Source organism: Petromyzon marinus, chromosome 9, assembly GCF_048934315.1.
Source record: "Petromyzon marinus isolate PM22_M1 ecotype Great Lakes invasive population chromosome 9, UKy_Petmar_22M1.pri1.0, whole genome shotgun sequence".
NCBI lineage: Eukaryota > Metazoa > Chordata > Hyperoartia > Petromyzontiformes > Petromyzontidae > Petromyzon > Petromyzon marinus.
Genome location: NC_133675.1, coordinates 215,786 through 287,874, shown reverse-complemented (window position 1 = coordinate 287,874; position 72,089 = coordinate 215,786). Strand labels below are relative to the sequence as shown.

At 53.6% G+C, this 72,089-nt stretch overlaps 2 protein-coding genes across 2 annotated transcripts; both read right to left on the bottom strand.

Annotated features, from left to right (window-relative positions):
• Positions 1-22,893: 22,893 nt before the first annotated feature.
• On the bottom strand, positions 22,894-33,276 carry LOC142924128 (dual specificity tyrosine-phosphorylation-regulated kinase 3-like). The gene is made up of 4 exons (XM_076065773.1): positions 33,166-33,276; positions 25,121-25,202; positions 23,868-24,040; positions 22,894-23,028 (listed from the first exon to the last, which is right to left on the bottom strand). The coding sequence occupies exons 1-4, from the start codon at positions 33,274-33,276 to the stop codon at positions 22,894-22,896; spliced, it is 501 nt and encodes a 166-aa protein (XP_075921888.1).
• Positions 33,277-33,609: 333 nt separating this feature from the next.
• LOC142924127 (uncharacterized) lies at positions 33,610-56,635 on the bottom strand. Its single transcript, XM_076065772.1, has 13 exons — positions 55,491-56,635; positions 52,187-52,241; positions 50,966-51,065; positions 49,281-49,438; positions 47,608-47,744; positions 46,224-46,370; positions 45,071-45,209; positions 40,482-40,563; positions 38,617-38,789; positions 37,584-37,644; positions 36,345-36,462; positions 34,660-35,937; positions 33,610-34,355 (listed from the first exon to the last, which is right to left on the bottom strand). Exons 2-13 carry the CDS (start codon positions 52,187-52,189, stop codon positions 34,010-34,012), a joined length of 2,742 nt encoding a protein of 913 aa, XP_075921887.1. The 5' UTR covers positions 52,190-52,241; positions 55,491-56,635; the 3' UTR covers positions 33,610-34,009.
• Between the last annotated feature and the right edge of the window lie 15,454 nt (positions 56,636-72,089).

Here is a 72,089-nt window from a genome sequence, read left to right as displayed (position 1 = left end):
CCTATAACGTGGTTAACTAACTTAACAAACTTTCATAATATTTTTAAAGTGACCTGGCCACAAATTAAAGCTTAACAAAGTAGCATGTTGATTTTAAATGTGGAGGGGAAAACCAGTGGACCCACAGAAAAATCCAAGTGACCACGGAGAGAACATGCCACTCGCACCAGCATTTCGGCGAGCGGCCCGATGGTGACGGCCGACACCAGCATAGCGGCTATGGGTGTGAAGCGAGGGCGATTCGGCTTGGGTCCCAGGAACGGGATCCGCTCCCCGCTGCCCTCCACGGTGGCGCATCGCTGGCGGGGCTGCACGTTGAGCCCCAGCTTTTCCAGGAGGTCCGTACCTGCAATACACTCGTGGCATAACACACTCGAGATGTAGAATTCCTGGGTGCACACCTGGTGTCCGAGACGGACCTCGAGGGAGATCCTTCCCAGCAACCCCATCCCGGCTCCGCTCGCTGTGTGCAGCGTGCGATCCGGGGCCTGCAGGCGGCTCACGTCAACCCCGAGCACGCTGCAGTGTGCGGCGCTCACGAGTGAGGCTATGGCTCCCGTGTCCAGTAGGATTCGGGTGCGCTGCCCGTTCACCTGTCTTTCCACCAGCGATGTGGCCCCCGTGATTCCTGCCACCAGCTCCCGTAGCCAGTCGCCCGTCCTCACCGCATCCTTGGGTGTTGGGGTCGGAATCTGCGTGGGGGTCACTCGCTCACCATTAATATTATCGTCGTTTTGTTTCGGGACCTCATTGATTGCACCCCTAGGTGGTCCACTCTCTAGGGGGCGTTGGCGTTTAACCCTGGCGCGTTTCTAGCGCGGGCGATCTGAGGACAGTCTCTCACTAGATGTCCCCGGTGGTCGCACAGGTAACATGCCCGGGGGGCTGTTCCGTAGGAGGTCCCCTATCCACCCCCTCTCCCCCTTCCCGTACGTAGCTGCCCAAGGTCGGCTTCTAACTGGGTCACCCGTCCGGCCAGTCCCCCCACTGTGGGGCATAGCTCACCCATTTCGGATTGAATGGTCTTTACATTTTTGTTCGCTTCATCCCGTATATCTTTTATACCCGTCTGTATCCCCACTACCCAGCCCGGGGTTGTCTCGCGGGGCCCCGTAGACTCTCTTGCTCGACCCTTTATCGTGCGGGTGAGTCCTTCTTCCTCTTCCTCTTCCTCTGGGCCCAGGCTCGCGATGGCTCGCTCTCGTCCCGGCCCCCGGAGCTGAGCGCGTTGGCTGGAAAGTCTTTCACACTTACGCGCGCGCTCAACAAGGGCGTTAAAGGAAAGGCGGGTGCAGCTTAGATCGGGGTGCCCCCATGAGGTAGGAGTCAAGTATCGTAGGATTTTCTCGGAGGCGAGGTCCTCAACTGCCTCCGCCGTGTACCCTGGGCGTGCAAGCTGCGTTAGCGTACGCACGTCCTCGACATAGTCACACAAATCCTCGTTGGGTTGGCGGCGGCGTGCCTCTAAGGCGATCTTTGCCTCCTCCTCATTACTCACGCCGAACCCAAGTCAAGTTGGCGCATTAGCTCTGCTAGCTGGGTTTGTGTGATCGCGGGTAGGGCTTCTGTGAAGTCAGCCGCCCGTCCATCTAAGTGTACGGTTAGTTGCTCTAACGCCTGTGCGTCTATCCACCCATTATTTTTTTTAGCCCCTTAAACGTTGTGGGCAAATACCTTCCATGACGAGGTCCCCTGGCCGGTAAATATATGCCTTATTTTTACGTGGGGTCACGCGGGGGTTCGTACCGCTTCTGACGCCAAACTGTGGGGGCTACCGTCCCCTGCCATCACCGAATTGTCGGGGCCGTTGCCCCCCGACTGCCCCCGAATACGCGCACGCCAGGCGCCTAGCTCGCTACCTCGCTATAAAAAATCGCGCAGGCACGCGACCGCAACACAGTCACACAGGGACGTGAGTGCTAAGCACTACTGTAAACAATCGCACAGGTACGCGAGCGCTAAACACCACCGTAAACAGTCGCGTAGGCACGCGCACGCTGAACGCTCCGCCTCATGGTAAACAACCGCGCATGCACGCGAACACCAAGCATGCTCTACCCTCCTCTTCACACTCCCAAAGACCACACGACACAGTTGATCCCCCTGCTAGCTATTTTATTTACCGCGAGTAACCCGTTAAACTACGCGTGATTGTGTGAGTCAGTGGATGCCAGCCTATTCCCCCTGGGCTCCTAGGCTCAATTTATCCTGCCTATCGTTCCGCTCTCTACCCTCGATTAAATAGCTCAAACTCACCGCTCACTGACTTATGCCTACGTCCACTCTGCTGCGCTGGAAGCTGTAGAAGGGCGATGCTGTGGGTCGTCTCCATAGAGGGTTGAGCCTGGCTGCATTGAAGCTCGTCACACGGACGTCTCTTGAAGAAGAACTCTCCTACTGCCTCAATCACCTGCCTTTTATCCTACCTATCACAAAAGGCATTTCCGCGGACCTTGCTTGCCCGTGCCCTTTTGTCCATTCAGATGCCTGGTTATTCTTGTCCCTTTGTTATCTAGATCCCTAATCCTGCCTATAACAAAGGCGTTCCGCTGTTCCCACACCCCGTGCCGCCCTGTCCATTCAGATGTCGGAATGCTCCTGTCCCGTTGTTATTTGGATCCGTAATCTCAACTTTATAACAAAAGGCATTCAGATGCTTCCGCACCCGTGCTGCCCTGTCCATTCAGAGGCCTGGCTATTCTTGTCCCTTTGTTATCTAGATCCCTAATCCTAACAAAGGCATTCCGATCCGTACTCGTGCTTGTGTGTGTGCGGTTTCACTCACGGTGGCTCAACGGCCTCTGCCGTGACCACGTAACTTTAATATCAGGTCACGGCGCTGCGGTGCATGTCAGCCTCGGGGGTAGATCACCCAATTGCCCGCCCGCAGGAAACCATGAAACTTGATCCCATTAGGGGCTTCTGGATAAAAACCTGTCAGCCAGGTGACCTTCCCTCCCGGCTCTACGTGGGGTATGCGTGCATTCATGTGGGGCGGGGGGGGGGAAGGGGTGGCGAGAGGCGCGCCGCGTCGGCGCTGTCACTCCCCGGTGGCGGTGTCACGGCGGTGGGCACGGCCCCGATGGAGCGGCTCCGCTGCGGCGGCACCACAGTCTCTGTGGCTGTGTGCAAGTATTCGTCTCTAAGTGTCTGTCTGAGTGTCTCTGTGTATCTGAGTGTCTGTACTTGTGACTGTTTATGTGTGTGATGATGATGCTGTTTAAGACAGTGTATACATGCACATATGTATGTTGTTCTTGTGATCATTGTCCAGCTATGGATGTTCATGGGACCCTGGAATACTTGGCTCCGAAACTGTTGCAGGGCTATAGCTTGGCCTGTGGAAAGGATATGTGGGCACTGGGCTGCACGGTGGCGGAGTTGGCGACGGGCAGGGACTTTTTCTGGTCCGACAGCCACGTGATCCCCCTCTCTTTCCTTGGAGTCGTGGGCCATGGGGGGGGGGGGGCGGGGGGCGGGCAGGAGGGTGGGTGGCCACTTTGTGATCTCTGAATAATGGCCGTCGTATGTTGCGTGTGGTTGTGTGTACACGTGTGCATCTTGTATGTGTGGGGGAGCGGTAGTGTAGCGGTTAGCCTGCTGTGCTAGAAACTGAGTTCGAGTCCAGCTCATGGCCAACACCAGTGACGATGATCTGAAGTGGTCCTGGGCCTCCCCTAGTTCGAGTCAGTCTCAACTGAGTACCTGGTGGAGTGTGTGAAGTACCTTGGTCAACGTGGCCGCCACCCCTGTCTTTGTGTGTTGCTGCTTTTGCTATTCAATACTAACAGCACTTGCTCTATACAGTGTGCCGAAGCTATACGGGTGACCTTTGTCTTCATATAAACCGTGTGCAGATTCTGGGGATGCCTCCAAGGTACATGGTGGATGCAGCTCCCAACAGAACGCAGTTCTTTGGTGAGTTGAAGGGTGGGGCGAGTGACGGACCGGATTCTGTTTTAGGGAGTGGCCTCGGGCTGTTATATTTTTTTGGAGGGAGCCTCTTTGTATTTTAAATTATTTGGGTGTGTGGGTGGGTAAATTAGTATGTGGGAAAGTGGGTGGTTATGTGGGTGAGTAGGCGAATAGGTTGGTGAGTGGGTGGGTTGGTGTGTGGATAGGCGGATAGGTGAGTGATTGGGAAGGTGGAAGAGTGGATGGGTGGGTGGGTAATGTGAATGCGTGGGTTGATGGATCGGTCAGTAAGTGGGTAGGTGGGAGACGTGGTGGTTGGTGACTTGGTCTCTCCCGCTGTGCATGGCTCCTGCAGACCATCGGGGGAAGATGTTCTGCCCAGGCAAGAAAAGGGTGCCGTTGTGCTTCCCACTTCACAGGGTGCTCAAAAGCGATGACCCGGAGTTTGTTGAATTCATCAGCTCCTGGCTGCTGTAAGAACCACCTACTACTCCCACCACCTCCCCACGAAGTTTGCTCCCCTCCATGTGATCGCGACTGCTTTCCACCAATCACCAGGAAGATGTGGAACCGAGTGGACCTGCCAATAAGCGGTACCACCGGCGTGAAGTTAGCCCTCTGTGGAGGAGTGGGAGGTCTGTGCAAGACGCTGCTGGGCATCAGAGGACTGCCACTGCTACTGCTGCTTCTCCTGCTGCTGTGCGTTCCTGGACCTCTTGGGAGAAGGGAAGGAACATCAAAGCTCTCACCATGACTCTCTAACCACGTGGCTGCGTGTGTCCCCCATGCGTATCTCAACAGATGGGATCCGAATTGTCGCATGACGCCAGCGCAGGTGCTGGCTCATAGCTGGCTCGGGACCGTGGCCACCAGCACCACCACCAGCAAAGCCACCACCACCACTGCTGCTGCTGCTGGCAGTGTGAAGAGCTCTGGAGCTGCTGAGCCACGGTAAGCCACTACCTGCTTGTCTCGTGGTCAAGGAAGTCTATAGGGGCGTGCGGGGCCTGGGGCTAATCACAACATGTGGGCCTTTGAATCGCGGATAAATCCTCTTTCGGTCTTAATTAGAATGATGCATGTGATGTCATTACTTGTGAGATATTCCGGTGCGATAGCCTACGTGTTAAACGGAAGTAATGTCTGACACTGTGACACCGAAGCGCAGGGCCCCCCAAAGCATGGGGCCCGGTGTAGTCGCCCCCATACACCGTACCTGGGGAACGACTCTGCTCCTGTATGTGTGTTTAGTATCGATTTCTTTTTATTACTACGACTACGCTTATTTAGCCAGCACGAGCCTCACTCAGTCTCAAGACTCTTTTTCAGAGGGTCCTGCCAAGTTGTTTGCAGTACAGAACAAATTTACTGCTACTGCTGCTGTGTGATCCGAATTGAGTGATTTGAAGATTAAATTTCCAACACTGGCGGGGATGTCCATCCAACACTTGTTGCACAGCGTGTGTGTGAGGCTTCCATTGCCAAACCCAAAGGAATGGAAGTGAAATTTTAATGTGCAATTTTATTGATGGACTTTGTGTTGTCTTGCTGTGGTCTGGGGCAGTTTTTTATTCAGTTTTTTTTGCCTTGCCCAAGCTTGCTTTGAGTATTGAAAAACTGACAGGATTTGATTTATACAATTTGTATTTATATGCTTTCTTTTTTTGTGTGACTTCCTTACACTTTGCACTCCTTTTGGTTTTGTTTTGTTGTTGTAATCTGCTCAACACCCACTCACCAATCACTCTCACGCCTGCCTACCCACCCACTGACTCTCACACCCACCCACCCACCACTCACTCTCACACCCACCCACCACTCACTCTCACACGCATATACCCACTCTCACACACACCACTCACACCGACCCACCCACCATTCACTCTCACGCCCACCCACCACTCTCACGAATCACTCACGCACACCCGCCCACTCACTCACTCACACCCACTCACCACTAATTCACGACTCTCATGCCACCCACTAACCCTCACACTCACCCACACCCACCCACCACTCACTCTAACACTCTCCCACCCACCCACTCACTCTCACACCCACCCACTCTCACGCCCGCCTACTCGCTCACCACTCACTCACCACTCACTCTCACACCCAGCCACCAAACACTCACCACTCACTCTCACACCCAGCCACCAAACACTCACCACTCATTCTCACACCCACCCACTCTCACGCCCGCTCACCCACCCGCCACTCATCCTCACACACACACTCACTCAACACTCATTCTCACACCCACCCGGTGTTTGCGGTCGCGTGCGTATTTACCGAGCGCGTTTTACGCAGGGGGTTTACGTGGCGGCGATCGCATTAAGGGTTCGGCGTGGTGCGTAATTCTGGCGTGTGTGCAAGTAAGGCTGCGCTGCGCACTAACTCATTACCTGCGCCAGCGCTCGCGCAGCAGCCGCGCTATTTTTAGCGCGTGCACGTGGTGGGCAGCAGGTCTGGTTGTGCGTGCGCCCGCAGCCCCCGCAGCGTGAGTGGTGGTTTACGTGGGGGGTGGGAGGCAGAATAACGTGAGGCGGTGGAGAGCCAGCAACGAGCCATGTCCCACAGAGAGGATGCTGGTGCGGGGAGGCCGATGACTCGATCGGCGGCAGCCCGGCGTGAAGGAGAGGAGGTCCAAGGGGGACAGGACGAGGGGGGCATCAGCCCTCACACACCATCTAGCCATTTCTAGCGTATATACAGTGCTCAGCCGCCATCTTGTGTGGGGAAGGCGCCCAACCACCAGGCGGCCACCCACCATTATTTCACGTGGAAGGCGTCCAACCGCCATCTTACGTAGGAAAGGCGCACAAACGCCCTCTTAGGTAAGGAAGACGGCAAACCGCCATTATGCGTGGGGAAGGTGCACAACCGCCATTTTACGTTGGGAAGGTGTCCAACCGCCATCTTAGGTAGGGACTTTGCCCAACCACCATCTTGTGTGGGGAAGCCGCACAACCGCCATTTTACGTGGGGAAGGCGCCCAGCCGCCATTATGCCCACCCGAGCTGGGCATTATGACCCCACCCTACCTGGCCATTATAATCCCACTCTACCTGGCTATTATGAAGCCACCCAACCTGGCCATTATAACCCCACCCTTCCTGACCATTATAACCCACCTTACCTGGTCATTAGAACCCCACCCTACCTGGACATTATGAACCCAGACCCCCACACGGCACTGACGATCGAAGGCACCAAACCCCACGAAAAAAATCGTCTGCAACGTTTTTCACATACTGGTGACTTCATATATAATTATAACAATCATCTTCTTTGGTTCTTTCGGTAAAGTCACGTAGAATGAGAATAAAATAATAAATTGATAAAATAAAATAACACAATAATATTCTCACGACGTTTCGGCCACAACACAAGCGGCCTTCATCAGGTGAAGGGGGCGAGACTGTCTGGTAGGACAGCGCTGGAGTGAGAGAGCCACGTTCAGATCACGGCTTTTAAGCTGTGTGAGAGGAACAAAGAGCCTTGACACAGGAATTAGCATAAAATTTAGCATTGAAATGGCTGAATGATTAGCTTGTGACTGGTCACAGAAATAGCTATGTTAAAAGTTAAAGCATACACATCCGCAGAGGCACCCATTGTTAAAAGGAATTAGCATAGAATTTAGCATTGAAATAGCTAAGTTAAGGCATACACATCCGCAGAGGCACCCCTTGACAATGGGATTAGCATAGAATTTAGCATTGAAATGGCTGAGTGATTCGCTTGTAACTGCTACAGAAATAGCTACGTTGAAGTCAGAGCATACACATTCACCGAGGCACTTAGTACAAATCAAACAGGAGAATTTAGCATTGAAATAACTAGGCGAATTTAGCATTGAAATAACTGGGTGATTTGCTAGTGACTGGTCACAGAAATGACTACACATCTGAGCTATTCACAGTACTATATAGTGAACCAATAAAAACTAAAATATAAATTACCTTCATGTTATCAATAAACTCTATATTCTCCAATCAGCTAAGCTACCAACCATAAGTCGTTATATATCACAATGCTATATGGCGAAAAAATGGGTGGATTCTTACCCTCAAATTTCCGTACCACGGATAGCTATGGGCCCCGTTCAGACGGACGAGTTCGTCCATGGTCGGAACAGAGGAGGGGGAGAGAGACAGCTGCGAGGCCCTAGTATGCTCCATGTTGTAAACCATACCATTAACCGTGGTGTGAGAGGTATTAAGAGGCAATGCTGGCGAAAGAGCTGCGGTCTGAAGGACATCGTAAAATTACAATTAATTAAGAACAGAAATGATTTAACACATCTTTCCAGTGGTTACTAAGCCTGAATCCATCTTCTCGGTTGAAATTGTCTCTGTGCTTGTATATGTGAATGGCCTCATGAACGAATCTCTCATGGTAGCCGGTTGGTTTGCAAAGAACCTCCGTCTTGGAGAAGTCAATGTCATGTGAGCCCACTGAATTGTAACAGTGATCTGCCACGGCAGAGGAGTTCGTCTTACCGTGTTTCAAGTCTGCTTTATGTTCGCGGATGCGGTCCGAGATATGTCTTTTGGTTTCTCCAATGTAGCTACTACCACAGAGGCACTTTAGTTTGTAAACGCCTGGGTACTGTATGTCTGGAAGAGCATCTTTTACAGATGGAACTAAATCACGGATTTTGTGTACTGTGTTGAATCGGACCTGGATCTTGTGTTTATTCAGGATTTTGGAGATCTTTTTAGTGACCCCTGCAATGTAGGGTAAGGTGATGGTTTTGAGTGGCTCCACAAGAGGATCCTTCTTCATGACTGGAGTGATGGCTTTGCGGATTGTGTAGTCGGAGTAGCCATTAGCCCTGAGAGCCTGGTGTACGTGCTTGAGTTCACTGGTAATGTGTTCCTGGTCGGAAATGCATTGGGCTCTATGGTATAGAGTCTTGATGAGGCAGTTCTTCTGGGATGGATGGTGGTGGGAATCCGGTTTCAAGTAAGCATCTGTATGGGTAGCTTTCCTGTAGACAGAGTGGCTCATTGAACCATCATGTCTCCTTTTAATTAAGACATCCAGAAAGGGTAGTTTGCCATCTTTTTCGACCTCCATGGTAAATCTGATGGCTGGGTGTATGGAATTGATGTGGTCGCGAAATTGGTCTAGAGCAGGCTGGCCATGTGGCCAGATGACAAAGGTGTCATCAACGTACCTCTTCCATAAGGTCGGGCGTAGAGTGGCAGTCTGGATGGCGTCAGTTTCAAATTTTTCCATGAATACGTTGGCTACAACCGGAGATAGGGGGGAGCCCATTGGGGTGCCCTCAGTTTGTTTGTAGAAAGTTCCATTCCAGGTGAAGTATGTGTTGGTTAAGCAATGTCTCACCAGGGGGGGTACATCAGTATGCAGTCCTTGATAAACCAGGTCTTCAATGATAGCGATGGTGTCAGGTACCGGGACTTTGGTGAACAAGGACACCACATCAAAACTGACAAGCAGGTCGTTTGGGGACAGGGAAATGTCTTTGATTGTCGATACCAGGTGAGTAGAATTTAGTACCGCAGAGGTGGTTTTTCCAGTGAAAGGTCGCAGTATATCAGCCAGAAAACGTGCCAGTTTGTAGGTGGGGGAGCTGATAGTAGAGACAATGGGACGAAGGGGTGTATCTTCTTTGTGTATCTTTGGAAGGCCATATAATCTTGGTGGTCTGGCAGCAGAGGGTTTCAACGAGAACTGTTTGATCTCATCAATTAATGCTGTTGAATCAGAGATAATTTTGTTCGTTTTGGTGACCAGGCTGTTGGTGGGATCTCTTTTTATTTTTGTATAGCTGCCATCGTTGAGTAGTTCTTGAATTTTGTTGTTATATTCTGTTTTGTCCATGATGACAGTGGCATTGCCTTTGTCGGCTGAGAGAACGACAATATCATCCCTCTTTTTTAATTGAGATAATTCAAAACGTTCGTCTTTGCTGATGTTGCTGGGTGGCAACTTAGCGTTTTTGAGGGTTGCAGCGATTTCAGATCTTGCTACGTCTGCAGAGATGTGACTCAAGCCCTTGAGTGCAACGTCAACATGGGCAATGATATCATTAACCGGTAAGTGTCTCGGTGTGACAGCAAAGTTTAGACCTTTAGCTAAAACGGATTTCAGACCATCAGAAATGGAACTGTTACTGCGATTAATTACGACTTTGTTGACGTCTATCTTTTCGGTGTGTGGATCCGATTTTTTGCTGGAGAGGTGATTGAATTTGGAAATCAAATTGTCCCTACATTTGTTCGACATAGTGGCAGCCGAAGAGGTAGTCATATTGTCTACATGTTCCCAATCCGATGTAGACATTGTTGCTGTCAATTTTAAGTGTGATTTGTAGAGTGTCTTGTCTAACTGATCGAGTTCGGTGCGTGTAAGTCTGATTTTTTCCGAGATAAGAGCGAAGCTAGTTCTAGCTAGAATTCGTTTTGCATTGAGAGAAGTTGCAACAGCAGAGGTTAGTGTAAATGCGGTTGGTATTACCTTAGAGTCGCGGCATCTCTTCAGAAAGGTGAGAGACTCGATTAGTTGAGCCTTCTTATCCCGAAGTCTGTTGAATGATCTTAAGGATGTGTGGAATCCCTCCCCGTAGAGGCGGTTAAATTTCGATTTAAAGCTTTCGTGACTGCAATGATTCATCTTCTTTGGTTCTTTCGGTAAAGTCACGTAGAATGAGAATAAAATAATAAATTGATAAAATAAAATAACACAATAATATTCTCACGACGTTTCGGCCACAACACAAGCGGCCTTCATCAGGTGAAGGGGGCGAGACTGTCTGGTAGGACAGCGCTGGAGTGAGAGAGCCACGTTCAGATCACGGCTTTTAAGCTGTGTGAGAGGAACAAAGAGCCTTGACACAGGAATTAGCATAAAATTTAGCATTGAAATGGCTGAATGATTAGCTTGTGACTGGTCACAGAAATAGCTATGTTAAAAGTTAAAGCATACACATCCGCAGAGGCACCCATTGTTAAAAGGAATTAGCATAGAATTTAGCATTGAAATAGCTAAGTTAAGGCATACACATCCGCAGAGGCACCCCTTGACAATGGGATTAGCATAGAATTTAGCATTGAAATGGCTGAGTGATTCGCTTGTAACTGCTACAGAAATAGCTACGTTGAAGTCAGAGCATACACATTCACCGAGGCACTTAGTACAAATCAAACAGGCGAATTTAGCATTGAAATAACTAGGCGAATTTAGCATTGAAATAACTGGGTGATTTGCTAGTGACTGGTCACAGAAATGACTACACATCTGAGCTATTCACAGTACTATATAGTGAACCAATAAAAACTAAAATATAAATTACCTTCATGTTATCAATAAACTCTATATTCTCCAATCAGCTAAGCTACCAACCATAAGTCGTTATATATCACAATGCTATATGGCGAAAAAATGGGTGGATTCTTACCCTCAAATTTCCGTACCACGGATAGCTATGGGCCCCGTTCAGACGGACGAGTTCGTCCATGGTCGGAACAGAGGAGGGGGAGAGAGACAGCTGCGAGGCCCTAGTATGCTCCATGTTGTAAACCATACCATTAACCGTGGTGTGAGAGGTATTAAGAGGCAATGCTGGCGAAAGAGCTGCGGTCTGAAGGACATCGTAAAATTACAATTAATTAAGAACAGAAATGATTTAACACATCTTTCCAGTGGTTACTAAGCCTGAATCCATCTTCTCGGTTGAAATTGTCTCTGTGCTTGTATATGTGAATGGCCTCATGAACGAATCTCTCATGGTAGCCGGTTGGTTTGCAAAGAACCTCCGTCTTGGAGAAGTCAATGTCATGTGAGCCCACTGAATTGTAACAGTGATCTGCCACGGCAGAGGAGTTCGTCTTACCGTGTTTCAAGTCTGCTTTATGTTCGCGGATGCGGTCCGAGATATGTCTTTTGGTTTCTCCAATGTAGCTACTACCACAGAGGCACTTTAGTTTGTAAACGCCTGGGTACTGTATGTCTGGAAGAGCATCTTTTACAGATGGAACTAAATCACGGATTTTGTGTACTGTGTTGAATCGGACCTGGATCTTGTGTTTATTCAGGATTTTGGAGATCTTTTTAGTGACCCCTGCAATGTAGGGTAAGGTGATGGTTTTGAGTGGCTCCACAAGAGGATCCTTCTTCATGACTGGAGTGATGGCTTTGCGGATTGTGTAGTCGGAGTAGCCATTAGCCCTGAGAGCCTGGTGTACGTGCTTGAGTTCACTGGTAATGTGTTCCTGGTCGGAAATGCATTGGGCTCTATGGTATAGAGTCTTGATGAGGCAGTTCTTCTGGGATGGATGGTGGTGGGAATCCGGTTTCAAGTAAGCATCTGTATGGGTAGCTTTCCTGTAGACAGAGTGGCTCATTGAACCATCATGTCTCCTTTTAATTAAGACATCCAGAAAGGGTAGTTTGCCATCTTTTTCGACCTCCATGGTAAATCTGATGGCTGGGTGTATGGAATTGATGTGGTCGCGGAATTGGTCTAGAGCAGGCTGGCCATGTGGCCAGATGACAAAGGTGTCATCAACGTACCTCTTCCATAAGGTCGGGCGTAGAGTGGCAGTCTGGATGGCGTCAGTTTCAAATTTTTCCATGAATACGTTGGCTACAACCGGAGATAGGGGGGAGCCCATTGGGGTGCCCTCAGTTTGTTTGTAGAAAGTTCCATTCCAGGTGAAGTATGTGTTGGTTAAGCAATGTCTCACCAGGGGGGGTACATCAGTATGCAGTCCTTGATAAACCAGGTCTTCAATGATAGCGATGGTGTCAGGTACCGGGACTTTGGTGAACAAGGACACCACATCAAAACTGACAAGCAGGTCGTTTGGGGACAGGGAAATGTCTTTGATTGTCGATACCAGGTGAGTAGAATTTAGTACCGCAGAGGTGGTTTTTCCAGTGAAAGGTCGCAGTATATCAGCCAGAAAACGTGCCAGTTTGTAGGTGGGGGAGCTGATAGTAGAGACAATGGGACGAAGGGGTGTATCTTCTTTGTGTATCTTTGGAAGGCCATATAATCTTGGTGGTCTGGCAGCAGAGGGTTTCAACGAGAACTGTTTGATCTCATCAATTAATGCTGTTGAATCAGAGATAATTTTGTTCGTTTTGGTGACCAGGCTGTTGGTGGGATCTCTTTTTATTTTTGTATAGCTGCCATCGTTGAGTAGTTCTTGAATTTTGTTGTTATATTCTGTTTTGTCCATGATGACAGTGGCATTGCCTTTGTCGGCTGAGAGAACGACAATATCATCCCTCTTTTTTAATTGAGATAATTCAAAACGTTCGTCTTTGCTGATGTTGCTGGGTGGCAACTTAGCGTTTTTGAGGGTTGCAGCGATTTCAGATCTTGCTACGTCTGCAGAGATGTGACTCAAGCCCTTGAGTGCAACGTCAACATGGGCAATGATATCATTAACCGGTAAGTGTCTCGGTGTGACAGCAAAGTTTAGACCTTTAGCTAAAACGGATTTCAGACCATCAGAAATGGAACTGTTACTGCGATTAATTACGACTTTGTTGACGTCTATCTTTTCGGTGTGTGGATCCGATTTTTTGCTGGAGAGGTGATTGAATTTGGAAATCAAATTGTCCCTACATTTGTTCGACATAGTGGCAGCCGAAGAGGTAGTCATATTGTCTACATGTTCCCAATCCGATGTAGACATTGTTGCTGTCAATTTTAAGTGTGATTTGTAGAGTGTCTTGTCTAACTGATCGAGTTCGGTGCGTGTAAGTCTGATTTTTTCCGAGATAAGAGCGAAGCTAGTTCTAGCTAGAATTCGTTTTGCATTGAGAGAAGTTGCAACAGCAGAGGTTAGTGTAAATGCGGTTGGTATTACCTTAGAGTCGCGGCATCTCTTCAGAAAGGTGAGAGACTCGATTAGTTGAGCCTTCTTATCCCGAAGTCTGTTGAATGATCTTAAGGATGTGTGGAATCCCTCCCCGTAGAGGCGGTTAAATTTCGATTTAAAGCTTTCGTGACTGCAATGATTCATCTTCTTTGGTTCTTTCGGTAAAGTCACGTAGAATGAGAATAAAATAATAAATTGATAAAATAAAATAACACAATAATATTCTCACGACGTTTCGGCCACAACACAAGCGGCCTTCATCAGGTGAAGGGGGCGAGACTGTCTGGTAGGACAGCGCTGGAGTGAGAGAGCCACGTTCAGATCACGGCTTTTAAGCTGTGTGAGAGGAACAAAGAGCCTTGACACAGGAATTAGCATAAAATTTAGCATTGAAATGGCTGAATGATTAGCTTGTGACTGGTCACAGAAATAGCTATGTTAAAAGTTAAAGCATACACATCCGCAGAGGCACCCATTGTTAAAAGGAATTAGCATAGAATTTAGCATTGAAATAGCTAAGTTAAGGCATACACATCCGCAGAGGCACCCCTTGACAATGGGATTAGCATAGAATTTAGCATTGAAATGGCTGAGTGATTCGCTTGTAACTGCTACAGAAATAGCTACGTTGAAGTCAGAGCATACACATTCACCGAGGCACTTAGTACAAATCAAACAGGAGAATTTAGCATTGAAATAACTAGGCGAATTTAGCATTGAAATAACTGGGTGATTTGCTAGTGACTGGTCACAGAAATGACTACACATCTGAGCTATTCACAGTACTATATAGTGAACCAATAAAAACTAAAATATAAATTACCTTCATGTTATCAATAAACTCTATATTCTCCAATCAGCTAAGCTACCAACCATAAGTCGTTATATATCACAATGCTATATGGCGAAAAAATGGGTGGATTCTTACCCTCAAATTTCCGTACCACGGATAGCTATGGGCCCCGTTCAGACGGACGAGTTCGTCCATGGTCGGAACAGAGGAGGGGGAGAGAGACAGCTGCGAGGCCCTAGTATGCTCCATGTTGTAAACCATACCATTAACCGTGGTGTGAGAGGTATTAAGAGGCAATGCTGGCGAAAGAGCTGCGGTCTGAAGGACATCGTAAAATTACAATTAATTAAGAACAGAAATGATTTAACACATCTTTCCAGTGGTTACTAAGCCTGAATCCATCTTCTCGGTTGAAATTGTCTCTGTGCTTGTATATGTGAATGGCCTCATGAACGAATCTCTCATGGTAGCCGGTTGGTTTGCAAAGAACCTCCGTCTTGGAGAAGTCAATGTCATGTGAGCCCACTGAATTGTAACAGTGATCTGCCACGGCAGAGGAGTTCGTCTTACCGTGTTTCAAGTCTGCTTTATGTTCGCGGATGCGGTCCGAGATATGTCTTTTGGTTTCTCCAATGTAGCTACTACCACAGAGGCACTTTAGTTTGTAAACGCCTGGGTACTGTATGTCTGGAAGAGCATCTTTTACAGATGGAACTAAATCACGGATTTTGTGTACTGTGTTGAATCGGACCTGGATCTTGTGTTTATTCAGGATTTTGGAGATCTTTTTAGTGACCCCTGCAATGTAGGGTAAGGTGATGGTTTTGAGTGGCTCCACAAGAGGATCCTTCTTCATGACTGGAGTGATGGCTTTGCGGATTGTGTAGTCGGAGTAGCCATTAGCCCTGAGAGCCTGGTGTACGTGCTTGAGTTCACTGGTAATGTGTTCCTGGTCGGAAATGCATTGGGCTCTATGGTATAGAGTCTTGATGAGGCAGTTCTTCTGGGATGGATGGTGGTGGGAATCCGGTTTCAAGTAAGCATCTGTATGGGTAGCTTTCCTGTAGACAGAGTGGCTCATTGAACCATCATGTCTCCTTTTAATTAAGACATCCAGAAAGGGTAGTTTGCCATCTTTTTCGACCTCCATGGTAAATCTGATGGCTGGGTGTATGGAATTGATGTGGTCGCGGAATTGGTCTAGAGCAGGCTGGCCATGTGGCCAGATGACAAAGGTGTCATCAACGTACCTCTTCCATAAGGTCGGGCGTAGAGTGGCAGTCTGGATGGCGTCAGTTTCAAATTTTTCCATGAATACGTTGGCTACAACCGGAGATAGGGGGGAGCCCATTGGGGTGCCCTCAGTTTGTTTGTAGAAAGTTCCATTCCAGGTGAAGTATGTGTTGGTTAAGCAATGTCTCACCAGGGGGGGTACATCAGTATGCAGTCCTTGTTGCCACCCAGCAACATCAGCAAAGACGAACGTTTTGAATTATCTCAATTAAAAAAGAGGGATGATATTGTCGTTCTCTCAGCCGACAAAGGCAATGCCACTGTCATCATGGACAAAACAGAATATAACAACAAAATTCAAGAACTACTCAACGATGGCAGCTATACAAAAATAAAAAGAGATCCCACCAACAGCCTGGTCACCAAAACGAACAAAATTATCTCTGATTCAACAGCATTAATTGATGAGATCAAACAGTTCTCGTTGAAACCCTCTGCTGCCAGACCACCAAGATTATATGGCCTTCCAAAGATACACAAAGAAGATACACCCCTTCGTCCCATTGTCTCTACTATCAGCTCCCCCACCTACAAACTGGCACGTTTTCTGGCTGATATACTGCGACCTTTCACTGGAAAAACCACCTCTGCGGTACTAAATTCTACTCACCTGGTATCGACAATCAAAGACATTTCCCTGTCCCCAAACGACCTGCTTGTCAGTTTTGATGTGGTGTCCTTGTTCACCAAAGTCCCGGTACCTGACACCATCGCTATCATTGAAGACCTGGTTTATCAAGGACTGCATACTGATGTACCCCCCCTGGTGAGACATTGCTTAACCAACACATACTTCACCTGGAATGGAACTTTCTACAAACAAACTGAGGGCACCCCAATGGGCTCCCCCCTATCTCCGGTTGTAGCCAACGTATTCATGGAAAAATTTGAAACTGACGCCATCCAGACTGCCACTCTACGCCCGACCTTATGGAAGAGGTACGTTGATGACACCTTTGTCATCTGGCCACATGGCCAGCCTGCTCTAGACCAATTCCGCGACCACATCAATTCCATACACCCAGCCATCAGATTTACCATGGAGGTCGAAAAAGATGGCAAACTACCCTTTCTGGATGTCTTAATTAAAAGGAGACATGATGGTTCAATGAGCCACTCTGTCTACAGGAAAGCTACCCATACAGATGCTTACTTGAAACCGGATTCCCACCACCATCCATCCCAGAAGAACTGCCTCATCAAGACTCTATACCATAGAGCCCAATGCATTTCCGACCAGGAACACATTACCAGTGAACTCAAGCACGTACACCAGGCTCTCAGGGCTAATGGCTACTCCGACTACACAATCCGCAAAGCCATCACTCCAGTCATGAAGAAGGATCCTCTTGTGGAGCCACTCAAAACCATCACCTTACCCTACATTGCAGGGGTCACTAAAAAGATCTCCAAAATCCTGAATAAACACAAGATCCAGGTCCGATTCAACACAGTACACAAAATCCGTGATTTAGTTCCATCTGTAAAAGATGCTCTTCCAGACATACAGTACCCAGGCGTTTACAAACTAAAGTGCCTCTGTGGTAGTAGCTACATTGGAGAAACCAAAAGACATATCTCGGACCGCATCCGCGAACATAAAGCAGACTTGAAACACGGTAAGACGAACTCCTCTGCCGTGGCAGATCACTGTTACAATTCAGTGGGCTCACATGACATTGACTTCTCCAAGACGGAGGTTCTTTGCAAACCAACCGGCTACCATGAGAGATTCGTTCATGAGGCCATTCACATATACAAGCACAGAGACAATTTCAACCGAGAAGATGGATTCAGGCTTAGTAACCACTGGAAAGATGTGTTAAATCATTTCTGTTCTTAATTAATTGTAATTTTACGATGTCCTTCAGACCGCAGCTCTTTCGCCAGCATTGCCTCTTAATACCTCTCACACCACGGTTAATGGTATGGTTTACAACATGGAGCATACTAGGGCCTCGCAGCTGTCTCTCTCCCCCTCCTCTGTTCCGACCATGGACGAACTCGTCCGTCTGAACGGGGCCCATAGCTATCCGTGGTACGGAAATTTGAGGGTAAGAATCCACCCATTTTTTCGCCATATAGCATTGTGATATATAACGACTTATGGTTGGTAGCTTAGCTGATTGGAGAATATAGAGTTTATTGATAACATGAAGGTAATTTATATTTTAGTTTTTATTGGTTCACTATATAGTACTGTGAATAGCTCAGATGTGTAGTCATTTCTGTGACCAGTCACTAGCAAATCACCCAGTTATTTCAATGCTAAATTCGCCTAGTTATTTCAATGCTAAATTCTCCTGTTTGATTTGTACTAAGTGCCTCGGTGAATGTGTATGCTCTGACTTCAACGTAGCTATTTCTGTAGCAGTTACAAGCGAATCACTCAGCCATTTCAATGCTAAATTCTATGCTAATCCCATTGTCAAGGGGTGCCTCTGCGGATGTGTATGCCTTAACTTAGCTATTTCAATGCTAAATTCTATGCTAATTCCTTTTAACAATGGGTGCCTCTGCGGATGTGTATGCTTTAACTTTTAACATAGCTATTTCTGTGACCAGTCACAAGCTAATCATTCAGCCATTTCAATGCTAAATTTTATGCTAATTCCTGTGTCAAGGCTCTTTGTTCCTCTCACACAGCTTAAAAGCCGTGATCTGAACGTGGCTCTCTCACTCCAGCGCTGTCCTACCAGACAGTCTCGCCCCCTTCACCTGATGAAGGCCGCTTGTGTTGTGGCCGAAACGTCGTGAGAATATTATTGTGTTATTTTATTTTATCAATTTATTATTTTATTCTCATTCTACGTGACTTTACCGAAAGAACCAAAGAAGATGAATCATTGCAGTCACGAAAGCTTTAAATCGAAATATAACAATCATATTTACAATAATAATATACAAAACTACACACGTACAATGCTATTTTTACACACACCACGTGGTAGGGTTGTAGCCTGAGATAAGGGGGGCCCTGGGTAAGCTACTGGTGAGTGTGTGGTGGGGTGAGCGTGTGGTGAGTGCAGTGAGTGGCTTTGTCCAGTCCATGTCTGGCGGCCGCTCTTCAGTCGTCTTCCACAGCTGGTCTCCACGATAGTGAGTGTGGTGAGTGGGTGTGTGTGTGGGGTGAGTGAGTGTGGGTGGCTGGGTGTGTGTGGGGTGACTGTGTGGGTGGGTGGGTGGTGCGGTGCTGCTGCTCGTGGTGGTGGTGGTTGGCACCGACTCCACCACCACCCCCCCGCTACTCTGCCGTGGGCTGCCCACCACACAGCAGCAGGCGGCGGAAGATCGAGGAGAGCGCCCTGCCCATATGGGCCAGACCCCTTTGCTTCTTTTTCTTCTTCTTCTCCTGCTGCTGTTGCACCTCCTCCTCTTCCATCTGCTCATCCTCTTCTGTCTTCTCGTCCACTTCCATCTGCTCCTCCTCTTCTGTCTTCTCCTCCACTTCCATCTTCTCCTCTTCCTCTGTCTCATCCTCCTCCGTCTGATCCTCGTTCTCCTCCTCCTCCACCTCCTCTGTCTCATCCTCATCCAGCGATGATGACAAGGATGATGATGATGGGGGCTTTTTCTCCGACTCAGCTCTGTGGAGAGAGAGGCAGCAGCACCACAGCAGCGCATCATCATAATCATCGTCATGCTGGTACTACAGCCAGAGGTCGCGATCGGTCCCCACGGCCAGAAGTGGACCTGGCCATCACAAATGAAAGCAGCTCAACCAAGTGGCTGATATCATCATCATCATCGTCACGTGGGGATTCATAGCGGCAGCCCAAATACTAAATTCATATAGATGCATCGAGACCCATACTCATAGAGACCCATACAGACTCACAACGACCCATACTCAGAGACCCTGCACTGAGCATACAGAGGGAGTCTCACCGTAGATCCGCAGCTCCAAAGGCCTCGCTGGTGATGGGGGTGGCCTCGCTGGTGGCGGTTGTGGCTTCGCTGGTGATGGGGGTGGCCTCGCTGGTGATGGGGGTGGCCTCGCTGGTGATGGGGGTGGCCTCGCTGGTGATGGGGGTGGCCTCGATGGTGGTGGGGGTGGCCTTGCTGGAGGCGGTTGTGGCCTCGCTGGTGGCGGTTGTGGCCTCGCTGGTGATGGGGGTGGCCTCGCTGGTGATGGGGGTGGCCTCGCTGGTGGTGGGGGTGGCCTCGATGGTGATGGGGGTGGCCTCGCTGGTGATGGGGTTGGCCTCGCTGGTGATGGGAGTGGACTCGCTGGTGATGGGGGTGGCCTTGCTGGTGGTGGGGGTGGCCTCGCTGGTGGTGGGGGTGGCCTGGATGGTGGTGGTGGTGGGCGTGGCCTCGCTGGTGGTGGGCGTGGCCTCGCTGGTGGTGGGGGTGGCCTCGATGGTGGTGGGGGTGGCCTCGATGGTGGTGGGGGTGGCCTCGATGGTGGTGGGGGTGGCCTCGATGGTGGTGGGGGTGGCCTCGATGGTGGTGGGGGTGGCCTCGATGGTGGTGGGGGTAGCCTCGATGGTGGTGGGGGTGGCCTCGATGGTGGTGGGGGTGGCCTCGATGGTGGTGGGGGTGGCCTCGATGGTGGTGGGGGTGGCCTCGATGGTGATGGGGGTGGCTTCCTTGGTGGTGGGGGTGGCCTCCAGGATGGTTGGGGTGGCCTCCATGGTGGTTGGGGTGGCCTCAATGGTGGTGGGGGTGGCCTCGATGGTGGTGGGGGTGGCCTCGATGGTGGTGGGGGTGGCCTCGATGGTGGTGGGGGTGGCCTCGATGGTGGTGGGGGTGGCCTCGATGGTGGTGGGGGTGGCCTCGATGGTGGTGGGGGTGGCCTCGATGGTGGTGGGGGTGGCTTCCTTGGTGGTGGGGGTGGCCTCCAGGATGGTTGGGGTGGCCTCCATGGTGGTTGGGGTGGCGTCAATGGTGGTTGGGGTGGCCTCAATGGTGGTGGGGGTGGCCTCGATGGTGGTGGGGGTGGCCTCGATGGTGGTGGGGGTGGCCTCGATGGTGGTGGGGGTGGCCTCGATGGTGGTGGGGGTGGCCTCGATGGTGGTGGGGGTGGCCTCGATGGTGGTGGGGGTGGCCTCGATGGTGGTGGGGGTGGCCTCGATGGTGGTGGGGGTGGCCTCGATGGTGGTGGGGGTGGCCTCCAGGATGGTTGGGGTGGCCTCCAGGATGGTTGGGGTGGCCTCAATGGTGGTTGGGGTGGCCTCAATGGTAGTGGGGGTGGCCTCCATGGTGGTTGGGGTGGCCTCGATGGTGGTGGGGGTGGACTCGATGGTGGTGGGGGTGGCCTCGATGGTGGTGGTGGTGGCCTCGATGGTGGTGGGGGTGGCCTCGATGGTGGTGGTCTCGTTCTGGAGCCAGCCGTGACTCAGCGCCTGCTCCGGTGTCATGCGGAGTTCTGGATCCCACCTGGGGGGGTGGGGGGGATGGAGACAGGGGAGGTGAGGATTTGACGTTCCCATCTATACGTGTGTGTGTACGTGTGTGTGTGTAATGGACAGCGGTGGTGTTATGAACCCGGCAGAAACCCGAGTTAGATTCCTGCACACGGCCAACACCAGTGACAGTGATTATATTATCTGAACTGGTCCTAGGCCTCCCCTAGGTCGACTCAGCCTCAAATGAGTACCTGGTGTAAACATCGCCACTGGGGAGACAAAGGTGGCCGGACGTGGTGGTGCTAGCCACCCACCTCCTCTGTGTGTGCCACAGTGCCGGAGGCCTTCATAGGCGGTGCTGCTACTCGCTACTACTAACAGCACTTGCCCCTACAATCTGCTAGAGTCTACACGGGGGATCTTTGTCTGTGTATAGGCGCTGCTACTCGCTACTACTAACAGCACCTGCCCCTACAGTCGGCTTGAGGCTACACGGGCGGTATGTGTCTGTGTTCTTACTGCAGGCAGCTGCTAATGAAGGCCACAAGCTGAGCTCCACATCCCCGCAGCACCAAATGCAGGGGGACACTTGCCGGGAGACGTTTCCTGGCCGGGCAGTGAGGCTGGCCGGCCTCGTCTGTAGGACAGAGACAGAGAGAGAAATACATACACACAGAGAGGGAGATAGAGGCAGAGAGATACACAGAGAGACAAAGAAAGAGGAAGAGAGACAGAGAGAGACACATACACAGATAGAGACAGAGAGATGGAAAGAGAGACACACAGAGAGAGGCATGCACAGTGTCACCAACCACCCACCCACCTACCCACCCACTCACCACCACACCGCTACCCCTACAACACTACCACCTCACCACCACCTCACCACCACACCACCTCCACTACCACCTCTACGCCACCACCAAAGCACGACCACCACCTCACCACCACACCACCACCACCTGACCACACCACCACTACCACCATACCACCACACGGCTACCCCTAGAACACCACCACACCACCACCATCGCCACCACCAACACCTCACCACCACTACCTCACCACACCACAACCACACCACCACCTCACCACCACACCACCAACTCACCACCACACCGCTACCCCTACAACACCACCTCACCACCACCACCACACCACCACTATCCATTGCCATACCACCACCGCACCAACACCACCACACCACCTCCACTACCCCATCTACACCACCATATCACCACTACCTCACCACCACCACCACACCATCACCACCACACCGCTAGCCCTATACCACCACCACATGACCACTACTTCACCACCATTATTGCCACCTCTACACCACCACACCACCACTACCACCATACCACCACACTGCCACCTCTACACCACCACCACCCCGCCACCACCACCCCACCACTATTGCCACCACTAACACCTCACCACCACTACCTCACCACCACCACACCACCACCTCACCACTATACACTGCCACATAACCACCACACCACCACCTCACCACCACCTCACCACCACACCACCTCCACTACCACCTCGACACCACCACCTCACCACCACCACCTCACCACCACCACCACACCATCACCACCTCACCACCACACCGCTAGCGTTACACCACCACCACCACCCCCACCACCACTACTTCTCCACCACTACCTCACCAGTACTTCACCACCACCACCCCACCACCATACCACAACCACACCACCATCACACCACCCTTCAACTCACCAAAGTATGCCGCTCTTTTGCGAGCTTTCTCCACCATTTCTTTTGGAGGCATGCCCAGGATCTGCGCAACCGTTTCAAGACAGACACACAGAGGGACACACGCATGTTACACGAATGTTACACACATGTTACACACGGGGACCCATACATAGACCCATAGAGGTCCAGAGACTCATATAAAACCATTGAGACTCAGAGGCCCACACTAAAACTGAACTATTTTTATTTCACCAGGGAAGGCCCCACTGAGCTACGTGGCTGTTTTTCATTGGCTGCACGACGAAAGACCTGAACGTGACATTATCATTGTTGCTCAGCGCATCTAGCATCATGGGTGAGTAGGTGGGTGGGGGGAGGGTGAGTGGGTGGGTTAGTGGATAGGTAGGTGGGTGGGTGAGTGGGTAGGTAGGTGGGTGGGTTAATGGGTGGGTGAATGGGTGGGTAGGTCGGTGGGTAAGTGGGTGGGTGAGTGGGCGAGTGGATGGGTGAGTGGGTGAGTGAGTGGGTGGATAGGTCGGTGGGTGTGTAGGTGGGTGGGTTACTGGGTGGGTAGGTGGGTGAGTCAGTGAGTAGGTGGGTGGGTGAGGGGGTAGGTGGGTGGGTGAGGGGGTGGGCGAGTGGGTGGGTAGGTGGATGAGTGAGTGGGTGTGTAGGTAGGTGGGTGGCTGGGTAAGTAGGTGGGTGAGTGGGCGGGTAAGTAGGTAGATGGGTGGGTGGGTAAATGTGTAGGTGAGTGAGAGGATGCGTAGGTAGGTGGGTGGGTAGGTGAGTGGGTGGGTGGTTGGGTGGCTGGTTGGGTGACTGGCTGACAGGGTTGGGTGACTGAGTGACTGGCTGGGTGACTGGCTGGCTGTGGGCCAGGTCGTCGCTCGAGACCCCCCAGGGAGGTTCCCAAGTCACCTCGATGCAGCATGCCAGGTGGTCGTCGCGGCTGAACGAGAGGAAGAGTTCCCTGTCGGTGGCCAGCTTGGCGACGGTGCAGCCCAGCGACCATGTGTCCACAGCGCAGGTCGCCGGGTAGCCGAGAAGCACCTCGGGGGCCACGTAGGCGAGGGTTCCTCCCACGTGCGAGGCTGTGCAGACGACAACAGCAGCGATGATGATGAAGATTGTAGACTAGGTACGTGTCTGTAGGTGTGTGGGTGGGTTGGGTGGCTGGGTTGGGTGGCTGGGGCGGTGGCTGGGTGGGTGGGGGGTGGATGGTTGGGCGGGTGAGTGGGTGGATGGCTGGCTGGGTGGATGGGTGAGTGGGTGGGTGGGTGAGTGGGTGGATGGCTAGCTGGGTGGATGGGTGAGTAGGTCGCTGGATGGCTGAGTGGGTGGGTGGATGGCCGGGTGGGTGGTTGGGTGAGTGGGTGGCTGGATGGCTGAGTGGAGGGGTGGATGGGTGGGTAGATGGATGGCTGGGTGGATGGGTGGGTGGGTGAGTGGGTGGGTGGCTGAGTGGGTGGGTGGCTGAGTGGGTGGCTGGGTGAGTGGGTAGCTGGGTAGCTGAATCAGTGGGTGGGTGGGTGAGTGGGTGGATGGCTCGCTGGGTGGGTGCGTGGATCGCTCGGTGGGTGGGCGGGTGAGTTGGTGGCTGGATGGCTGGGTGGGTGGGTGTCTGGATGACTGGGTGGGTGGGTGGATGGATGGGTGGGTGAATGGCTGTGTGGGTGGGTGCATGGATGGATAGATGGATGGGTGGGTGGGTGAGTGGGTGGGTGGGTGGGTGGGTGGATGGGTGGGTGGGTGGGTGAGTGGGTGGCTGGATGGCTGGGTGGGTAGATGGATGGGTGGATGGCTGGGTGGGTGGGTAGGTGCGTGAATGGATATATGGATGGGTGGGTGAGTGGGTGGGTGGATGGGTCAGTGGCTGGGTGTGTGAATGGGTAGGTGGGTGGCTGGGTGGATGGGTGGGTGGGTGGATGGGTGGATGGGTGGGTGGGTGGATGGGTGGGTGGGTGGATGGATGGTGGGTGGGTGGGTGGAGGGGTCAGTGGGTGGGTGGATGGGTGGGTGGATTGATGGGGGGGTCGGTGGGTGGCTTGATGGGTGGGGGAATGGATGGGTTGATGGCGAATGGATGTGTAGGTGGGTGGATGGGTGGGTAGATGCGTGTGTGGGGGTGTCAGTGGGTGGATGGGTGGGTGTGTGTGGGTGTCTCCACTCACTTTTGCCATCCACAAAGAAGCTTGAGGCGAAGTTCCTGACCCTGACGATGCCATCCACGATGTTCGCCAACAGAACGTTGCTCTGAAAGGGGAGTGAGCCGCAGGGAGGGAATTCACACCCAGCATGGTCAAGGCGGTGAGCGTCGTTTACGACCGAGCGTCTGTGCAGGGGGACTGCCTCCGCTCACAGACGTTCAACTTACGAACGTTTCAGAGATATGCGCAAAAAAAACAGTGACATCTACATCTGCAGAACGTGAAGAACCTGTGGCATCTACATCAACAGAACATGAACAACCTGTGGCACCTACAGAACGTGAAGAACCAGTGGGATCTACAGAGCATGAAGAACCAGTGACATCTTCATCTACATAACGTGACGGAACAGTGGCATCTATATTTACAGAACGTGAGGAACCAGTGGCATCTACATCTACAGAACGTGAAGAACCAGTGGTATCTACATCTGCAGAACGTGAAGAGCCAGTGGCATCTACATCTGCAGAACGTGAAGAACCAGTGGCATCTACATCCGCAGAACATGAGGAACTATTTGCATCTACATCTGCAGAACATGAAGAACGAGTGGCATCTACATCTGCAGAACGTGAAGAACGAGTGGCATCTGCAGAACGTGAAAAACCAGTGGCATCTACATCTAAAGGACGTGAAAAACCAGTGCCATCTACATCTACAGGACGTTAAGACATAGTGGCATCTACATTTGCAGAACGTGAAGAACCAGTGGTATCTACATCTGCAGAACATGAAGAACACCAGTGACATCTACATCTGCAGAACATGAATAATCAGTGGCATTTACATCTGCAGAGCGAGCACCAGCACCCCAGCGTGTACAACAACCGCCATTCGCCACTAAGTGGCGGTGACGTCACCACGACGCTTGTGCCAGGCCATGTGCACCTTGAGGCTACGTGAAGTGTCGAACGCCCGCTGGCAGGAGGTCACGGGGCAGACCCAAGTGCCACGGGTCGACTGACTCAGATGACTGGCTGATGCACCACCTGTGCCCCCTACTGTGCCAACCTGCTGTGCTTTAGCCACCCGGCGCTCCGCTCGTTGTTGTGAGCGTCGCTGCTCCATCCTCCGTTGTTGTTGGAGGGCAACTGCCTCCAACTGCCCAGCAGCGTCCTTCACGAGCCTCCTCCACAGAGGCCGATCTTGACATCACTGGTACCAGTCATCGGCAAGTCCACTCAGCTCCACGTCCTTCTGTGCCACATCACTCCATCTCTTCTCTAGCTCGTGCCGCGCCCATTTAGCTCCCTCGATCCGGCCGAACAAAAGCTGTTTCGGCATGCGGTGGCTGGGCATGCGGGCTACATGACCCAACCAACGCAGCCTTGCCTGTCGGAGGAGCTCACCAATGGGACCGTGCCCAGATATTTCAAAGATTTGTGAGCTCCTCACACAATCCAGCCTGGTTAAACCCAGGATGGATCGTAGGCAGGCTAGCCTATATGTTTCTAACCAGCAAAGATGTTCCATTAGGGGGGTCCACGTTTCGCAAGCGTAGAGAAGGGAGGGAATAACCATGGCCGAGAAGACCTGAAGCTTAGTGCGGAGCGACAGACCAGGTAGCTTCCACACAGCGTTACGCAACCGATGAAAAGATATTGTCACTTCACTGATTCGAAGTGAGACCTCTCCTGTTAAACTGGAGCCGGTCATAAGCACACTGCCCAGGTATGGGAAACTCTCCACTCTCTCCACAACTGCCCAATCACCGATTGAGAGTTGTGGGGGTGGAGTGTCCAATGGTACAAAATACCCAGGCAGGTGCTTAGTTTTGGTGGGGCTGATGGTAAGGCCCCATCTCTTAGTGGCACGCTCCAGTCTCAGCAGCAGCGTCTCCAACTCCTCCTCTGAATGAGCAGCTATTACCAAATCATCGACATACATAACGTGGTTGAGCAATAGGGAGCCATCCCTTGACCGCACCCGGGCATCGATCAGCCCCTCATTATATCTGTACCAAATGGAGATTCCCCCGGTACAGCTATTGAAGGCTTAACGAACTACGTAGTCAAAATTGATGTTAAATAATGTGGGAGCCAGAGGACATCCCTGTCGCACCCCAACGTGTACAGGTAATGGCTCTGACTCCCGGCCACGTAGTTTTACCCGGGCCGGCTCACCATCATGAAGGTCCTTAATGATCGTGAGCAGAGGGTCAGGGACTCCAAAAGCACGAAGAACAAGGTCAATAAAGCAGAGATGTAGGTCTTGTTGGAATTCCCTACACCTCTGCTGTAGCAGACGGACAGAAAATATGGCATCTGTGCAGGACCGCCCTTTCCTGAAACCACATTGGGGCTCCGCAAGCCTCTCCTCAGCGTGCCTGGCAAGGCGATGTTGAATAATCCTTCCCAGGACCTTTCCCGGCACACTGAGGAGTGAGATGCCCCTGTAGTTGTTACAGTTTTTGCGGTCCCCCTTCTGCCAATCCTGCAGAACCCATCCAGTGGTCCAGACTGTTGTTATGATGTCATATAGGGCAGTCTGTGCACAAACGCCCCGCTCCCTCAACATTTCGCTTGGGAGATCATCTCGCGGGGGTTCGTACCGCTTCTGACGCCAAACTGTGGGGGCTATCGTCCCCTGCCATCACCGAATTGTCGGGGCCGTTGCCCCCCGACTCCCCCGTTCCATTCATACCAGGGTTCGGGTTAGCGACCTCCACCTCCTCACCCCCTGGGGCCCCTGACTTTGTTGCCGACCGCGTAGGCATGGCTCAATTAGTGGAGCCGCCTGCTCTACGCTTACAACGCGCTATGTTGTTCAGTGGCGGCGTGCCGCGGTGAGCGCGCTCGCAAAGTAAAACCCCGTCCCGCACGTGAACAAACAGGTACGGTGCGCCGACGTGTGATTCCCTCACACACACGCTCTACGCGCTCAGGCAATAACAAACACGACGCTGCTACCTGCCGAGCCCCGTGCACCAATCCCACGCGAGGGAGTGGGGGGTCGGGGTTGGGAGGCCAGGGGCGTCTGCCGTGCGCGGGCTGCTGATTGGGGGGGTCACTTCGCTCCGATTTAAAAGGTCGTTTAAACAGCCGCGCGAATACGCGCACGCCAGGCGCCTAGCTCGCTACCTCGCTATAAACAATCGCGCAGGCACGCGACCGCAACACAGTCACACAGGGACGTGAGTGCTAAGCACTACTGTAAACAATCGCACAGGTACGCGAGCGCTAAACACCACCGTAAACAGTCGCGTAGGCACGCGCACGCTGAACACTCCGCCTCATGGTAAACAACCGCGCATGCACGCGAACACCAAGCATGCTCTACCCTCCTCTTCACACTCCCAAAGACCACACGACACAGTTGATCCCCCTGCTAGCTATTTTATTTACCGCGAGTAACCCGTTAAACTACGCGTGATTGTGTGAGTCAGTGGATGCCAGCCTATTCCCCCTGGGCTCCTAGGCTCAATTTATCCTGCCTATCGTTCCGCTCTCTACCCTCGATTAAATAGCTCAAACTCACCGCTCACTGACTTATGCCTACGTCCACTCTGCTGCGCTGGAAGCTGTAGAAGGGCGATGCTGTGGGTCGTCTCCATAGAGGGTTGAGCCTGGCTGCATTGAAGCTCGTCACACGGACGTCTCGAACGGCTGACCCTAACACCTCGCTGCTCTCGATCTCTTGAAGAAGAACTCTCCTACTGTCTCAATCACCTGCCTTTTATCCTACCTATCACAAAAGGCATTTCCGCGGACCTTGCTTGCCCGTGCCCTTTTGTCCATTCAGATGCCTGGTTATTCTTGTCCCTTTGTTATCTAGATCCCTAATCCTGCCTATAACAAAGGCGTTCCGCTGTTCCCACACCCCGTGCCGCCCTGTCCATTCAGACGTCGGAATGCTCCTGTCCCGTTGTTATTTGGATCCGTAATCTCAACTGTATAACAAAAGACATTCAGATGCTTCCGCACCCGTGCGGCCCTGTCCATTCAGAGGCCTGGCTATTCTTGTCCCTTTGTTATCTAGATCCCTAATCCTAACAAAGGCATTCCGATCCGTACTCGTGCTTGTGTGTGTGCGGTTTCACTCACGGTGGCTCAACGGCCTCTGCCATGACCACGTAACTTTAATATCAGGTCACGGCACTGCGGTGCATGTCAGCCTCGGGGGTAGATCGCCCAATTGCCCGCCCGCAGGAAACCATGAAACTTGATCCCATTAGGGGCTTCTGGATAAAAACCTGTCGGCCAGGTGACCTTCCCTCCCGGCTCTACGTGGGGTATGCGTGCATTCATGTGGGGCGGGGGGGGAAGGGGTGGCGAGAGGCGCGCCGCGTCGGCGCTGTCACTCCCCGGTGGCGGTGTCACGGCGGTGGGCACGGCCCCGATGGAGCGGCTCCGCTGCGGCGGCACCACAGTCTCTGTGGCTGTGTGCAAGTATTCGTCTCTAAGTGTTTGTCTGAGTGTCTCTGTGTATCTGAGTGTCTGTACTTGTGACTGTTTATGTGTGTGATGATGATGCTGTTTAAGACAGTGTATACATGCACATATGTATGTTGTTCTTGTGATCATTGTGCAGCTATGGATGTTCATGGGACCCTGGAATACTTGGCTCCGAAACTGTTGCAGGGCTATAGCTTGGCCTGTGGAAAGGATATGTGGGCACTGGGCTGCACGGTGGCGGAGTTGGCGACGGGCAGGGAATTTTTCTGGTCCGACAGCCACGTGATCCCCTCTCTTTCCTTGGAGTCGTGGGCCATGGGGGGGGGGGCGGGGGGGGGCAGGAGGGTGGGTGGCCACTTTGTGATCTCTGAATAATGGCCGTCGTATGTTGCGTGTGGTTGTGTGTACACGTGTGCATCTTGTATGTGTGGGGGAGCGGTAGTGTAGCGGTTAGCCTGCTGTGCTAGAAACTGAGCTCGAGTCCAGCTCATGGCCAACACCAGTGACGATGATCTGAAGTGGTCCTGGGCCTCCCCTAGTTCGAGTCAGTGTCAACTGAGTACCTGGTGGAGTGTGTGAAGTACCTTGGTCAACGTGGCCCGCCACCCCTGTCTTTGTGTGTTGCTGCTTTTGCTATTCAATACTAACAGCACTTGCTCCATACAGTGTGCCGAAGCTATACGGGTGACCTTTGTCTTCATATAAACCGTGTGCAGATTCTGGGGATGCCTCCAAGGTACATGGTGGATGCAGCTCGCAACAGAACGCAGTTCTTTGGTGAGTTGAAGGGTGGGGCGAGTGACGGACCGGATTCTGTTTTAGGGAGTGGCCTCGGGCTGTTATATTTTTTTGGAGGGAGCCTCTTTGTATTTTAAATTATTTGGGTGTGTGGGTGGGTAAATTAGTATGTGGGAAAGTGGGTGGTTATGTGGGTGAGACGGCGAATAGGTTGGTGAGTGGGTGGGTCGGTGTGTGGATAGGCGGATAGGTGAGTGATTGGGAAGGTGGAAGAGTGGATGGGTGGGTGGGTAATGTGAATGCGTGGGTTGATGGATCGGTCAGTAAGTGGGTAGGTGGGTGACGTGGTGGTTGGTGACTTGGTCCCTCCCGCTGTGCATGGCTCCTGCAGACCATCGGGGGAAGATGTTCTGCCCAGGCAAGAAAAGGGTGCCGGGGTGCTTCCCACTTCACAGGGTGCTCAAAAGCGATGACCCGGAGTTTGTCGAATTCATCAGCTCCTGGCTGCAGTAAGAACCACCTACTACTCCCACCACCTCCCCACGAAGTTTGCTCCCCTCCATGTGATCGCGACTGCTCTCCACCAATCACCAGGAAGATGTGGAGCCGAGTGGACCTGCCAATAAGCGGTACCACCGGCGTGAAGTTAGCCCTCCGTGGAGGAGTGGGAGGTCTGTGCAAGACGCTGCTGGGCATCAGAGGACTGCCACTGCTACTGCTGCTTCCCCTGCTGCTGTGCGTTCCTGGACCTCTTGGGAGAAGGGAAGGAACATCAAAGCTCTCACCATGACTCTCTAACCACGTGGCTGCGTGTGTCCCCCATGCGTATCTCAACAGATGGGATCCGAATTGTCGCATGACGCCAGCGCAGGTGCTGGCTCATAGCTGGCTCGGGACCGTGGCCACCAGCACCACCACCAGCAAAGCCACCACCACCACTGCTGCTGCTGCTGGCAGTGTGAAGAGCTCTGGAGCTGCTGAGCCACGGTAAGCCACTACCTGCTTGTCTCGTGGTCAAGGAAGTCTATAGGGGCGTGCGGGGCCTGGGGCTAATCACAACATGTGGGCCTTCGAATCGCGGATAAATCCTCTTTCGGTCTTAATTAGAATGATGCATGTGATGTCATTACTTGTGAGATATTCCGGTGCGATAGCCTACGTGTTAAACGTAAGTAATGTCTGACACTGTGACACCGAAGCGCAGGGCCCCCCAAAGCATGGGGCCTGGTGTAGTCGCCCCCATACACCGTACCTGGGGAACGACTCTGCTCCTGTATGTGTGTTTAGTATCGATTTCTTTTTATTACTACGACTACGCTTATTTAGCCAGCACGAGCCTCACTCAGTCTCAAGACTCTTTTTCAGAGGGTCCTGCCAAGTTGTTTGCAGTACAGAACAAATTTACTGCTACTGCTGCTGTGTGATCCGAATTGAGTGATTTGAAGATTAAATTTCCAACACTGGCGGGGATGTCCATCCAACACTTGTTGCACAGCGTGTGTGTGAGGCTTCCATTGCCAAACCCAAAGGAATGGAAGTGAAATTTTAATGTGCAATTTTATTGATGGACTTTGTGTTGTCTTGCTGTGGTCTGGGGCAGTTTTTTATTCAGTTTTTTTTGCCTTGCCCAAGCTTGCTTTGAGTATTGAAAAACTGACAGGATTTGATTTATACAATTTGTATTTATATGCTTTATTTTTTTGTGTGACTTCCTTACACTTTGCACTCCTTTTGGTTTTGTTTTGTTGTTGTAATCTGCTCAACACCCACTCACCAATCACTCTCACGCCTGCCTACCCACCCACTGACTCTCACACCCACCCACCCACCACTCACTCTCACACCCACCCACCACTCACTCTCACACGCATATACCCACTCTCACACACACCACTCACACCGACCCACCCACCATTCACTCTCACGCCCACCCACCACTCTCACGAATCACTCATGCACACCCGCCCACTCACTCACTCACTCACACCCACTCACCACTAATTTACGACTCTCATGCCACCCACTAACCCACCCACCACTCACTCTAACACTCTCCCACCCACCCACTCACTCTCACGCCCACCCACCACTCACTCTCACAACCCACCCACCACTCACTCTCACACCCACCCACTCTCACGCCCGCCTACTCGCTCACCACTCACTCACCACTCACTCTCACACCCAGCCACCAAACACTCACCACTCACTCTCACACCCAGCCACCAAACACTCACCACTCATTCTCACACCCACCCACTCTCACGCCCGCTCACCCACCCGCCACTCATCCTCACACACACACTCACTCAACACTCATTCTCACACCCACCCGGTGTTTGCGGTCGCGTGCGTATTTACCGAGCGCGTTTTACGCAGGGGGTTTACGTGGCGGCGATCGCATTAAGGGTTCGGCGTGGTGCGTAATTCTGGCGTGTGTGCAAGTAAGGCTGCGCTGCGCACTAACTCATTACCTGCGCCAGCGCTCGCGCAGCAGCCGCGCTATTTTTAGCGCGTGCACGTGGTGGGCAGCAGGTCCGGTTGTGCGCGCGCCCGCAGCCCCCGCAGCGTGAGTGGTGGTTTACGTGGGGGGTGGGAGGCAGAATAACGTGAGGCGGTGGAGAGCCAGCAACGAGCCATGTCCCACAGAGAGGATGCTGGTGCGGGGAGGCCGATGACTCGATCGGCGGCAGCCCGGCGTGAAGGAGAGGAGGTCCAAGGGGGAGAGGAGGAGGGGGGCATCAGCCCTCACACACCATCTAGCCATTTCTAGCGTATATACGGTGCTCAGCCGCCATCTTGTGTGGGGAAGGCGCCCAACCACCAGGCGGCCACCCACCATTATTTCACGTGGAAGGCGTCCAACCGCCATCTTACGTAAGAAAGGCGCACAAACGCCCTCTTAGGTAAGGAAGACGGCAAACCGCCATCATGCGTGGGGAAGGTGCGCAACCGCCATTTTACGTTGGGAAGGTGGCCAACCGCCATCTTAGGTAGGGACTTTGCCCAACCACCATCTTGTGTGGGGAAGCCGCACAACCGCCATTTTACGTGGGGAAGGCGCCCAGCCGCCATTATGCCCACCCGAGCTGGGCATTATGACCCCACCCTACCTGGCCATTATAATCCCACTCTACCTGGCTATTATGAAGCCACCCAACCTGGCCATTATAACCCCACCCTTCCTGACCATTATAACCCACCTTACCTGGTCATTAGAACCCCACCCTACCTGGACATTATGAACCCAGACCCCCACACGGCACTGACGATCGAAGGCACCAAACCCCACGAAAAAAATCGTCTGCAACGTTTTTCACATACTGGTGACTTCATATGTAATTATAACAATCATATTTACAATAATAATATACAAAACTACACACGTACAATGCTATTTTAACACACACCACGTGGTAGGGTTGTAGCCTGAGATAAGGGGGGCCCTGGGTAAGCTACTGGTGAGTGTGTGGTGGGGTGAGCATGTGGTGAGTGCAGTGAGTGGCTGTGTCCAGTCCATGTCTGGCGGCCACTCTTCAGTCGTCTTCCACAGCTGGTCTCCACGATAGTGAGTGTGGTGAGTGGGTGTGTGTGTGTGGGGTGAGTGAGTGTGGGTGGCTGGGTGTGTGTGGAGTGACTGTGTGTGTGTGTGGGTGGTGCGGTGCTGCTGCTCGTGGTGGTGGTGGTTGGCACCGACTCCACCACCACCACCACCCCCCTGCTACTCTGCCATGGGCTGCCCACCACACAGCAGCAGGCGGCGGAAGATCGAGGAGAGTGCCCTGCCCATATGGGCCAGACCCCTTTGCTTCTTTTTCTTCTTCTTCTCCTGCTGCTGTTGCACCTCCTCCTCTTCCATCTGCTCATCCTCTTCTGTCTTCTCGTCCACTTCCATCTGCTCCTCGTCTTCTGTCTTCTCCTCCACTTCCATCTTCTCCTCTTCCTCTGTCTCATCCTCCTCCTCCGTCTGATCCTCGTTCTCCTCCTCCTCCACCTCCTCTGTCTCATCCTCATCCAGCGATGATGATAAGGATGATGATGATGGGGGCTTTTTCTCCGACTCAGCTCTGTGGAGAGAGAGGCAGCAGCACCACAGCAGCGCATCATCATAATCATCGTCATGCTGGTACTACAGCCAGAGGTCGCGATCGGTCCCCACGGCCAGAAGTGGACCTGGCCATCACAAATGAAAGCAGCTCAACCAAGTGGCTGATGTCATCATCATCATCATCGTCACGTGGGGATTCATAGCGGCAGCCCAAATACTAAATTCATATAGATGCATCGAGACCCATACTCATAGAGACCCATACAGACTCACAACGACCCATACTCAGAGACCCTGCACTGAGCATACAGAGGGAGTCTCACCGTAGATCCGCAGCTCCAAAGGCCTCGCTGGTGATGGTGGTGGCCTCGATGGTGGTGGGGGTGGCCTCGCTGGTGGCGGTTGTGGCCTCGCTGGTGGCGGTTGTGGCCTCGCTGGTGGCGGTTGTGGCCTCGCTGGTGATGGGGGTGGCCTCGCTGGTGATGGGGGTGGCCTCGCTGGTGGTGGGGGTGGCCTCGATGGTGGTGGGGGTGGCCTCGCTGGAGGCGGTTGTGGCCTCGCTGGTGGCGGTTGTGGCCTCGCTGGTAATGGGGGTGGCCTCGACGGTGGTGGGGGTGGCCTCGACGGTGGTGGGGGTGGCCTCGACGGTGGTGGGGGTGGCCTCGACGGTGGTGGGGGTGGCCTCGATGGTGGTGGGGGTGGCCTCGATGGTGGTGGGGGTGGCCTCGATGGTGGTGGGGGTGGCCTCGATGGTGGTGGGGGTGGCCTCGATGGTGGTGGGGGTGGCCTCGATGGTGGTGGGGGTGGCCTCGATGGTGGTGGGGGTGGCCTCGATGGTGGTGGGGGTGGCCTCCATGGTGGTGGGGGTGGCCTCCATGGTGGTGGGGGTGGCCTCGATGGTGGTGGAGGTGGCCTCGATGGTGGTGGGGGTGGCCTCGATGGTGGTGGGGGTGGCCTCGATGGTGGTGGGGGTGACCTCGATGGTGGTGGGGCTAGCCTCGATGGTGGTGGGGGTGGCCTCGATGGTGGTGGGGGTGGCCTCGATGGTGGTGGGGGTGGCCTCCATGGTGGTGGGGGTGGCCTCCATGGTGGTGGGGGTGGCCTCGATGGTGGTGGAGGTGGCCTCGATGGTGGTGGGGGTGGCCTCAATGGTGGTGGGGGTGGCCTCCATGGTGGTGGGGGTGGCCTCCATGGTGGTTGGGGTGGCCTCCATGGTGGTGGGGGTGGCCTCCATGGTGGTTGGGGTGGCCTCAATGGTAGTGGGGGTGGCCTCAATGGTAGTGGGGGTGGCCTCCATGGTGGTTGGGGTGGCCTCCATGGTGGTGGGGGTGGCCTCCATGGTAGTGGGGGTGGCCTCAATGGTAGTGGGGGTGGCCTCCATGGTAGTGGGGGTGGCCTCCATGGTGGTTGGGGTGGCCTCCATGGTGGTTGGGGTGGCCTCGATGGTGGTGGGAGTGGCCTCGATGGTGGTGGGGGTGGACTCGATGGTGGTGGGGGTGGCCTCGATGGTGGTGGGGGTGGCCTCGATGGTGGTGGTCTCGTTCTGGAGCCAGCCGTGACTCAGCGCCTGCTCCGGTGTCATGCGGAGTTCTGGATCCCACCTGGGGGGGCGGGAGGGATGGAGACAGGGGAGGTGAGGATTTGACGTTCCCATCTGTACGTGTGTGTGTACGTGTGTGTGTGTAATGGACAGCGGTGGTGTTATGAACCCGGCAGAAACCCGAGTTAGATTCCTGCACACGGCCAACACCAGTGACAGCAATTATATTATCTGAACTGGTCCTAGGCCTCCCCTAGGTCGACTCAGCCTCAAATGAGTACCTAGTGTAAACATCGCCACTGGGGAGACAAAGGTGGCCGGACGTGGTGGTGCTAGCCACCCACCTCCTCTGTGTGTGCCACAGTGCCGGAGGCCTTCATAGGCGGTGCATCTACTCGCTACTACTAACAGCACTTGCCCCTACAGTCGGCTTGAGGCTACACGGGCGGTATGTGTCTGTGTTCTTACTGCAGGCAGCTGCTAATGAAGGCCACAAGCTGAGCTCCACATCTCCGCAGCACCAAATGCAGGGGGACACTTGCCGGGAGTCGTTTCCTGGCCGGGCAGTGAGGCTGTCCGGCCTCGTCTGTAGGACAGAGACAGAGAGAGATATACATACACACAGAGAGGGAGATAGAGACAGAGAGATACACAGAGAGACAAAGAAAGAGGAAGAGAGACAGAGAGAGAGACACATACACAGACAGAGAGATGGAAAGAGAGACACACAGAGAGAGGCACGCACAGTGTCACCAACCACCCACCCACCTACCCACCCACTCACCACCACACCGCTACCCCTACAACACTACCACCTCACCACCACCTCACCACCACACCACCTCCACTACCACCTCTACGCCACCACCAAAGCACGACCACCACCTCACCACCACACCACCACCACCTGACCACACCACCACTACCACCATACCACCACACCGCTACCCCTAGAACACCACCACACCACCACCATCGCCACCACCAACGCCTCACCACCACTACCTCACCACTACCTCACCACAACCACACCTCAACCACACCACCACCTCACCACCACACCACCACCACCTCACCACCACACCGCTACCCCTACAACACCACCTCACCACCACCACCACACCACCACTATCCATTGCCATACCACCACCTCACCAACACCACCACACCACCTCCACTACCCCATCTACACCACCATACCACCACCACCTCACCACCACCACCACCACCACCACACCATCACCACCTCACCACCACACCGCTAGCCCTATACCACCACCACATGACCACTACTTCACCACCATTATTGCCACCTCTACACCACCACACCACCACTACCACCATACCACCACACTGCCACCACCACACCACCACTATCGCCACCACTAACACCTCACCACCACTACACCTCACCACCACCACACCACCACCTCACCACTATCCACTGCCACACAACCACCACACCACCACCTCACCACCACCTCACCACCACACCACCTCCACTACCACCACCTCACCACCACCACCTCACCACCACCACCTCACCACCACCTCACCACCACCACCTCACCACCACCACCACCACATCATCACCACCTCACCACCACACCGCTAGCGTTACACCACCACCACCTCACCACCACCTCACCACTACCTCACCAGCACTTCACCACCACCACACCACCATCACACCACCCTTCAACTCACCAAAGTATGCCGCTCTTTTGCGAGCTTTCTCCACCATTTCTTTTGGAGGCATGCCCAGGATCTGCGCAACCATTTCAAGACAGACACACAGAGGGACACACGCATGTTACACGAATGTTACACGCGTGTTACACACGGGGACCCATACAGAGACCCATAGAGATCCAGAGACTTATATAAAACCATAGGAACTCACAGAGACCCATATGGATCCACAGAGACCCATAGAGAGACCCATACGGACCGACAGAGACCCATACATAGACCCATAGAGGTCCAGAGACTCATATAAAACCATTGAGACTCAGAGGCCCACACTAAAACTGAATATTTCACCAGGGAAGGCCCCACTGAGCTACGTGGCTGTTTTTCATTGGCTGTACGACGAAAGACCTGAACGTGACATTATCGTTGTTGCTCAGCGCATCTAGCATCATGGGTGAGTAGGTGGGTGGGGGGAGGGTGAGTGGGTGGGTTAGTGGATAGGTAGGTGGGTGGGTGAGTGGGTAGGTAGGTGAGTGGGTGAATGGGTGGGTAGGTTGGTGGGTAAGTGGGTGGGTGAGTGGGTGAATGGGTGAGTGGATGGTTGAGTGGGCGAGTGGATGGGTGGATAGGTCGGTGGGTGTGTAGGTGGGTGGGTTACTGGGTGGGTAGGTGGGTGAGTCAGTGAGTAGGTGGGTGGGTGAGGGGGTAGGTGGGTGGGTGAGGGGGTGGGCGAGTGGGTGGGTAGGTGGATGAGTGAGTGGGTGGGTAGGTGGGTAGGTGGGTGAGTGGGTGGTTACGTGGGTGTGTAGGTAGGTGGGTGGCTGGGTAAGTAGGTGGGTGAGTGGGCAGGTAAGTAGGTAGATGGGTGGGTGGGTAAATGTGTAGGTGAGTGAGAGGATGCGTAGGTAGGTGGGTGGGTAGGTGAGTGGGTGGGTGGTTGGGTGGCTGGTTGAGTGACTGGCTGACAGGGTTGGGTGACTGGCTGGGTGACTGGCTGGCTGTGGGCCAGGTCGTCGCTCAAGGCCCCCCAGGGAGGCTCCCCAGTCACCTCGATGCAGCATGCCAGGTGGTCGTCGCGGCTGAACGAGAGGAAGAGTTCCCTGTCGGTGGCCAGCTTGGCGACGGTGCAGCCCAGCGACCATGTGTCCACAGCGCAGGTCGCCGGGTAGCCGAGAAGCACCTCGGGGGCCACGTAGGCGAGGGTTCCTCCCACGTGCGAGGCTGTGCAGACGACAACAGCAGCGATGATGATGAAGATTGTAGACTAGGTACATGTGTGTAGGTGGGTGGGTGGGTTGGGTGGCTGGGTTGGGTGGCTGGGTTGGGTGGCTGGGTTTGGTGGCTGGGGCGGTGGCTGGGTGGGTGGGGGGTGGATGGTTGGGCGGGTGAGTGGGTGGATGGCTGGCTGGGTGGATGGGTGAGTGGGTGGATGGCTGGGTGGGTGGATGGATAGATGGATGGGTGAGTGGGTGGGCAGGTGGGTGAGTGGGTGGGTGGGTGGATTCATGGGTGGGTGACTGGATGGGCAGGTCAGTGGGTGAGTGGGTAGGTGGCTGGATGGGTCGGTGGCTGGATGGGTCGGTGGGTGGGTGGGTGCATAGATGGATGGGTGGGTGGGTCATTGGCTGGGCGGGTGGGTGGATGGCTGGGTGGGTGAGTGGGTGGGTGAGTGGGTGGGTGAGTGGGTGGATATCCGGCTGGGTGGGTGGATGGGTGGGTGGGTGGCTTGATGGCTGGGTGGGTAAATGGCTGGGTGGGTGGGTATATAGATGGATGGGTGGTTGAGTGGGTGTATGGGTGGATGGGTGTATGGGTGGATGGGTGTGTGGGTGGGTCGCTGGATGGGGGGGGACGGTGGGTGGGTGGGTGGATGGGTGGGTGGATGGGCGGGTGGGTGAGTGGGTGGGTGGGTAATTGGGTGGATGGCTGGCTGGCTGGCTGGGTGAGTGGGTGGGTGGGTGAGTGGGTGGATGGCTGGCTGGGTGGATGGGTGAGTAGGTCGCTGGATGGCTGAGTGGGTGGGTGGATGGCCGGGTGGGTGGTTGGGTGAGTGGGTGGCTGGATGGCTGGGTGGAGGGGTGGATGGGTGGGTAGATGGATGGCTGGGTGGGTGAGTGGATGGCTGGGTGGGTGGATGTATGGATAGATGGATGGGTGGGTGGGTGAGTGGGTGGGTGGGTGAGTGGGTGGGTGGGTGAGTGGGTGGGTGGGTGAGTGGGTGGGTGGGTGAGTGGGTGGCTGGGTAGCTGAATCAGTGGGTGGGTGGGTGAGTGGGTGGATGGCTCTCTGGGTGGGTGCGTGGATCGCTCGGTGAGTGGGCAGGTGAGTTGGTGGCTGGATGGCTGGGTGGGTGGGTGTCTGGATGACTGGGTGGGTGGATGGATGGGTGGGTGAATGGCTGTGTGGGTGGGTGCATGGATGGATAGATGGATGGATAGATGGATGGGTGGGTGGGTGGGTGGGAGAGTGGGTGGGTGGGTGGGTGGGTGGGTGGATGGGTCGGTGGGTTGATGGGTTGATGGGTTGATGGGTGGATGGGTGAATGGATGTGTGGGTGGGTGGGTGAGCGGGTGGGTGGATGGGCTAGTGGGTGGATGGGTGGGTGGGTGGGTAGGTGCATGGATGGATATATGGATGGGTGGGTGAGTGGGTGGGTGGATGGGTCAGTGGCTGGGTGGATGAATGGGTAGGTGGGTGGATGGGTGGGTGGATGGATGGGTGGGTGGGTGGATGGGTCAGTGGGTGGGTGGATGGGTGGGTGGATTGATGGGGGGGTCGGTGGGTGGCTTGATGGGTGGGGGAATGGATGGGTTGATGGCGAATGGATGTGTAGGTCGGTGGATGGGTGGGTAGATGGGTGTGTGGGGGTGTCAGTGGGTGGATAGGTGGTTGTGTGTGGGTGTCTCCACTCACTTTTGCCATCCACAAAGAAGCTTGAGGCGAAGTTCCTGACCCTGACGATGCCATCCGCGATGTTCGCCAACAGAACGTTGCTCTGGACGGGGAGTGAGCCGCAGGGAGGGAATTCACACCCAGCATGGTCCAGGCGGTGAGCGTCGTTTACGACCGAGCGTCTGTGCAGGGGGACTGCCTCCGCTCACAGACGTTCAACTTACGAAGTTTCAGAGATATGTGCAAAAAAAATAGTGACATCTACATCTGCAGAACGTGAAGAACCTGTGACATCTACATCAACAGAACATGAACAACCTGTGGCACCTACAGAACGGGAAGAACCAGTGGGATCTACAGAGCATGAAGAACCAGTGACATCTTCATCTACATAACGTGATGGAACAGTGGCATCTATATTTACAGAACGTGAGGAACCAGTGGCATCTACATCTACAGAACGTGAAGAACCAGTGGTATCTACATCTGCAGAACGTGAAGAGCCAGTGGCATCTACATCTGCAGAACGTGAAGAACCAGTGGCATCTACATCCGCAGAACATGAGGAACTATTTGCATCTACATCTACATCTGCAGAACATGAAGAACGAGTGGCATCTACATCTGCAGAACGTGAAGAACGAGTGACATCTGCATCTGCAGAACGTAAAAACCAGTGGCATCTACATCTACAGGACGTGAAATACCAGTGCCATCTACATCTACAGGACGTTAAGACATAATGGCATCTACATTTGCAGAACGTGAAGAACCAGTGGTATCTACATCTGCAGAACATGAAGAACACCAGTGACATCTACATCTGCAGAACATGAATAATCAGTGGCATTTACATCTGCAGAGCGAGCACCAGCGCCCCAGCGTGTACAACAACCGCCATTCGCCACTAAGTGGCGGTGACGTCACCACGACGCTTGTGCCAGACCATGTGCACCTTGAGGCTACGTGAAGTGTCGAACGCCCGCTGGCAGGAGGTCACGGGGCAGACCCAAGTGCCACGGGTCGACTGACTCAGATGACTGGCTGATGCACCACCTGTGCCCCCTACTGTGCCAACCTTCTGTGCTTTAGCCACCCGGTGCTCAGCTCGTTGTTGTGAGCGTCGCCCCTCCATCCTCCGTTGTTGTTGGAGGGCAACTGCCTCCAACTGCCCAGCAGCGTCCTTCACGAGCCTCCTCCACAGAGGCCGATCTTGACACCACTGGTACCAGTCATCGGCAAGTCCACTTAGCTCCACGTCCATCTGTGCCACATCACTCCATCTCTTCTCTAGCCCGTGCCGTGCCCATTTAGCTCCCTCGATCCGGCCGAACAAAAGCTGTTTCGGCATGCGGTGGCTGGGCATGCAGGCTACATGACCCAGCCAACGCAGCCTTGCCTGCCGGAGGAGCTCACCGATGGAACCGTGCCCAGATCTTTCAAAGATTTGTGAGCTCCTCACACAATCCAGCAGGTTAAACCCAGGATGGATCGTAGGCAGGCTAGCCTATATGTTTCTAACCCGCAAAGATGTTCCATTAGGGGGGTCCACGTTTCGCAAGCGTAGAGAAGGGAGGGAATAACCGTGGCCGAGAAGACCTGAAGCTTAGTGCGGAGCGACAGACCAGGTAGCTTCCACACAGCGTTACGCAACCGATGAAAAGATATTGCCACTCGACTGATTCGGAGTGAGACCTCTGCTGTTAAACTGGAGCCGGTCATAAGCACACTGCCCAGGTATGGGAAACTTTCCACTCTCTCCACAACTGCCCAATCACCGATTGAGAGTTGTGGGGGTGGAGTGTCCAATGGTACAAAATACCCAGGCAGGTGCTTAGTTTTGGTGGGGCTGATGGTAAGGCCCCATCTCTTAGTGGCACGCTCCAGTCTCAGCAGCAGCGTCTCCAACTCCTCCTCTGAATGAGCAGCTAATACCAAATCATCGGCATACATAACGTGGCTGAGCAATAGGGAGCCATCCCTTGACCGCACCCGGGCATCGATCAGCCCCTCATTATATTTGTACCAAATGGAGATTCCCCCGGTACAGCTATTGAAGGATTAACGAACTACGTAGTCAAAATTGATGTTAAATAATGTGGGAGCCAGAGGACATCCCTGTCGCACCCCAAGGTGTACAGGTAATGGCTCTGACGCCCGGCCACGTAGTTTTACCCGGGCCGGCTCACCATCATGAAGGTCCTTAATGATCGTGAGCAGAGGGTCAGGGACTCCAAAAGCACGAAGAACAAGGTCAATAAAGCAGAGATGTAGGTCTTGTTGGAATTCCCTACACCTCTGCTGTAGCAGACGGACAGAAAATATGGCATCTGTGCAGGACCGCCCTTTCCTGAAACCACATTGGGGCTCCGCAAGCCTCTCCTCAGCGTGCCTGGCAAGGCGATGTTGAATAATCCTTGCCAGGACCTTTCCCGGCACACTGAGGAGTGAGATGCTCCTGTAGTTGTTACAGTTTTTGCGGTCCCTCTTCTGCCAATCCTGCGGAACCCATCCAGTGGTCCAGACTGTTGTTATGATGTCATATAGGGCAGTCTGTGCACAAACGCCACCCTCCCTCAGCATTTCGCTTGGGAGATCATCTCTACCCGGTGCCTTTCCTGGTCTCAGACTCCGGATCACCTTCAGTACTTCCCCAACAGATGGCACCTCAGCCAGCCACTCACAGGGGGTGACTTCTTCCAATATTTGAGGCACTGCAGCCTCAGCAGGATCATCCCCACTTCGTGCCACGATGTTTTCCTGGCTGATGGATTTCCCCTCCCCCAGGACCTCACAGAAATGCTCAGCAAATCTGCAAACCTGTTCCTGGGGGTCAGAGATTGGATCACCGTTTTTTCCCCTAATGATGGTAATAGGTGTGGCGCTGCAGGTTACTTTTTTGATGGAGTTAAATAGAGATTTGTGATCGCGGGCCACTGAGGCAGACTCCATCTCCTCAGCAACCTGCGACCACCACCCATCATTGCAGCGCCTCACGGCTCTCCGAACCTCCGAGCGAAGGCTGTGGTAAGCCTCCTCATTCTCTGATGTGGGATTCTGTATCCGATGACAGTGGGCCTGTCGCTTTTTCTCAACCAACCTCAACACCTCCTCTGTCAGCCAGGGTCTCTGGGGAGGTCTGGACCACGTACCCAAAGCAGCCATTGCAGCTGCATGAGTCACAGTCCTAAACCTCGCCCATTTACCCTCGACATCAGGAGGAGTGGGGGACAATGCCAACCCCAGCCGCAAGCAATGATGAAATTCTCACTTGCAACTTTCATCAGATAACTGAGACCAGGCCACTTTAGGTTGGAATGGGGTCCTGGGTGTACACCCACCACCGGAGTGGAAGAATGGCAGGTGCATCTTACAGATGACTAGTCGATGGTCAGAGGGCAGATCAGCTCCACGGTAGGTCCTGGTGTCAAGGACATGGGCTCGCATCCGCTGGTCCGTCACTATGTAGTCCAGCAGATGTTCTTGCTTGGACCCGGCATGCATCCATGATGTTGTGTGGATGCGCCGATGCCGGAACAGCGTGTTTGTAATTACAAGCCCATGGGCTGCACAAAAATCTAGCAGCCTCCTACCGTTGTTATTGAGCTGATCTGGCCCATGCCCTCCAATCACTCCAGACCAGGTGCCAGCATCATGACCAACTCGGGTATTGAAGTCACCCAACAAGATGACTCTATCCTGAGGGGCCACTTTAGCCAGCACCTGTGGCACGAGGTCATAGAAGGCATCTGACTCATCGGCTTTGCTGCATCCCTCCACGGATGTTCGTCTTCGGAGGGGGCATAAATAACCACGAACACCACTCCTCTCCTCCGGTTGATGGGAAGGTGAGCCCAAAGTAGCCTGGGGCTTACAGCTTCCCACACCTCACCGCCACGCTCCCACGCCCCCTTCATTCTTTTGTTCAAAAGAAGAGCCACATCCTGTTGTTTGGCAGTCTGTTGCCCCGAGTAGAGGACTGTCCACCCCTCATGGTGGCAGGAGCCAGAACCGGTCCACCGGACCTCCTGAATGCCACAGAGATCCAGGCGGTACCGGTCAAGCTCCCGACAGAGGAGTGGCAGCCTCTCCTCCGCAGTGAGCGTTCGAACATTCCACGTGGCCACACGAAGTGGCTTTTCGTTGTTTCTGGAGGAGCCCCGAGTGTAGAGATTCAATCTCCTGGCTCCGCCAATTGGAGTTTGGCCAGGAGACATCATAAATGCCTGTCCCCCCGGGGCCTCCGGCACAAGCTTATTAGTTACATATTTCAGTCGTGGTTTAGTGGTAAAATTTTGAAGGTGGAGGGGTTACCAGCCCCTCGCACCCATCCAGAGCCCCCCGTTTAGCCACTGTGGTGGTCACAGACGCCATGAGGGGAGTAGCCAATCGGAATTGGCCCTCCCCCCACAGCACTGTCCACGACAGAGTTGCCCATCCGGCACTGCGAGGAGTTAGCGGGTTGTTTTGCCGTGTACTCACCCACACACACAGACACACCCACACACAGACACCCACACACTCACACACAGACACCCACACACATATACACCCACACACACAGACACCCATACACACAGACACCATTACACAGCATGCACTCCACTCACGGGCTTGATGTCACCGTGTACGATGCCCCGGGACTTGGTGTGGGCCAGGAAGTGGAGGATGGCCCTAGTGTACGACCTCACCGCATCCTCGTGACTTTGCCACAGCGTCATCTGTCTGAGCACGCAATGGAGTTTCGCCCTGCCACGCGGAGAGACAGCGACCATGTCAGTCACGTCAGCGACGACGTCAGCAACGACGTCAGTGACATCAGCGGTTAGCGTGCTGCGCTGCGAACCTGGCGAACTGGGCTCGGTTCCCGCTCATGGCCAACACCCAGTGACGATTATCTGAACCGGTCCTGGGTCTACCCTAGGTCGACTCAGCCTCAAATGAGTACCTGGTGTGATGTGTAAACATCGCCACTGGGGAGACAAAGGCGGCCGCGCGTGGTGTTGGCCACCCACCCCCTCGTGTGCCGTGCCGGCCTTTAAAGGTGCTCGCTAACAGCACTTGCCACTACAGTCTGTTAAGGCTATATGGGGGATCTTTGATCTTTGTGTGCGTATGTTGAAATTCATTCACACCGTACGTAGCCAAGCATGCTAATGTGTGGGTCTCTATGGGTGTCTGTGTGGGTGTCTCTGTGGGTCTCTATGGGTCTCTGTGGGTCTGGGGGTCTGTGGGTCTCTGTGTGTGAATGTATGCAGAACTTCTTTTGCACCATACATAGCCAACCATACTAATGTATGGGTATGGGTGTCTCTATGGGTCTGTATGGGTGGTGGTGGTGTTGTGGTGGTGGTGTTTGGTGGTGGTGGTGTTTGGTGGTGGTGTTTGGTGGTGGTGGGTGCTGGTGGGTGATGGTGGATGGGTGGTGGGTGGGTGGTTATGGTGGGTGGTTGGGTGAGGGGTTGTGCTGGTGATGGTGGGTGGTTGAGTGGGTGGTGTGGTGGTGGGTGGGTGGTGGAGGGTGAGTGGGTGAGTGGTGTGGTGGTGAGTGAGTGAGTGGGTAAGTGGTGGTGGTGAGTGAGTGAGTGGGTGAGTGGTGGTGGTGGTGGGTGAGTGGTGGTGGTGGTGATGGTGAGTTAGTCGGTGGTGGTGGTGAGTGAGTGGGTGGTGGGTGAGTGAGTGAACGAGTGAGTGGGTGAGTGAATGTTGGTGGTGAGTTAATGAGTGAGTGAGTGGTGGTAGTGGTGCTGGTGGTGTGCGTACTTCAACAGCTCCATGACAAGGCATTTGTGGCCTCGAAAGTAAAAAGTCTCCAGGACCCTGACTACGTTGTAGTCCACGTTGCTACGGTCGCTCTGGAGCTCCATGGACATTAGCAGCTCCGTTCTCTGGTGCTTTTCTTCCCTGGAGCTGCGAGCGAGTGAGCAAATTCACAGAACGAGAGAGAGAAAGAAAGAGAGACAGATAGAGAGAAAGAGACATAAAGAAACAGAGATCAAGACAGAGACAGACAGAGAGAGACAGAGACAGAGAGTTTAGACTTTAATATACAGTGGGTCTGTGTGTGGAACACTGAGTAGTAGTAGTGGGTCTGTGTGTGGAACACTGAGTAGTAATAGTGGGTCTGTGTGTGGAACACTGAGTAGTAGTAGTGGGTCTGTGTGTGTAACACAGAGTAGTAGTAGTGGGTCTGTGTGTGTAACACTGAGTAGAAGTCATATTGGATCTGTGTGTGTAACACTGTGTAGTAGTAGTGGGTCTGTGTGTGTAACACTGAATAGTAGTAGTGGGTCTGTGTGTGTAACACTGAGTAGAAGTCGTATTGGATCTGTGTGTGTAACACTGTGTAGTAGTAGTGGGTCTATGTGTGTAACACTGAGTAGTAGTAGTGGGTCTGTGTGTGTAACACTGAGTAGTAGTGGGTCTGTGTGTGTAACACTGAGTAGTAGTAATGGGTCTGTGTGTGTAACACTGAGTAGTAGTGGGTCTGTGTGTGTAACACTGAGTAGTAGTAGTGGGTCTGTGTGTGTAACAGTGAGTAGTAGTAATGTGTCTGTGTGTGTAACACTGAGTAGTAGTAGTGGGTCTATGTGTGTAACACTGATTAGTAGTAGTGGGTCTGTGTGTGTAACACTGAGTAGTAGTAATGGGTAATGCGTAGTTGGTCTGTCGCTATCAATATTATCCACAATAGAGGTGAGTTTGGGTTATATGACGTAAATATAAATGTTGTGTCATTAAACCCGCCACACTGACACACGCCCAATTGGTTCACGTGGTTTGTCACCTAAACACAAAACGCTTGGCCAGCTCGTTACTTGCTCAGCACTTAACCGGTTGTTGTGTTGGAAAGTGTCAAAGTCAATTGTCAGTGTTGTGGTGGGGTTCGTCTCCAACACACAACCAGTGGTGGCGGTGGTGGTGAGGGTGGTGGGGAGGTGGTGGTGGGGTGGGAGTGTCGCTGTGGAGGTGGTGGTGAGGAGGTGGTGGTTGAGCGATGGAGATTCAAGTAAAGGATGTTCAGTCATTGTTTGTTGTTGTGGTTCACAGCCAGCAGCAGTCCCATAGTGTGTGTTTGTTTATTGTTCTTGTTATTGGTGGTGTTATTGTTGTTGTTGACTGCACTGCTGCGCCAGGGCCCACTCACGTGGAGGGCGAGGCGAGGATCTTGAGAGCCACCATCGTCCGAGTCTTGTGGTCCAGACACCTCACCACCACGCTCTGCCCACCCTGCCCAATCTTCCTGTCCAGCTGGAAGCGGTAGTAGAAGTGCTCGTTCTGGACCTGCAGGGGTCACGGGAGGTCAGGGTGGGGGTCACGAGGAGGTCACATGTAGCCAACAGAGCTAATCTGTGGGTCACTGTGGGTGTCTGTGGGTGTCTCTGTGCGTCTCTATGTGTCTGGGTGTCTCTGTATGTGTGTATGTTGAACTTCTTTCGCACTGTACGTAGCCAACCGTGCTAATCTGTGGTGCTTTATGGGTATCAGTGTCTCTGTGTGGGCCTTCATGATAGTGAACAGGCCCGGGTAAAACTACGTGGCCGGGAGTCAGAGCCATTCCCTGTACACCTTGAGGTGTGACAGGGATGTCCTCTGGCTCCCACATTATTTAACATCTATTTTGACCACATAGTTCGTGAAGCCTTCAATAGCTGTACCGGGGGAATCTCCATTTGGTACAGATATAATGGGAGGCTGATCGATGCCCGGGTGCGGTCAACGGATGGCTCCCTATTGCTCAACCACGTTATGTATGCCAATGATTTGGTAATAGCTGCTCATTCAGAGGAGGAGTTGGAGACGCTGCTGCTGAGACTGGAGTGTGCCACTAAGAGATGGGGCCTTACCATCAGCCCCACCAAAACTAAGCACCTGCCTGGGTATTTTGTACCATCGGATACTCCACCCCCACAACTCCCAATCGGTGATGGGGCAATTGTGGAGAGAGTGGAGAGTTTCCCATACCTGGGCAGTGTGCTTATGACCGGCTACAGTTTAACAGCAGAGGTCTCACTCAGAATCAGTCGGGCGGCAATATATTTTCATCGGTTGTGTAACGCTGTGTGGAAGCTACCTGGTCTGTCGCTCCGCACTAAGCTTCAGGTCTTCTCGGCCACGGTCATTCCCTCCCTTCTCTACACTTGCGAAACGTGGACCCCCCAAATGAAACATCTTCGCCGGTTAGAAACATTTAGGCTAGCCTGCCTACGATCCATCATGGGTTTAACCAGGCTGGATTGTGTGAGGAGCTCACAGATCATTGAAAGATCTGGGCAAGGTCCCATCGGTGAGCTCCTCCGGCAGGCAAGGCTGCGTTGGATGGGTCATGTAGCCCGCATGCCCAGCCAACGCATGCCGAAACAGATTTTATTCGGCCGGATCAAGGGGGCTAAACGGGCGCAGCACGGGCTAGAGAAGAGATGGAGTGATGTGGTACAGGAGGATGCGGTGTCAAGATCAGCCTCTGTGGAGGAGGCTCGTGAAGGACGCTACTGGGAAGTTGGAGGCAGCCGCCCTCCAACAACAACGGAGGGCGGAGGAGCGACGGTCACAACAATGAGCGGAGCGCCGGGTGGCTAAAGCACAGCAGGATGGCACAATAGGGGGCACAGGTGGTGCATCAGCCAGTCATCTCAGACAGTCGTCCCGTGGAACCTGGGTCTACCCCGTGACCTCCTGGCAGCGGGCGTTCAACACTTCACGTGGCCTCAAGGTGCACCTGGCCTGGCACAAGCGTTGTGGTGACGTCACCGCCACTTAGTGGCGAATGGCGGTTGTTGTTGTTGTGTCTGTGTCTTTGTGTGTGTCTGTGAGTCTCACAAGGATGTAGTTGTTGTCGTCGTCGTCAAATTCTCCGTTCTTCACTCCCCCTCGTGAGCTTCCTTCCCCGTCCAGAGTGAAGAACCAAACTTCCTGCATGGTGGCCAGCTCCAGCTTCTGGCGCTCAGTCAAGTGAGGCTTGAAGAGACTCAGGATCGCTGCACACGTGACAACAATAACAACTTAAACTATAAACTAATTTTATTTACGCACACACCGGGTTAAGCCCCCCACCGAAGTGACTGGTATCATCATCCTAATCGTCGTCATCATCGTCATCATCATTATCATCATTGTCATCATCGTCGTCGTCATCATTATCATTGTCATCATCGTCGTCATCGTCATCATCGTCGTCATCATCGTCATCATCATCGTCGTCATCTTCATTATCATCATCGTCATCATCATCATCGTTGTCATCGTCGTCATCATCGTCATCATCATCGTCGTCATCGTCGTCATCATCATCATCGTCAACATCGTCATCAACGTCATCGTCGTCGTCATCATCACCGTCATCATCATCGTCACCATCGTCGTCATCACCATGTTGGAGCCATTTGCTCTAAGTGCACGTTGATACAGACTTATAGAGACTCATAGAGAACCACAGAGATCCTCAGAGACCCACAAAGAACCATACTCATATAGAACCATAGAGACCCAAGGAGACCCATAGAGCCCCACAGAGATGCACAGAGACCCTCATAGACCCACAGAGACCCATACTCATATAGAACCAGAGACCCACAGAGACCCATATTCATATATAACCATGGAGACCCACAGAGACCCACACAGAACCATACTCATATAGAACCATAGAGACCCAAGGATACCCATAGAGCTCCACAGAGACGCAGAGACCCTCAGAGACCCACTGAGACCCATATTCATATAGAACCAGAGACCCACAGAGACCCATACTTATATAGAACCATAGAGCCCCACAGAGACGCACAGAGACACTCATAGACCCACAGAGACCCATACTCATATAGAACCATAGAGACCCACAGAGACTGCCACTCATATAGAACCAGAGACCCACAAAGACCTATACTCATATAGAACCATATAGACCCACAGAGACCGATACTCAGAGACCCACGGAGCGGTACAGGGTGCGTGTACGGATGATGAACTTCGTTCGCACTGCACGTAGCTAACCGTGCTAAGGTATGGGTCTCTGTGGGTGTCTATGGGTGTCTCTGTGGATCTATGGTTCTTTGTGGGGTGTATCTGTGTGTTTATGGGTCTCTATGGGTGTCTCTATGTGTCTTTGGAGTCTCTTTGGGTATCTCTGTGTGTCTATGGGTCTCTATGGGTGTCTCTATGTGTCTATGGGTATATCTGTGAGTCTCTATGTGTCTATAGGTGTCTCTGTGGGTCTAAGGGTCTCTATGGGTGTCTCTGTGGGTGGCTGGGTGTCTGTGGGTCTCTATGTGTGTCTCTGTGGGTCTCCGTGGTGGTCACTGCGTGGATTTGTTCCCCTTCACATTTTGAGGAATCACCATCGTCACGCTTTTATCAAAGTGTTTTTTCGCTGCTGCTGTGCATTTCCAGGCGATGACAATGATGATGATTTGATGATATCAGGCCACTTGGTTGAGCTGCTGCTATTTGAGCTGCTATCATTCTTAGACTTTGATGATTTTCCTGCTCATCTCTCTCTCTCTAACCTTTGGGTGATTTGCTGCGGATTAATCCGGTGCCGGAGGTGAACGCGCTCCACGTGGTGATAGACGGAGGCTGCCTCCCACTCGGTCCAGCTCGACTTGTCTACACACACACATAAACACACACACACGTACAAAGACAAAGATCCCCCGTATAGCTTGTAACAGACTGTTGGGGAAAGTGCTTATAGCGAGCCCCTATGAAGCCCAGCATGGCACACGAGGGGGTAGGTGGGCAGCACCATGCCCGGCCGCCTTTGTCTCCACAGTGGCGATGTCTACACACCACACCAGGTACTCATTTGAGGCTGAGTCGACCTACGGGAGGCCCAGGACTGGTTCAAATAATCGTCACTGGTGTTGGCCATAAGCGGGAATCGAACCCGGGTTGCCAGGTTCGTGGCAGTGCGCAAACTGCTACACTACCGCTCCCCACATACACATAAATAAAAAATAAAGATCCCCTATATAGCCTTAACAGACTGTAGGGGGCAAGTGCTGTTAGCGAGCACCTATGAAGGCCGGAACGGTACACGAGGGGGTGGGTGGCCAGCACCACGCCCGACCGCCTTTTTCTCCCTAGTGGCGATGTTTACACACCGCACCAGGTACTCATTTGAGGCTGAGTCGACCTAGGGGAGGCCCGGGACCGGTTCAGATAATCGTCACTGGTGTTGGCCGTGAGCGGGAATCGAACCCGGGTCGCCAGGTTCATAGCGCAGCGCGCTAACCGCTACACTATCGCTACACACATACACACACACATAGACAAAGGTGCAGTAGACTCGTCAACACACACACACAAAGACAACGGTCCCCTTGAGGCTGTAACAAAACTGTGTTCAAAGGTGTGGGTGTTTGTAAGTGTGGGTGTTCATAAGTGTGGGTGGTGTTCGTAATTGTGGGTGTTCGTAGGTGGGTAGTGTTCGTAAGTGTGGATCTTTGTAAGTGTGGGTGGTGTTCGTAAGTGTGGGTGTTCGTAGGTGGGTAGTGTTCGCAAGTGTGGATCTTTGTAAGTGTGGGTGGTGTTCGTAAGTGTGGGTGTTCATAGGTGTGGGTGGTGTTCGTAAGTGAGGATGTTCGTCAGTGAGGGTGTTCGTCGGTGTGGTGTTCGTCAGTGAGGGTGTTGGTGTGGTGTTTGTAAGTGAGGGTGTTCATCAGTGTGGGTGGTGTTTTGTAAGTCCTGGTGTGGTTCATATGTCGAGCAAAAGGGGTCACGCATACCATGGCGCTAACTCTGAGAGTAGCGTTGTTGTGCTCCGTAAATATCTCGGTGTATCTGCGTGGAGAGTGGAGGGGGGGGGGGGACGGAGGAGAGAGTCAGTGGAGGGCGAGGTCACCGCGATCACAAGTGGACTCACATCGTCAACACGGACTCACACCTTCATCACAAACTCACATCCTCACCACGAACCCGCATCCTCACTACGGACTCACACCCTCACCAAAAACCCACAATACAAACCCCATTCACCAAGAACCCACAACACGGATCCACACACTCACCAAGAACCCACAAAACAGACAAACACACTCTTACCACGAGCCCACAACACGGACCCACACACTCACGACGAACCCACAACACGGACCCACACACTCACCACGAACCCGCAACACGGACCCACACACTTCCCACGAACCCACAACACGGACCCACACACTCACCACGAACCCACAACACGAACCCACACACTTACCACGAACCCACAACACGGACCCACACACTCACAAAGAACCCACAACACAGACAAACACACTCTTACCACGAACCCACGACACGGACCCACACACTCACCATGAACCCACAACACGGACCCTTACACTCACCAAGAACCCACAACACAGACAAACACACTCTTACCACGAACCCGCAATACGGAACCACACTCTCACCACGAACCCACAATACAAACCCACACTCACCAAGAACCCACAACACGGATCCACACACTCACCAAGAACCCACAACACAGACCAATAGATTCACCACGAACCCGCAACACGGACCCACACACTCACCACGAACCCACAACATGGACCCACACACTCACCACGAACCCACAACACAGACCAACACACTCACCAGGAACCCGCAATACGGACCCACACTCTTACCACGAACCCACAACACGGACCCACACACTCACCACGAACCCACAACACGGACCCACACTCTCACCACGAACCCACAATACAAACCCACACTCACCAAGAACCCACAACACGGACCCACACACTCACCACGAACCCACAACATGGACCCACACACTTCCCACGAACCCACAACACGGACCCACACACTCAACACGAACCCACAACATGGACCCACACATTCACCACGAACCCACAACACGGACCCACGCACTCACCACGAACCCACAACACGGACCCACACACTCACCACGAACCCACAACATGGACCCACACACTTCCCACGAACCCACAACACGGACCCACACACTCAACACGAACCCACAACACGGACCCACACACTCACCACGAACCCACAACACGGACCCACGCACTCACCACGAACCCACAACACGGACCCACACACTCACCACGAACCCACAACACAGACCAACACACTCACCAGGAACCCGCAATACGGACCCACACTCTTCCCACGAACCCACAACACGGACCCACGCACTCACCACGAACCCACAACACAGACCAACATACTCACCACGAACCTGCAACATGGGCCCACACACTCACCACGAATCCACAACACGGACTCATACACTCACCACGAACCCACAACACGGACCCACACACTCACCACGAACCCACAATACAAACCCACACTCACCAAGAACCCACAACACGGATCCACCCACTCACCAAGAACCCACAACACAGACCAATACATTCACCACGAAGCCACAACACGGACCCACACACTCACCACGAACCCACAACACGGACCCACACACTAGACCACGAACCCACAACACGGACCCACACACTCTTACCACGAACCCACAACACGGACCCACACACTCACCACGAACCCACAACACGGACCCACACACTCACCACGAACCCACAACACGGACCCACACACTCACCCTGAACCCACAACATGGACCCACACACTCACCACGAACCCACAACACGGACCCACACACTCACCACGAACCCACAACACGGACCCACACACTCACCACGAACCCACAACACGGACCCACACACTCACCACGAACCCACAACACGGACCCACACACTCACCACGAACCCACAACATGGACCCACACACTCACCACGAACCCAGAACACGGACCCACACACTCACCACGAACCCACAACACGGACCCACACACTCACCACGAACCCACAACACGGACCCACACACTCACCACGAACCCACAACACGGACCCACACTCTCACCACGAACCCACAACACGGACCCACACGCTCACCACGAACCCACAACACGGACCCACACACTTACCACGAACCCACAACACGGACCCACACACTCACCACGAACCCACAACACGGACCCACACACTCAACACGAACCCACAACACGGACCCACACACTCACCCCGAACCCACAACACAGACCAACACACTCACCACGAACCCACAACATGGACCCACACACTCAACACGAACCCACAACACGGACCCACACTCTTCCCACGAACCCACAACACGGACCCACACACTCACCACGAACCCACAACACGGACCCACACACTCACCACGAACCCACAACATGGACCCACACACTCACCACGAACCCAGAACACGGACCCACACACTCACCACGAACCCACAACACGGACCCACACACTCACCACGAACCCACAACACGGACCCACACACTCACCACGAACCCACAACACGGACCCACACTCTCACCACGAACCCACAACACGGACCCACACACTCAACACGAACCCACAACACGGACCCACACACTTACCACGAACCCACAACACGGACCCACACACTCACCACGAACCCACAACATGGACCCACACACTCACCACGAACCCAGAACACGGACCCACACACTCACCACGAACCCACACACTCACCACGAACCCACAACACGGACCCACATACTCACCACGAACCTGCAACATGGGCCCACACACTCACCACGAACCCACAACATGGACCCACACACTCACCACGAACCCACAATACAAACCCACACTCACCAGAACCCACAACACGGATCCACCCACTCATCAAGAACCCACAACACAGACCAATACATTCACCACGAACCCACAACACGGACCCACACACTCACCACGAACCCACAACACGGACCCACACACTCACCACGGACCCACAACACGGACCCACACACTCTTACCACAACACGGACCCACACACTCACCACGAACCCACAACACGGACCCACACACTCACCACGAACCCACAACACGGACCCACACACTCACCACGAACCCACAACACGGACCCATACACTCACCACGAACCCACAACACGGACCCACACACTCACCACGAATCCACAACACGGACACACACAGCTCACCTCGTAAAGATTTTCGAGTGGATGGCTTCGACAGAACCTGCTCGAAAGTCGATGATGAAAATGAAGCAGCCGTAGATCCAGCAGCAGCCGCCTCCTTCACATCCGTCTAAAATTCTGAAGAGACGTTATTGCAGCCACGCCCCGTCGAGTGACGTCTTACAACGCGACCACGCCCACCGACAGCTCCTCCCCTGGGCACCACCCACCACCCCCGCGTCTACTTCCGGGTTATGGAGATTGGAGGCGGCGGCGGGAAAATCTGAACCCTATCTGGGCCTCCTCTAGGTCGACGCAGCCTGAAGGTGCCTACACGGGACTCAGTGTGATGAGTCTGTGGGTCTCTGTGTGGTGAGTTTATGGGTCTCTGTGGTGAGTTTGTGGGTCTCTGTGTGGTGAGTCTGTGTGGCGAGTCTGTGGATCTCTGTGGTGAGTCTGTGGGTCTATGTGATGAGTTTGTGGGTCTCAGTGTGGTGAGTCTCTGTGTGGCGAGTCTGTGGGTTTCTGTGTGGTTTGTGGATCTCTGTGTGGTGAGAGTAGGTTTTTGTGTGTGGTGAGTCTGTGGAACTTTGTGTGGTGAGTCTCTGTGTGGTGAGTCTGTGGGTCTCTGTGGTGAATCTGTGGGTCTCAATGTGATGAGTGTGGGTCTCAGTGTGATGAGTCTGTGGGTCTCTGTGGGCCTCTGTGTGGTTTATGGGTCTCTGTGGTGAGTTTGTGTGGCGAGTCTGTGGGTCTCTGTGTGGTGAGTCTGTGGGTCTCTGTGTGGTGAGTTTATGGGTCTCTGTGGTGAGTTTGTGGGTCTCTGTGTGGTGAGTCTGTGTGGCGTGTCTGTGGATCTCTGTGGCGAGTCTGTGGGTCTATGTGTGGTGAGTCTGTGGGTCTATGTGATGAGTTTGTGGGTCTCAGTGTGGTGAGTCTCTGTGTGGCGAGTCTGTGGGTTTCTGTGTGGTTTGTGGATCTGTGTGGTGAGTGTAGGTTTTTGTGTGTGGTGAGTCTCTGTGTGGTGAGGCTGTGGGTCTCTGTGTGGTGAGTTTGTGGGTCTCTGTGTGGTGAGTCTCTGTGTGGTGAGTCTGTGTGGTGAGTCTGTGTGTCTCTGTGGTGAGTCTGTGGGTCTCTGTGTGGTGGTGCAGTGGTTAGTGTGCTGTGTGTGTGGGGAGCGGTAGTGCAGTGGTTAGCGCACTGTGTGTGTGGGGAGCGATGGTGTAGTGGTTAGCGCACTGTGTGTGTGGGGAGCGGTAGTGGAGTGGTTAGTGCGCTGTGTGTGTGCGGAGCGGTGGTGCAGTGGTTAGCGTGCTGTGTGTGGGGAACGGTGGTGCAGTGGTTAGCGCACTGTGTGTGGGGAGCGGTGGAGTCGCGTCGATAGAAAAATAATAATCAAGGTAAGGTTAAATCTTAATTTGAAGCTTTCATGACTGCAGGAATCCATACTCTTTGGTTAGCGCACTGTGTGTGTGTCTGTTGGGGGAGCGGTGGTGCAGTGGTTAGCGCCGATGCAGCTCCCTATCGATGTGCCTGTTACAGAGACAGATTGCCGGAGCCTGCCACTTGCAGAACTGAATTGTGTGTGTTGTGTCTCTGCTTATATCTGAAATTCCCTCCCCTCGGCTCGCCTTCTCAGAAAGGACCGGAATTCCTTTGATTTCGCTCTCAGCTTGTGGGGGCAGTTGTTTGTCCGGTGTACGTGTGTGTGTGTCTGTTTTAATGTATTGAAGTAACTGTTAAGTCGCATCAAGGCCTGGTTCCCGTCCCCCTCCGCAAGCCACCCCGCGATCAATGGAAACAGATGCTCCAAATTGCCCCTAAGTGTGTTTTTCTAGTTTTTCAACTTTCTGCAATAATTAATCTGGAAGGAGGAGGGGTTCCTTTTGTCAGGCTGCGTTCTACCTCCTCCTCTTCCCTCCCGGTTGGAGGTGTTACATTTTCTTGTCTCTCACGAAGAGGGGCGCCGTCTCTTGAAGTTTGACCTCCCGTTACCATGTTTTCCGTTCACTCTGATGGGTTGTGAGTTGCGAGAACAATAAACATGATTTTCCACCCCTTATCTTAGAATGTGTCCCTTTTTGCGGTGTTGACTCTTTAAGTGACTCAAGGTATGTTTTGAGCAGTGTTTACAGTGCGTCCGTCGTGGTTTGGAAGACAAAGGCGGTTGGGAGACTGATTCTATGGAATACATTATCTTGGTTGTGTGTGATTGACCTGTTTTGCAATTTATTTCTTCTAGATGGCCCTCGGTCTAATGCTTACTAAGTATTATTTGGTCTATGTTTAACCAAGGTTTTGTGATGACATAGTTGTTACCACATGTATTCCTAGGGTTTTATTAATCTTTGTTCCCCGTCTGTATCCAGTGATCCGTGCTTTTTATTTACGAGTTGTATTTTGATATCTTGAGGTTTGAAGATCTGGCTAAGTTTTGACTTAGACTTTCGTGACTGCCAGAAATAATTCTTTGGTTATTTTGGTAGAGTCGCGTCGATAGAAAAATAATAAAGGTAAGGTTAAATCTTCATTTAAAGCTTTCGTGACTGCAGGAATCCATACTCTTTGGTTCTTTCGGTAAAGTCACGTAGTTAGAAATAAAATCAAATAAAACAAATCGCGACGTTTCGATTGCAACACAAGCAATCATCATCAGGTGGGAAAAACCACAGCAATATATTTTTTTGCTGAAGTGGGAGAGAGATGCCGTGGTAAGAGGTTATATAGGTAAGAGACTGGGGAGGGGCAAGGGGAGAGAGAGGGGGGGGGTAGGGGGGGGGCGTTGCGTGGACGCTCGGAGAGGGACGTGAAGCTGGACAGGGAGGAAATAGGTGGGGCTGGCAGTGGGAGACCGAGAGAGCTGGGGATGCGGGGGGGAAGTTAACTGGGACACACGAGCGGTGCAATGCAGCAACAATGCCAATGCAGCAGCAACGCCAATGCAGCAACAACGCCAATGCAGCAACAATGCCAATGCAGCAACAACGCCAATGCAGCAACAACGCCAATGCAGCAACAATGCCAATGCAGCAACAACGCCAATGCAGCAACAACGCCAATGCAGCAACAATTCCAATGCAGCAACAACGCCAATGCAGCAACACTGCCAATGCAGCAACAATGCCAAACGCTGGGGATCCGGGGGGAAATTAACTCGGAAAAATAGACTAGTACCCGGCAGATATGATGGAATAACCATTAAACAGTTAAGTTTTTACCTGGTTTAATCTTTGGCGTTAAAGGATTGGTGTTTCAGGGTTGGCGTTCAAGGGATGCTATTTAAAGGTTCGCGTTTCAGGGTTGGTGTTTAATGGTTGGCGTTTACGGGTTGATGTTTATCGGATGGTGTTTAAGGGTTGGGCTTTAAGGGTTGGCGTTTTAGAGTTTGCGTTTAAGGGTTGGTGTTTTTTGGGTTGGCCGTTTAAGCTTCGGCGTTTAAGTGTTGGTGTTTAAGGGTTGGTGTTTATTGGTTGGTGTTTATGGGATGATGTTTAAGTGTTGGGGTTTAAGGGTTGGCGTTTAAGGGTTGGTGTTTAAGGGTTGGCGTTTAAGGGTTGGTGTTTAAGGGTTGATGTTTAGGGGTTGGGGTTTAAGGGTTGGCTTTTTAGAGTTGGCGTTTAATAAGGGTTGGCGTTTATGGGTTGGTGTGTAAGGGTTGGCGTTTAGTGAAGGTTGACGTTTAAGGGTTGGCTTTTAACGGTTAGTGTTTAAGGTTGGCGTTTATGGGTTGGTGTTTAAGGTTGGCGTTTATGGGTTGGTGTTTAAGGTTGGCGTTTAAGGGTTGGTGTTTAAGGGTTGGCGTTTATGGGTTGGGGGGGGGGACGAGGTACGTTGATGGGTTAGGAGGGAGACGAGGTGAGGTGATGGGTGATGTGGGAGAAGAAATAATGGGTGAGGAGAGACTAGGTAAGGTGATGGGTGAGGAGGGAGACGAGGTGAGGTGGTGGCTGTGGAGAGACGAGGTGAGGTGATGGGTGAGAAGGCAGATGAGCTGAGGTGATGGGTGAGGAAGGGGACGAGGTGAGGTGATGAGTTGATAGGCGAGGAGATACAAGGTGAGTTGATGGGAGGGAGACGAGGTGAAGTGAGGGGTGAGGAGGCAGACGAGGTGAGTTGGTGGGTGAAGAAGGGGACGAGGTGAGGTGATGAGTGAGGTAGAGGAGGTGAGGTGATGGGTGAGGAGAGTCGAGGAGTGGCGATGGGTGATTAGGAGGCAGAAGAGGTGAGTTCATAGGTGAGGAGAGACGAGGTGAGGTGATGGGTGAGGAGAGACAAGGTGAGTTGATGGGAGGGAGAAGAGGTGAAGTGAGGGGTGAGGAGGCATACGAGGTGAGTTGATGGGTGAGGAGAGACGAGGTGAGGTTATGGGTGATTAGGAGGCAGAAGAGGTGAGGTGATAGGTGAGGAGAGACGAGGTCAGGTGATGGGTGAGAAGGCAGACGAGGTGAGGTGATGGTTGAGGAGAGACGAGATGAGCTGATGGGTGAGGAGAGTTGAAGTGAGGTGATGGGTGAGAAGGCAGACGAGGTGAGGTGATGGGTGAGGAGGCAGGTGAGGTGATGGGTGGGGAGAGACAAGGTGACGTAATGAGTAAGCAGAAACGAGGTGAGGTGATGGGTGAGAAGGCAGATGAGAAGAAGTGATGGGTGAGGAAGGGGACGAGGAGAGGTACACGAGATGAGGTGATGGGTGAGGAGTGTCGAGGTGAGGAGATGGGAGGGAAACGAGGTGAAGTGAGGGGTGAGGAGGCAGACGAGGTGAGTCGATGGGTGAGGAAGGGGACGAGGGGAGGTGATGGGTGAGGTAAACGAGGTGAGGTGATTGGTGAGGATTTCGACGTGAGGAGATGGGTGATTATGAGGCAGACGAGGTGAGTTGATAGGTGAGGAGAGATGAGGTGAGGTGATGGGTGAGGAGAGACAAGGTGAGGTGAAGGGTGAGGAGGGAGAAGAAGTGAGGTGAATGGGTGAGGCCGACGAGGTGAGGTGATGGGTGAGGAGAGACAAGGTGAGGTGAAGGGTGAGGAGGCAGACGAGGTGAGGTGATGGGTGAGGAAGGGGACGAGGTGAGTTGATGAGTTGATAGGTGAGGAGATACAAGGTGAGTTGATGGGAGGGAGACGAGGTGAAGTGAGGGGTGAGGAGGCAGACGAGGTTAGTTGGTGGGTGAGGAAGGGGACGAGTTGAGGTGATGGGTGAGGTAGACGAGGTGAGGTGATGGGTGAGGAGAGTCGAGGAGAGGCGATGGGTGATTAGGAGGCAGAAGAGGTGAGTTGATAGGTGAGGAGAAAGGAGGTGAGGTGATGGGTGAGGAGAGACAAGGTGAGTTGATGGGAGGGAGACGTGGTGAAGTGAGGGGTGAGGAGGTCGACGAGATGAGGTGATGGATGAAGAGAGACATGGTGAGGTGATGGGGGGGGAGACGTGATGAGGTGATGGGTGAGGAGAGACAAGGTTAGGTGATGTGCAAGCAGAGACGAGGTGAGGTGATGGGAGGGAAACGAGGTGAAGTGAGGGGTGAGGAGGCAGACGAGGTGAGTTGATGGGGGAGGAAGGGGACGAGGTGAAGTGAGGGGTGAGGAGGCATATGACGTGAGTTGATGGGTGAGGAGAGACGAGGTGAGGTTATAAGTGATTAGGAGGCAGAAGAGGTGTTAAGTGTGGATCGACAAGCTGACGTGATGGGTGAGGAGAGACAAGGTGAGGTGATGCGTGAGGAGAGACGAGTTGAGGGGATGGGTGATGAAGGGGACGAGTTGAGGGGATGGGTGAGGAGATACGAGGTGAGGTAACGTTTGAGAAGGGAGATGAGGTGATGGGTGAGGTAGACGAGATGAGTTGATCGGTGAGGATTAGACGAGGTGAGGTTTTGGGTGATTACGAGGCAGAAGATGTGAGGAGATAGGTGAGGAGTGACGAGGTGAGGTGATGGGTGAGGAGAAACAAGGTGAGGTGATGGGTGAGGGCTACGAGGTGAATGATGGGTGAGGAGAGACAAAGTGAGGTGATGGGTTTGGAGGGAGACGAGGTGAGGTGATGAGTAAGCAGTAAAGAGGTGAGGTGATGGGTGAGGAAGGGGACGAGGTGAAGTAGAAGAGATGTGGTGATGGGTGAGGAGAGACGAGGTGAGGTGATGGGTGAGGAGAGAAGGTGTGGTGATGGGAGGGAGACGAGGTGAAGTGATGGGTGAGGAGGCAGACGAGGGGAGTTGATGGGTGAGGAAGGAGACGATTTGAGGTGATAGGTGAGGAGAGACGAGGTGATGTGATGGGTGAGTAGGAGGCAGACGAGGTGAGGTGATAGGTGAGGAGAGATGAGGTTAGGTCATGGGTGAGGAGGGAGGCGAGGTGAGGATATGAGTGATTAGGAGTTAGAAGAGTTGAGGTGACAGTTGCCGAAAGACGTGGCGAGGTGATCGGTGAGGAGAGACGAGGTGAGGTGATGGCAGGGAGACAAGTTGAGGTGATGAGCAAGCAGAGACGAGGTGACGTGATGGGTGAGAACCCAGACGAGGTGAGTTGATGGGCGAGGAAGGCGACGAGGCGAGGTGATGAGTTGATAGGTGAGGAGAGACAAGGTGAGTTGATGGGAGGGAGACGAGACGAGGTGAGGTGATGGGAGGGAAACAAAGTGAAGTGAGGGGTGAGGAGGCAGACGAGGTGAGTCGATGGGTGAGGAAGGGGACGAGGTGAGGTGATGGGAGAGGTAGACGAGGTGAGGTGATGGGTGAGGAGAGTCGAGGTGAGTAGATAGGTGATTAAGAGGCAGAAGAGCTGAGTCAATAGGTGAGGAGAAACGAGGTGAGGTGATGTGTGAGTCAAGACGTTCACCTCCCACTAATTCTCCCACTCACCCTCCCACTCTCTCGTTCACCCTCCCACACACTCGTTCAGCCAAACGCTCACCCTCCCACTCACTCGTTCACCCTCCCACTCACGCTCCCACTCACCCTTCCACCCATTCGTTCCCCAACCCACTCACTAGTTTACCTTACCACTCACCCTCCGACTCAGTCGTTCACACTCCCACACCGTCCCACTCACTCGTTCACCCACCCTCTTATTCTCCCACTCACACGTTCACCTCCCACTCACGCTCCCACTCACTCGTTCACCCTCACACTAACCCTCCCACTCACCCTCCCACTCATTAACCTACCCACCCACTCATCCTGCCACCCAATCACCCTCCCACTCACTCGTTCACCCAGCCACTCACCCTCCCACTCACCCTTCCATCCATTCGTTCCCCAATCCACTCACACGTTCACCCTCCCACTCACCCTCCTACTCACTCGTCCACTCAGCCTCATACTCACTCGTCCACCCACCCACTCACTCGTTCACCAACCCATTCACCATCCCACTCAATTGTTCACCCACCCACTCACCTTCCCATTCACCCTTCCATCCATTCGTTCTCCAACCCACTCACACGTTCACCCTCCCACTCACTCTCCCACTCACCCTCCCACTCACTCGTTCACCCTCCCACTCACGCTCCCACTCACCATTCCTTCCATTCGTTCCCAACCCCCTCACTCGTTCACCCTCCCACTCACCCTCCTACTCATTCGTCCACCCACCCACTCACTCGTTCACCCTCCCACTCACCCTCCCAATCACTTGTTCACCCTCCCATTCACTCCTCCACGCAACGACTTACTCGTTCACCCTCCCACTCACCCTCCCACTCACCCTTCCATCCATTCATTCCCCAACCCACTCACTCGTTCACCCTCCCACTCACCCTCCTACTCACTCGTCCACCCCTCCACCCACCCACTCGCTCGTTCACGAATCCACTCACTCACCCTCCCACTCACTCATTCACCCTTCCACACACTCGTTCACCCTCCCACTCCGTCCCACTCACTCGTTCACCCACCCACTTACTAGTTCACCCACCCACTCAACCTCCCACTCACTCGTTTATCCTCCCACACACTCGTTCAGCCAAACACGCACGCTCCCACTCACACGTTCACCCTTACACTCACTCGTTCACCCTCCCACTCACGCTCCCACTCACTCGTCCACTCACCCTCCTACTAACTCCATCCACCCTCCCACTCACTTGTTCACCCTCGCACACACTCGTTCACCCTCCCATTTACTCACTCCTACAACATCCAACTCAATCATTCACGAATCCACTCACTCACCCTCCCACTCACTCGTTCACCATCCCACACACTCGTTCAGCCAAACGCTCACCATCCAAATCACTCGTTCACACTTCCACACCGTCCCACTCAGTCGTTCACTCTCCCAGTCATGCTCCCACTCACCGTCTTACTCAGTCGTTCACCCACCCATTCATCATCCCACTCACTCGTTCGCCCTTCCACTCACCCTTCCATCCATTCGTTCCTCCACCCACTTACTCGTCCACCCACCCACCCACTCACTCGTTCACCCTCCCACTCACCCTCCTACTCACCCTCCCACTCACACGTTCACCCACCCACTCACCCTCCCCTTCACTCTTTCACCCTCGCACACACTCGTTCCCCCAAACACTCACCCTTCAAATATCTCGTTCTCCATCCCACTCACCCTTGCACTCATTCGTTCACCCTCCCACTCACCCTCCTACTCACTCGTCCACCCACCCACTCACTCGTTCACCCTCCCAATCAAGCTCCCACTCACAGGTTCACCCTCCCACTCACCCTCCCACTCACTCGTTCACCCTCCCATTCACGCTCCCACTCACCCTTCCATCCATTCGTTCCCCAACCCACTCACTCGTTCACCCTCCCACTCACCCTCTTACTCACTCGTCCACTCAGCCTCCAACGCACGCGTCCACCCACCCACTCGCTCACCCTCCCTCTCCCTCGTTCACCCACCCATTCACCCTCACACTCACTCGTTCACCATCCGACTCGCGTTCCCACTCACCCTTCCATCCATTCGTTCCTCCACCCACTCACTCGTTCACCTACCCACTCACCCTCCTACTCACTCGTTCACCCTCGCACACACTCGTTCACCCTCGCACACACTCGTTCACCCTCGCACACACTCGTTCACCAATACACTCACCCTTCAAATAACTCGTTCACCATCCCACTCACCCTCCCACTCACTCGTTCACCCTCCCACTCGCCCTCCTACTCACTCGTCCACCCACCCACTCACTCGTTCACCCTCCCACTCACTCGTTCACCCTAGCATACACTCGTTCACCCAAACACTCACCATTCAAATAACTCGTTCACCCACCCACTCACCCTCCCACACACTCGTTCACCCTCCCAATCCCACCTACTCACTCGTACACCATCAAACTCACTCGTTCAAGAATCCACTCCCTCACCCACCCACTCACTCGTTCACTCTCCCAATCACCCTTACATCCATTAGTTCCACAACCCACTCACTCGTTCACCCATCCACTCACCCTCCTACTCACTTGTACACCATCCAACTCACTCGTTCACGAATCCACTCACTCTTCCTCCCACTAACTCGTTCACCCTCCCACACACTCGTTCATCCAAACACTCACCCTCCTCTCACACGTTCACCTCCCACTCACCCTCCCACTCACCTTCCCACTCACTCGTTCACCCACCCACTCACTCGTTCACCCTCCCACTCACACTTCCACTCACCTTCCCACTCACTCGTTCACCCACCCACTCACCCTCCCAATCACTTGTTCACCCTCCCATTCACTCCTCCACCCAACGACTTACTCGTTCACCCTTCCACTCACCCTCCCACTCACCATTCCATCTATTCATTCCCCAACCCACTCACTCGTTCACCCTCCCACTCACCCTCCTACTCACTCGTCCACCCCTCCACCCACCCACTCGCTCGTTCACGAATCCACTCACTCACCCTCCCACTCACTCATTCACCCTTCCACACACTCGTTCACCCTCCCACACTGTCCCACTCACTCGTTCACCCACCCACTCACCCTCCCACTCACTCGTTTACCCTCTCACACACTCGTTCAGCCAAACACGCACCCTCCCACTCACACGTTCACCCACACACTCACTCGTTCACCCTCCCACTCACGCTCCCACTCACTCGTCCACTCACCCTCCTACTAACTCTTCCATCCACCCTCCCACTCACTCATTCACCCTCGCACACACTCGTTCACCCTCCCATTTACTCACTCCTACACCATCCAACTCACTCATTCACGAATCCACTCACTCACCCTCCCACTCACTCGTTCACCATCCCACACACTCGTTCAGCCAAACGCTCACCATCCAAATCACTCGTTCACCCTTCCACACCGTCCCACTCAGTCGTTCACCTCCCACTCACCCTCCCACTCACCCTCCCACTCACTCGTTCACCCTCCCACTCACCCTTCCACTCACCTTCCCACTCACTCGTTCACCCACCCACTCACTCATTCACCCTCCCACTCACCCTTCCACTCACCTTCCCACTCACTCGTTCACCCACCCACTCACCCTCCCACTCACCCTTCCATCCATTCGTTCCTCCACCCACTCACTCGTTCACCTACCCACTCACCCTCCTACTCACTCGTTCACCCTCCCACACACTCGTTCACCCTCCCATTTACTCACTCGTACACCATCCAACTCACTCGTTCACGAATCCACTCACTCACCCTCCCACTCTCGTTCACCCTCGCACATACTCGTTCACCCTCGCATACACTCGTTCACCCTCGCACACACTCGTTCACCAATACACTCACCCTTCAAATAACTCGTTCACCATCCCACTCACCCTCCCACTCACTCGTTCACCCTCCCACTCGCCCTCCTACTCACTCGTCCACCCACCCACTCACTCGTTCACCCTCCTACTCACTCGTTCACCCTAGCATACACTCGTTCACCCAAACACTCACCATTCAAATAACTCGTTCACCCACCCACTCACCCTCCCACACACTCGTTCACCCTTCCAATCCCACCTACTCACTCGTACACCATCTAACTCACTCGTTCAAGAATCCACTCCCTCACCCACCCACTCACTCGTTCACTCTCCCACTCACCCTTCCATCCATTAGTTCCCCAACCCACTCACTCGTTCACCCATCCACTCACCTTCCTACTCACTTGTACACCATGCAACTCACTTGTTCACGAATCCACTCAGTCTTCCTCCCACTAACTCGTTCACCCTCCCACACACTCGTTCACCCAAACACTCACCCTCCTCTCACACGTTCACCTCCCACTCACCCTCCCACTCACCCTCCCACTCACTCGTTCACCCTCCCACTCACCCTTCCACTCACCTTCCCACTCACTCGTTCAACCACTCACTCGTTCACCCTCCCACTCACCCTTCCACTCACCTTCCCACTCACTCGTTCACCCACCCACTCACCCTCCCAATCAATTGTTCACCCTCCCATTCACTCCTCCACCCAACGACTTACTCGTTCACCCTCCCACTCACCCTCCCACTCACCCTTCCATCCATTCGTTCCTCCACCCACTCACTCGTTCACCTACCCACTCACCCTCCTACTCACTCGTTCACCCTCCCACACACTCGTTCACCCTCCCATTTACTCACTCGTACACCATCCAACTCACTCGTTCACGAATCCACTCACTCACCCTCGCACTCTCGTTCACCCTCGCACACACTCGTTCACCCTCGCACACACTCGTTCACCAATACACTCACCCTTCAAATAACTCGGTCACCATCCAACTCACCCTCCCACTCACTCGTTCACCCTCCCACTCGCCCTCCTACTCACTCGTCCACCCACCCACTCACTCGTTCACCCTCCCACTCACTCGTTCACCCTAGCATACACTCGTTCACCCAAACACTCACCATTCAAATAACTCGTTCACCCACCCACTCACCCTCCCACACACTCGTTCACCCTCCCAATCCCACCTACTCACTCGTACACCATCTAACTCACTCGTTCAAGAATCCACTCCCTCACCCACCCACTCACTCGTTCACTCTCCCACTCACCCTTCCATCCATTAGTTCCCCAACCCACTCACTCGTTCACCCTCCCACACACTCGTTCACCCTGCCATTTACTCACTCGTACACCATCCAACTCACTCGTTCACGAATCCACTCACTCACCCTCCCACTCTCGTTCACCCTCGCACACACTCGTTCACCCTCGCACACACTCGTTCACCAATACACTCACCCTTCAAATAACTCGTTCACCATCCCACTCACCCTCCCACTCACTTGTTCACCCTCCCACTCGCCCTCCTACTCACTCGTCCACCCACCCACTCACTCGTTCACCCTCCCACTCACTCGTTCACCCTAGCATACACTCGTTCACCCAAACACTCACCATTCAAATAACTCGTTCACCCACCCACTTACCCTCCCACACACTCGTTCACCCTCCCAATCCCACCTACTCACTCGTACACCATCTAACTCACTCGTTCAAGAATCCACTCCCTCACCCACCCACTCACTCGTTCACCATCCCACTCACCCTCCCACTCACTCGTTCACCCTCCCATTCACGCTCCCACTCACCCTTCCATCCATTCGTTCCCCAACCCACTCACTCGTTCACCCTCCCACTCACCCTCTTACTCACTCGTCCACTCAGCCTCCAACGCACTCGTCCACCCACCCACCCACTCACCCTCCCTCTCCCTCGTTCACCCACCCATTCACCTTCCCACTCACTCGTTCACCATCCGACTCGCGCTCCCACTCACCCTTCCATCCATTCGTTCCTCAACCCACTCACTCGTTCACCTACCCACTCACCCTCCTACTCACTCGTTTACCCTCAAACACACACTCGTTCACCCTCCCATTTACTCACTCGTACACCATCCAACTCACTCGTTCACGAATCCACTCACTCACCCTCCCACTCTCGTTCACCCTCGCACACACTCGTTCACCCTCGCACACACTCGTTCACCAATACACTCACCCTTCAAATATCTCGTTCACCCTCCCACTCGCCCTCCTACTCACTCGTCCACCCACCCACTCACTCGTTCACCCTCCCAGTCACTCGTTCACCCTAGCATACACTCGTTCACCCAAACACTCACCATTCAAATAACTCGTTCACCCACCCACTCACCCTCCCACACACTCGTTCACCCTCCCAATCCCACCTACTCACTCGTACACCATCTAACTCACTCGTTCAAGAATCCACTCCCTCACCCACCCACTCACTCGTTCACTCTCTCACTCACCCTTCAATCCATTAGTTCCCCAACCCACTCACTCGTTCACCCATCCACTCACCCTCCTACTCACTTGTACACCATCCAACTCACTCGTTCACGAATCCACTCACTCTTTCTTCCACTAACTCGTTCACCCTCCCACACACTCGTTCACCCAAACACTCACCCTCCTCTCATACGTTCACCTCCCACTCACCCTCCCACTCACCCTCCCACTCACTCGTTCACCCTCCCACTCACCCTTCCACTCACCTTCCCACTCACTCGTCCACCCACCCACTCACTCGTTCACCCTCCCACTCACTCGTTCACCCTAGCATACACTCGTTCACCCACCCACTCACCCTCCCACACACTCGTTCACCCTCCCAATCCCACCTACTCACTCGTACACCATCAACTCACTCGTTCAAGAATCCACTCCCTCACCCACCCACTCACTCGTTCACTCTCCCACTCACCCTTCCATCCATTGGTTCCCCAACCCACTCACTCGTTCACCCATCCACTCACCCTCCTACTCACTTGTACACCATCCAACTCACTCGTTCACGAATCCACTCACTCTTCCTCACACTAACTCGTTCACCCTCCCACACACTCGTTCACCCAAACACTCACCCTCCTCTCACACGTTCACCTCCCACTCACCCTCCCACTCACCCTCCCACTCACTCGTTCACCCTCCCACTCACCCTTCCACTCACCTTCCCACTCACTCGTTCACCCACCCACTCACTCGTTCACCCTCCCACTTACCCTTCCACTCACCTTCCCACTCACTCGTTCACCCACCCACTCACCCTCCCAATCACTTGTTCACCCTCCCATTCACTCCTCCACCCAACGACTTACTCGTTCACCCTCCCACTCACCCTCCCACTCACCCTTCCATCCATTCATTCCCCAACCCACTCACTCGTTCACCCTCCCACTCACCCTCCTACTCACTCGTCCACCCCTCCACCCACCCACTCGCTCGTTCACGAATCCACTCACTCACCCTCCCACTCACTCATTCACCCTTCCACACACTCGTTCACCCTCCCACACCGTCCCACTCACTCGTTCACCCACCCACTTACTAGTTCACCCACCCACTCACCCTCCCACTCACACGTTCACCCACACACTCACTCGTTCACCCTCCCACTCACGCTCCCACTCACGCTCCCACTCACTCGTCCACTCACCCTCCTACTAACTCTTCCATCCACCCTCCCACTCACTCGTTCACCCTCGCACACACTCGTTCACCCTCCCATTTACTCACTCCTACACCATCCAACTCACTCATTCACGAATCCACTCACTCACCCTCCCACTCACTCGTTTACCATCCCACACACTCGTTCAGCCAAACGCTCACCATCAAAATCACTCGTTCACCCTTCCACACCGTCCCACTCAGTCGTTCACTCTCCCACTCACGCTCCCACTCACCGTCTTACTCACTCGTTCACCCACCCATTCATCATTCCACTCACTCGTTCGCCCTTCCACTCACCCTTCCATCCATTCGTTCCTCCACCCACTCACTCGTCCACCCACCCGCCCACTCACTCGTTCACCCTCCCACTCACCCTCCCACTCACCCTCCCACTCACACGTTCACCCACCCACTCACCCTCCCCTTCACTCTTTCACCCTCGCACACACTCGTTCCCCCAAACACTCACCCTTCAAATATCTCGTTCTCCCTCCCACTCACCCTTGCACTCATTCGTTCACCCTCCCACTCACCCTCCTACTCACTCGTCCACCCACCCACTCACTCGTTCACCCTCCCAATCAAGCTCCCACTCACAGGTTCACCCTCCCACTCACCCTCCCACTCACTCGTTCACCCTCCCATTCACGCTCCCACTCACCCTTCCATCCATTCGTTCCCCAACCCACTCACTCGTTCACCCTCCCACTCATCCTCTTACTCACTCGTCCACTCAGCCTCCAACGCACTCGTCCACCCACCCACTCACCCTCCCTCTCCCTCGTTCACCCACCCATTCACCTTCCCACTCACTCGTTCACCACCCGACTCGCGCTCCCACTCACTCTTCCATCCATTCGTTCCTCCACCCACTCACTCGTTCACCTACCCACTCACCCTCCTACTCACTCGTTCACCCTCCCACACACTCGTTCACCCTCCCATTTACTCACTCGTACACCATCCAACTCACTCGTTCACGAATCCACTCACTCACCCTCCCACTCTCGTTCACCCTCCCACTCACTCGTTCACCCTAGCATACACTCGTTCACCCAAACACTCACCATTCAAATAACTCGTTCACCCACCCACTTACCCTCCCACACACTCGTTCACCCTCCCAATCCCACCTACTCACTCGTACACCATCTAACTCACTCGTTCAAGAATCCACTCCCTCACCCACCCACTCACTCGTTCACCATCCCACTCACCCTCCCACTCACTCGTTCACCCTCCCATTCACGCTCCCACTCACCCTTCCATCCATTCGTTCCCCAACCCACTCACTCGTTCACCCTCCCACTCACCCTCTTACTCACTCGTCCACTCAGCCTCCAACGCACTCGTCCACCCACCCACCCACTCACCCTCCCTCTCCCTCGTTCACCCACCCATTCACCCTCCCACTCACTCGTTCACCATCCGACTCGCGCTCCCACTCACCCTTCCATCCATTCGTTCCTCAACCCACTCACTCGTTCACCTACCCACTCACCCTCCTACTCACTCGTTTACCCTCAAACACACACTCGTTCACCCTCCCATTTACTCACTCGTACACCATCCAACTCACTCGTTCACGAATCCACTCACTCACCCTCCCACTCTCGTTCACCCTCGCACACACTCGTTCACCCTCGCACACACTCGTTCACCAATACACTCACCCTTCAAATATCTCGTTCACCCTCCCACTCGCCCTCCTACTCACTCGTCCACCCACCCACTCACTCGTTCACCCTCCCAGTCACTCGTTCACCCTAGCATACACTCGTTCACCCAAACACTCACCATTCAAATAACTCGTTCACCCACCCACTCACCCTCCCACACACTCGTTCACCCTCCCAATCCCACCTACTCACTCGTACACCATCTAACTCACTCGTTCAAGAATCCACTCCCTCACCCACCAACTCACTCGTTCACTCTCTCACTCACCCTTCAATCCATTAGTTCCCCAACCCACTCACTCGTTCACCCATCCACTCACCCTCCTACTCACTTGTACACCATCTAACTCACTCGTTCACGAATCCACTCACTCTTTCTTCCACTAACTCGTTCACCCTCCCACACACTCGTTCACCCAAACACTCACCCTCCTCTCATACGTTCACCTCCCACTCACCCTCCCACTCACCCTCCCACTCACTCGTTCACCCTCCCACTCACCCTTCCACTCACCCTCCCACTCACTCGTTCACCCTAGCATACACTCGTTC

Coding starts and splice junctions, on each gene's coding strand:
- LOC142924128 (XM_076065773.1), bottom strand. CDS start 33,276: ATGGCGGTTGGCCACCTTCCCAACGTAAAATGGCGGTTGCGCACCTTC. Junction 24,041..25,120: donor CTTCTTTGTGGATGGCAAAA/GTGAGTGGAGAC, acceptor TCGTCTGCACAG/CCTCGCACGTGGGAGGAACC. Junction 23,029..23,867: donor ACCTGGCATGCTGCATCGAG/GTGACTTGGGAA, acceptor ACGGTTGCGCAG/ATCCTGGGCATGCCTCCAAA.
- LOC142924127 (XM_076065772.1), bottom strand. Junction 38,790..40,481: donor CTTCTTTGTGGATGGCAAAA/GTGAGTGGAGAC, acceptor TCGTCTGCACAG/CCTCGCACGTGGGAGGAACC. Junction 34,356..34,659: donor TTTGGAGCTGCGGATCTACG/GTGAGACTCCCT, acceptor CTCTCTCCACAG/AGCTGAGTCGGAGAAAAAGC.